Here is a 71,569-nt window from a genome sequence, read left to right on the forward strand (position 1 = left end):
CACGCTGGATCTTGTCCGCTGCTGTTCAGCTGCATCCCTGCTCCGGCAGCTTGCAGCAGATATTTAACAATTCTTTTTTTACCAGATGCTGGAGCTGTGATACATCAACAGGGCAGACTTTCAAAACAGAAAAAAACTGTATCAAACTCAAATCATGTTTAGCCTGACTACAACATCAAAGTGGCAGAATGAGCGGAGCCAGACCAGGAGTCAACAGGTTTGAGGTTTTACAGCCCAACATAATGGAAGAAAGACTTATCAATGGAGTGGGAAGAGCAGGAACTCTGTGGTCTCATGACTCCAGCTGTCTATGGTGGTCCTGCAACATGAAGGATGAACGTGCAGCTGGTGTGAGTTGACGCCTAACAGTCAACATGCATTGGAGTGGAGCCAGACTGGAGATGCATCTGGTGTATTGAGCCATTAAGTGGCTGCTATGCATGCAATACAACTGCATAACTTCTGCGCTAATTCCACAGAGCTATTTTTTTTTCTAGCAGAAAGATGCTGCATTGTGGGTGAGCTTACAGAAACCAAATAAATTAATAAATAAAGGAATAAATGTTTTCTTTGTAGTTGTTGAAATAATCTTTATCATATTTTCTGGCAAAATGCTTTGTGACCCCATGACAACACCCTTTTTTCCACTGTCTACTGTACTAAGTGATGTCTCAGCAGACGTGTCTAAAAAGTAGTGGATTGCATATTAAACCACAATCATATTCAGCTACTGAACATGGCTGTGTAATATTTATATCTGACAAACCAAATGTAACACTTTTATCATTTTTTCTTCCTGTTTCACCCTGAACACATCACCCTGGGCCCACACTGTATGAACCTGGTGCCCTTTACATTTTTCCCTGCCTCTGCCCTCAGACAGCCTGAGTCCAGCCCTGCTTCTGTCAACTTTAACAGATTACTGCAGATCTCACAAAGTCATTTTGTCTCCAAGTGTATTTTCTTTATTAATTTCTGGATTACTGGAGGACATGTGGGAGCTCTGCTTTTGTTAGTGTTCCACAGGGCCCGGCTCTGCTTGTGTCCAGGAGTTTCTGGGCGTGCAGCCGTGTGCTGTTTAAAGCCCGTTGGTCTTGTGAAAATATGTTGACCTGCGGCAGGAAGCGCCCTGTAAACTGCCAGTCTGGTACTGGTGTTGTTGCCGCCTGGCTGTGTTGTTTTACACAGAGCTGTCTGCAGACAGTGTGCCACAGCAAACACCAGCACCGGTCTCTTCCCATACAGCATCAGGCAGCCAGGCCTGGTGTCGCCCAACAAAGCCAGCATACTGCCTCCCTGAACGTATGCATTAGGTGTTCAACAAACAAGTTAATACTCCGCTCTAACCCTGATCAACAGGGAGGGGGAAAACAATGTGAGGCTCATGTATTTCCTTACAAAGTGGAGCTTTCAGGCTCACTTGAGCTTTTGTTTTTAGGGGAAAATAATGGTTTCAGAGTATAACGTAATGTAATGAGAACGCGGAGTATGACAGCTGGTAATAAACTGAAAGCACACTCAGAGGAGTCAACCAGGGCATGTGTTTGATTATTTAATCAGGAACACGTTTGAATTAAATGAACAACTTGTGTTTATGTTGTTTAGATGATCCTTTCTTCATGTGGAGCATCGTTTGAGAAAATTCCTGTGAATTAAATCCACACGTTAGTTCAATGGGAATGAGATTCATCAAAGCAGCGACTCTAATCATCAGTTACCAACGCGCATGCTCCATGTCTCTGACTGGATGCTGATGACGCAGAGGCGGGACACTGACCGTGGAATCTGGATGGACAGAGGTCGTCTACAAGGCTCCTCAAGTGTCTCTGCATGCAACAAAGGTTTTTTTTTTCTATTTCATCATTAGTCCACTCTAAATTAGCCATTTTTGTAAGTATGTGTGTGAAAAGTTGTCTGCACATGTGTTGAGCTGGTGATCTGTCCAGGCTGTACGCCACCTTGTGCCCAATGACAGCTGGGAAAAGCTTCAGGTCCTCACAATCCTGAAAAAGAAAAAGATATTGGACAATGAATATTGTCCTTTTCTATTTTGGTAACTTAACTATTTCTCTTACAAAAATTACATCAATATGTCAGACAAACCCTAAACTAATTAATACAGTAAGGTGAAGTGTTGTGCTGACATGTTTTAATAATGTAGAATATTTAAGTTTGAGAGGTAGAATAATTGGATGCAGATATGAAAATTAAATTCTTGCTGATAATGTCCAGGCTGTTCAAATATCAGAGTAGAAGTCTGAAAAAAAGTACCTATATTTTTTTCATTTATGTAGTTTTATCAGGACAGACCTGACCAAGACTGACAGCTACACAAAATGTCACACCCAGTACCTCAAAATTGTACATATTAAAGTTATCAGACAAAACATTTGCATCCAGAAAGTTTGAAATCAAGAGATTTTTTACATACAATTGAAAAACTTTTGTGGTAACAATGTTTAGCTATTTAAAATCAGAGTACGTTGAAGCTGTCTTTTTCATTTCAGCTCTGACTTTGGAAATGACAAATAGCGCAAAGGCCGACAAAAGAGAGTCCTGATTTCTGTTCTTCAAGATTAAAAAGGAGAAAAGGCGAGCACGATTTATTCCGAAGAGTTTCAGGAAAAAGGTATTTCTTTCAACACAGTGATGTGATTTCTTTCTTTTCACGTTATTTGTGTTGAATCTTAGTGCACTGTGATACACACTGAGTGTCACCTAAAAACTGTGAGCGATGGCATTCACCTGTAACACATCGCCACTAACACAGACAGGGGAGGGGAGTTCTCTTGAAATAAAGGATAAAGAGACAGAGACAGAGACAGAGATTTATTAAAAAACAAAAAACAAAAACAAGGGGGCTGTGAGGAGTTTCTAAGTCATCTTAAAAAAGGTCTCCCTTCTAGATATATGCCTGATTGTTATTTACACTTAAAAATTAGATCATCAGCACCAATATTACAGGTTACAGGTTATTTTATGTTGCTGCTTCGTAGCTTCCAGTTCGGGTCATCCAAGACCAGATTGATTCATCGTCTAGGTCTGTATGACAAAACCACGCCGGCTGACGAAGTTTAGTAGAGAGAAGAGAGATCTGTGTTTATCTCTGCTGAAAACGATTTCTGTGATTAATTTTGTAGCGATGGTGGACACTGGAGCCTAACTGTCAGACAGAAAAAGGACAGAAGAGCAGGAGAAAGATAAACAGGAGAGAGATAGAGCACAAGGCTAAAGGCTAACGCAGGGGCTAAACTTTGATAATGTTGAAACTTGAGGGCTGAGGTGAAGGCCCAGCTGTAGTACTCACGGTTCGCCACTGGCTTACAGATATGTTGAAGCACCAGGCTGCCGATAGCACTACAAATAGCCGGCTACTACGTTTGTCACGATGTCACGTTTCAAAATGTAGAGCTACGTAACTGTACTAATAAATACCTTACCTCGGTGTGTTGTATCCAGTAAAAAGTTGTCTTGAACAAAGAAAATTTATTTTGATCTAATCCGTATTTAATTCCAAAACAAACACACACCTCTCTAAAAGTAATTTACGACCATGTGTGTGATTCTTCAGGCCAGAAAGTGGCAAGGCAGCCCAATTAAAACAAATTCACCTCATAGCATCTTTAAGACTGAGGAGGGAAACTGTCAGCTATCATCACCAGTTTTGAAGTTTGGAGTAAAAAATGGCATTCATTTCCATTTCTGTCTGGTTTTGTGGGGGGTCCAGAAGTGCCCACTTGGACAAGATGGCCTTGGGCATTGCTACAGTTCTCTCTTTGGGGTATGGTCACCAAAACTGGCACTTGGCAACACCCTGAGGCATACAGTTCAATGCTCTATCTGATTCTCTATGTGATGATAATTTAAGACTAAACATTGTGAAATCATTGCAAATGAGATATTTATTGTATACAAGAAAATAATTTGCAATAGAAGTGGAAACTGAATTTGAAATAAAAAGGATATTTATATGTTTACATTCCATATCTATAGAGATGAATAAGACAAATAGATGAAATATATGAAGGTTTTCTAAAGTCTCCCCCCTTCCACCCCCCATCTTTCCAATAACTCTTCCTTTAAGGTATTCACCAAGAGAATAAAGTTCCCATTGGCTGAGGCCCAGTATTACTTCATAATGTTTGGGCTAGTCCTCCTTAAAGGTTTGGTTTATACAAAAGTTTTTTTGCCAGTCACACTCTGTTTATTTTTCTTTTTTCACTATATGACCAAACGGCTTCATGGTACATCACTTGATCCTCAAACTGTCTGTTTAGATGTAGAGACACAATTGTCAAACATAAAATGTACAAACATAAAGTTGTCAAATTTAAAGATCAAAGTTAAAAGGAGACATGAATGGATACTTACATAATACAATGCTCAGTAATGAACAGTGTGCTCCTCTAAAGAAGAATTTGAACTAGAGATTGAACCTATGAACCTACTGAGAAAAAGTTCACTGGGGGAAATAAATCATGAAGAGGTGAGTTCATGATCATATAGACTTCTGTACGTTTGGATTTCTTTGGCAGTCTGCTGGAGTCGCCCCCTGCTGGCCATTGGAAGCAATGAAGGATCATGACATTTCTGCACAAAGTAACCAAACTCATACAATGAATGTTGTGTTTGGGATAACGTGTAGACACAAGATACTACATGATGTAAGAAAAAACATAAGCAGACACCAAGGTAAAATTCATTATTACATTGTGCAACAGGATACAAACCTGAGGGTACACCAAGCATAACTGAGTGACTTATCGAAGGTAACTCTATCAGTCTCCTTCAGCAGATCTGTGAATATGAGCTCAGAGTATTAGCAGACTTATAGGCTCTTATAAGGAGCTGATTTCTGGAGGAATGCCTCCTGGAGCTCCTGGGTAATTCTGATCGAATGATTGGTTACTTTTCACTAAGGGAGCAGCAGCTTGTGTCAGACATTTGGATGATTTATGTTTGGGATCAGGCATGAGGCCTCATCGAAGCCTGTCTGTGTGAATTATGGGAGCAGCTAATGGAAGTTTCCCACACCGACAGGAACACATTCTCAGGTTGCCACTCAGCCAGCGACTCCATAAAGATTAAACCTGAAACAGCTCAAACATTTGTTTTTATCTCCCACACGCTGAACGAACCGCATCTCAGTGTGACCTCAGACACCGGCTGACTTCACCCTCCATGTTCTGCCTTCTTCACCCTGTAAGTCATTTTTATTGTACCTAGTTTTGACCTTTTCTCCTCTGAGCAGAAAAAAGTCTGAACATGGATCCAGCCTGTTTTATAGCATAGAGGACAATTCTGCAGAAGAGGATTCCTAAGTCAGTAAGTTTAATACAACACCATTTAAAAGTTTAAAACAATGCCAGCAAAACATTTTCTGAATGTAAGAGATTCACTAAAGCATTGAGATTTGTTGTAGAATGTAAGAAATCAATTTTTTCATGAGATATTTTGATTCATGGCAACAATGTGTCCCCATATTGATGCAGTCAAAGAAGAATAATGACAGACAGCCTTAAACAAACACTTTCTGGGAACATAATTCGTGCCACGAGAACATAACATGGTTGTAGAGACTGTCATGAAAAGGCTCCCAAACTATGCACATGACATATGCTTCCATTTAAAGTACAGTAGATTAAAAATGACACAGAAGGTAAATACATGTCCACATACAGGATTAAGTATACAACATAGATTACTGTGGTTTCCTTCACTAACTGCCATGAGGCGGGGTTAAATCATCCCCACCTCTTCACTTTCCCTCAGGTCGACTGCTTCAGCTTCTTCTCTCATCAGCTTTGTTTCATTACACCACAAGCAGCTGCTCTTACTTAGAGACACACAGCAGAGAAAACTGAAGAGAAAGCCTGGACTGTCATTAGAAAGTGTTCTGGAAAATAAAGACAGGCTTTAATTTAAGCCTAGAATATTTAGGCATCAGGAAGAACACAGAAAACCTGCTTTAAAGACAACAGTGTGCACTGTGTGGAGAAAGCTGTGCGATGCTTGGGCAGACCTATTTATAGCAAAGTGAAAAAAGGGACATTGTGTTGTGAAAAAGCACATTTTACAGTTAAAATGTAAATATTGCACAGTTAGAACATATTGACTGTCAGGTTAAATAGTAAGTAATAAAATATAAAGTATAAAATGGTAAAAAAAATGGATACTGCATAGTTAAAAAAATACACATTGCACCGTAAATTATTTTGCACAAAAACAAGGACCTTATGCACCCAAGTAGAAAAAAGTATGTGTTATTATCTTTATTTATTATCTCTTTAAATATTAAGCACTTAAACAAACAAAAAAAAATCGAAATGTAGAGATAAAATCAAAAATTTGAAATGAAAAATTGTCTTTTCACTTGTGATGGTGTCAATGCTCAGCAACTTGGCAACTTTCTACTTTCAGCTTTATCCTCAACTTTTTTAAAACTTTTTTTAAGTGTTGAAAATTATGAGGACCCAGGACATATTTCATATTCTGGATCCAAGTATCCAGAATTTTACCAGGATCTTTCACTTTTTGAGTTATGTTGTTCACAGAATAACAAACACTTACAAAAACATAACGTCCTTGGCAGAGGTAAAAAAAAAAAAACGTCAACTTTAGTACAATAAAGAATGCATACTGTTGAAAAAAAAAAAAAAAAAAAAGGAAAAGAAAAAACCACCTAAAGGAAAAAGATACAAGTTATTTATGTTAAATTAATAAATAAATAAATAAATAAATAAATAAATATATATATATATATATATATATATATATATATATATATATATATATATATATATATATATATATATATATAAACATACAGTACATATTTGTGTCCAATTTAAAAAATGAGTTTTTTTTTTTTTTTAAATAAATAATTTATTTATTGTGTTCTATAAGAAGTTAAAAAAAAGCATAAGGATAAAAGGTAACCTCTCTTCTTCTTTCATTTTTCATATTAGATTGTTTTGACTAATTAAATTACTTTCTGTGTATGGTTTACTTAAACTCAGGCCCTTCTGTGTCTGTTTAACAGGAAACTTAATTTGGATGAATTTTCTTTAATTTAAAAGTGTGCAAAATAAAAGTGATATAAAGAAAATATATTAGGAAACTAACTATTACACCTGTTTCTAAAATAGCATAATAGTTTATGAAGTTTGCTGGGAAATGAATAAATATGCGATTTTAAATGAAAGTTACATGTTAGTATTGTTCGGTCACTTTATCTGAATCAGTGATGTGTTAAAGTTACCTCGTGTCCTCAAGGCTGACGAGGACAATTCTCTTTAAAATTAAGAGCGGGAAATATGTGATGTCTAAAATGTTGATTCCTGAAGTAACATGTGGTATTTCAAACTGAAGACTATTAGCATGCTTAAAGACTGAGAACTAAACATCTTTATTTATTCGACTGTTACACCTTTACAGAAATACTTCAAAGTTGCTTCATGCAGGCTTTTATTGTGAAGGCAGACACAGGAAGTCCTTCACGTAGTCAAACAGGTGTCGTTTTGCCAGCAGAGACCATGAGAGCTGCAGCAGGTCTGAGAGGAGCTGAGTCTCTGGAGACTCTTCAGTAAAGCAGTTTGCTGGTCTGACTGATGGATTAACCTGGAGAATTGATCACATCTACATACAGGTACGATGATTATCATGTTTCACTTTCTCTAACTGATATCTGAGTTAAACTGCAGCTCAGATATTCTACCAACAAGTCACATTTATTAGAAAGCTAGAATTCTGGTCATGTAACTGCTTACAAAAATCACAGATGATGTAAACAGTCCTGTTACTTTTTTAAACAATTCTGTAATTTAACACTCGTTGGGTAAAGTTTAGGTTTAGGGGTGAGCACAGGTCTGTATTCCCAGAGTTGTTGGAGTGTATATGTTGGAGTGTAATAAAAAGACTTCATTGCCTGATTTCTGCATGCAAGGAGGGAAATTTTGTCTGAGGTTGCAAGCACAGGCTAACAGCTGTAAAACAGTTTATAGTGTTTATAATAAACAACATATATGTGATAACAAACAGATGCAGCAGAGCTCCATTAAAGTGAGCAGCAGGCTCTGAATGGTGAGTACTGAAGGGGTTTGCAGACATTAAAACATAAGGTGCTGAATGAAGTTTGATATTAACATACAGACAGATCTGTTAGCTGCACTTTAACAGTGATGGGAATCTAAGGAAGATGCATGACAATCTGAATGTGTTTGAAGCTACAGCCCTGATATTATTACCACATGCTGGTTCATATCTATCATGCCATATGTATGGTGGCCCTGAAGGTCTACTGCACAAAAAAATGCAAGACTGAAATATTTCGCTAAACACGTAAAAAACTTCAAAACAAAACTAAACAAAGAAAAAAACATCATAAAACTCATGGAAATTTTAACGAAAAAGGAATACTTCTGTGCAAGAAAGTCATTTTACAAAAAAGAAAATAAGTAAAAAGTAAAATGTTTCATTGACTCAAAGATTTTTTCACCAAACACAAAAAATCCACAACATGTCCACTTTTCACAGAAGAAATATCATTTTGCAACCTGAACAAAAACACAACTCACCAAAAAGATTTGTGAAATGTTTTACTGTGCAAAATTTCAATTTTGGATTTTTTAGAGGGTTTTAGGAAATATTTTTACGTTTTGTGATATTTTTTTTTAAATTTATTCATTTATCTGTTTGCATGAAATGAAACTTTTCTCAAATTTTTATGTGTTTACAGAAATGTTTATTTTTCTTTTTTGGTTTCTTTTTTTAATTTGTGTTGTTGACCTTTAGGGCCACCATATAAATGTAAACACACAAAAAAACATCAACATATCTCATAATGGTGTAACTTGGTAACTTGCTCTGATTTTCAAATGTATTTTTAAAACCTACCTTGGTTCATTCAGAGCAGGAAAGTAAGCATCTTTAATGAACCACAGTTACACAAGACATCACTTTGTTACTTTATTTTTGAATAAACTCAAATCTGCAACTTACATGAAAGATTAAAATTTTCTTCAATTTTTTTTTAAATTAAAAAATGATGTTTTTGAATAAAAAAAGAAGTTTAACTTAAAAAGTGTGTGTAAGTAATTGATTGTAAGTCAAACACAGTTATACAAAAAAAGGAATTGAGGAATAACAAAAGAATAAATAAATTATAAACCAATACACCTGATCACATCAACATGAGGTATCAATGAGTTTAATTCAGTGAATCACTCCTGATTTGTGATTTTAAAAAATATTTGAAATGGCCCCAGAGAAAGAGATTTATTGTAAAAAAAATAAATAAATAAAAATAAAAATAAAAAAAGTGTGTTCTTTTTTTTAAAATCATGACCTTAACATAAAAATGTTGTGATATAAGGAAGGAAAAATCAAAAATAGAGCACAGGGTAAGTTGGTGCTTGACAGGGTAGAAGTAACAGTGCTCTAATATCAGACAGCTGCTGTGTGACCTCACCTGTTACAGCGAGCAGATACCTTAGGCCCATAAACCTGTGTACCTGGAGGAAGTCCTCAGTCTGTGAGCAAGGTGTCTCCCTCTAGTGTTCATGTGGTGTTACTGCAGTCTTTTCACCTCAATGATGCTGTAAAATGACTTCAGTTGTGTTTTTTAACATTGACCTATTAGTCTGCTGTGACCTTTATGTGTTTCTCCAGGCTGAGCAGCAGTATGACTTCACAGTGGATCCTACAGGTTTTCATCCTCCTTCTGACCCTGTCCTGTCCAATCAGGTGTCAGAAAAGGAGGAGGAAGGGCCAGAGAGATGATAACCAGGTCATCGTTCACCAGGCTAAGAGTAAGCACCGTGATATCCCTGCATCCCTGTCACTGGGTTTAATAATCCTGCTATTTTTCGACCTGAAGGAGTGAAACGAATAATCAACCAACAGACATATAGGGTAATTACAGGTCAGTTTCTGGTTGGTTGGTTTCACAGGTGACAATAATAACACCAACAAACCAACAGTCTACATTCACACACATTACATTTTCTGCATCTGCTGTCATAGATCAGACTGCTCCTGATTCTGACACAACATCTCACTGCTGCCTGATCAACAACATTTCCAAAACTACCTGTAATCTTTCCAAAATACAGAAAATAAGCTGGGTTAAAATATGGAGCATGATTACTCTGGGAGGACCATTTGCATCTCTTTTATCCATTTTAGTCTAGCAATACCAATTTAGCAATGGAACCAGAACAATTATTTATTTTTGTCTGATAAGGGAAATTAAATGAAGAGTTGCTATGTTCTGTTGGGAGAAAAAACAAGTGGGATTGAAATCTACAGTGGCCAATAAAGGCAGGTGATGAGTAATGGCCTGAACGTCCCTGATTCAGAGAAACATGCTTGAATGGTGAGAGTTCAAGAGCACACACAGAAAAATGCACTGTAAATTTAAAACTGTAAACACACGGCTAATACACAAATAAACACAGAAGAAGAAAACAGCTGCAAAAGTCAAACTTAAAAAAACCAAAGTGCCTTAAGTCTGTAGAGGGGCAAAGTAACACAGCTCCATTATTGAAAGGACAGAGAACGAGACCAGAACAGATTGTTCTGTTTTCATCATCGACTTAAGATAGAAACGAAGATATTTAACTCCTGAACTCGACTTCAGCTTTTGTGTTTTTTTGGCCTTGCGTCACTGAGTAATAAAACAGACATGAGTTAATACTTGTCTCTCTATGACCTTTAGAAGCAAACAAGAACGTCAGGAACAATACTGACAGCTATTTCCATACTGCTATTATTAACGCCTGAATAAGCTGCCACGGGGTAAGTATCATAAGATTTACAGCACGCTGGAAAGACAGTTTGTTTTTTACACTGCACTGATTGTAGGTTTGATGAGATTCTCATAGGAAAAGAAATTCTGGCTCTTGAAGAGCGGTTCACATCATCTGGCTCAGCTCACTTATGACTGATTGATATAAGTGTACTTAACTTCAATTATAACTGTAATAATAAGGAATTCTGACATTCCCATAATAACACTATTAATCAATATTAATGGTAAATCATCTGTCACTGGTCGTCTGTGCACTGCCAGTGCTCTCCCTTTGCATCTCAAGGGCCACGCTTTGACTCACTGTGCTGTCAGTGTGTGGTGGGACTGTGGGAACAAATAACAACAGGGGGATGAAAAAAAACTAAAGCTCATTTCCAAATGACACACTTCTGCACTTACAGTCTCTATTTTGACTACAGAAGTGCGTTTATACTGAGTGCTGAAAAACGCAGTGCAAAATTAGGGCTGCAACTAGAAATTATTTTAGTAATCGATTACACTGATGATTACATTTATGATTAATCTACCGGAAAAAAAGGATGAGAATGTCATAGTCAAATTCGTAAAACCAAACATGGGCTGTAACTTTAGTTGATGACTATTGTTTGCTTCAAGATATAAATAAAAATGTATATGAACATAGTTTAAGCTGACCAGATGCTACATTCATAAAGTTTAACAAATGACATGAATGTGTCACTTAAAGAATCAACAGATTGGGCAAAATAACGGAAAATATATTGTTTTGTCATCAGATTAAGAACTTAGTGGGTCAAAAAGGCAAATAAATAAAAATGTGTCCTCAACATTTTCACCTGCAGGTCAAACAGTTCACCCCCTCTGCCCTACCACTATCTGTAGCAGCTAACGCTAATGCTAATGTTGGTTTAATGGTTTTCAAACGGGGTGACGATTTAATAAAAAGACTAAACGAGTCCTAAAAGACAAACCATACATTTCACAACTAATGAAAGGAGTGTATGTGGGATTTTGTAGCTCCTCACTTGAGCTCCTGGCTCGACATCAATGAATCCAACATGTGTGCGCTTTAAGTGCTGGATCACTGCAGTCGTACTGCTGTGCCATACGAGGTCATTTTTTTGTCAATTAACACCCTGTGTGCTTTTGCTCAGCTTAAAATACTCCCAAACTTGAACGGCTTCTCCAGCTCTGCCATTATTCGCGCGTTTACTTCTTTCACTCACCTGCCGGATTGCCATCTCCTCGGCCACGCTGATCTGTTTACATGTGAAGCATAGAGTCCCACAGCCCTGGTAATCTACACTCCAGTCAGTAGGTGGCAGTAATGCTCCTTCAAGTCGCCAACCGCTAAATAATCCAAAATAAAGGGAAGAAGACAAATAAACTGATGAGAAACAAATACAGTAATGACGCAGCACAGTGCATTGATTAAAAAAAAAATGTTGACGCTTTTACTAATCAATTTTAAACTATTTTTATCACCATTCGTCGTTGCAGCCCTACTCAAACTGGTCAAAAAGTTAAGTGTTGAACGCTGGAAACTTGTCGCTAGGGGTTGGACGATATGCTATTCTCACGATTTGATTCTTTTACGATTTTTAGGGTGGCGACTCAATTTTAAATGAGGTTCTTTGATATTTATGATTTTTGTGATTTTTAGTTTGCTACTTTAAAAAAAGTTAAATGATGATGATAATGTCTATAGACTATATCAGGAGCCATATTTACCCATAAAACACATATGACACGAACCAGAGAGAAACATTTCACCCTCTGTTAGAGAAAAGTGGAAACTTTTCTCCAATCCAGTTTATTAACAAAGACTGAAATGAAGAATTTGAATTTGAAAAAGTATCCGGATTTAATATTGTCAAACAAAAAAATCCCAATTTATCGTAGTTAAATTTTTTCTCCCACACCTACTTTTCACCCTCAACAGTCGCCAACTTGGCTAAATATAGAAAGGGGTTTAATTGCAGACAGCACTACCCTGAAAGATTTTATGCTCTGTTTTATTATGTACACCATGTACATGGTGTACTCCAAGTGTACTAGAGGAAGTACATGCTTGGGGACACAGCCCATGTCACAACAGGAGCCGGCTCATATTGTTAGTTTACAAAAAAACAGCTCATTCAGCCGAGTTGTTCGTGTGAGACACAATACCAGGCTCCCTTTTCTGTTTCAGTGGCAAAAAAGTCAGCATAAGATTTGTGAGAATACTCGCCTTTCTTCAGTGAAAGACAAAATCAGCATAAAACGAAGACAAACCACTCTATCCACAAGGAGGTGCCAAAATCAACATGAACCAAGAATCGTTCAGTTAGGTTGAAGAGGGGGTATTATGTCCTTATTTCCCCCCTTTCTTATGTCAGCCTCTGTCTAAAACGTTCTGCCTAGCTCATGTCTCTTTAAGGTTCCCAACTCCAAAAACCACCTTCCTTCTGATTGGTCAGGCTTCTGAAAGCTTATTGAGAGCAGGGTAATGGACAAACCTTAGTGTTTGAGGCCCCCCTTATGTGCCATAAACCAGTAAGAAGATGACCTCATCATTTAAGCCAGTCTGGTAGATTTCTCATGAAGATCTCGTGAATATCTCATGCTATTTTTTTTTAGAATAGAGACTTTTGATCAGTTTACAGACAGATTTAGGGATTACTACAACATGTGGATATGGAGAGGTTTTAAAATCTATAGGCTATGTTTAGGGTAAACATTCAGTATGATGACTTTATGTCTGTGTTTTGAATATGTGGAAGCAGAATCTCATGGAACCATAGAGGCTTTATCCTGTTCTGTAATCCTGTTCTGTCCTCCCCTCAGCGCTGATCTGCCCGGTGGAGATCATGTTTATCGTGGACAGCTCAGAAAAAGCCACGTCTCTGGTGTTTGAGCAGCAGAAAGATTTTGTTTTGCGCTTCAGCACAAAGATGATGCAACTGCACTCTGCGGGCTGGCGTCTGCGTCTGCGACTGGCCGCTCTGCAGTACAGCAGCACCGTGTCTGTCGAGCACAACTTCAGAGACTGGCAGGACCTGGACGTCTTCCACAGCCGGGTCGCCTCCATGACATTCATCGGCCACGGCACCTACACTGCCTATGCTATTTCCAACGCCACGCAGGTGTTCAGCCGAGAGACCTCCTCCAGCAGTCTGAGAGTGGCGCTGCTCATGACGGATGGGAAGGATCACCCACGCAGCCCCAGCGCCGTCACAGCTGCTGCTGAAGCCAAACAGCACAACATCAGGGTGTTCACCATCGGGCTGACAGGCCTGCCCAGAGATGGACCCATGGGTGCTAAGCTACGATCTATAGCCAGCGCCCCCCCACAGCAGCATGTCTTTAGCCTCACTGACAGCCAGCTGGACAACAGACTCTTCAATGAACTGGTGAGTGAAAATTTGTATTCTCTGTAATGTCCAGCAGAGGGCGATGAAGAAATGTAGCTATGCATGCCCATCTTCTTCTGCAAATTTATTTATTCTAGCTCCAAAGCAGCGGTGCACATAAGCTACGTTATACCGTGGCTTGATGCGGATTAGTCTGTGGTGAGTGTCAATTAGATCGGTCGTCCAATCACCAACTGCTGATTTTTTTGAAGGTCCCGCCTCTGAAAGCAAATCCAAAGAGCTGCTACCCAGATGGACTAGTATGGACTAACATTTCCATGGCGAATATATGAAACTGAGCTTGCAATCTTAACATCCTCAAGATGGCAGATGTGTACCAATAGTAAAATTAGCCACTCAGACAGAAGAAGATTTTTGAACCAGGCTGTAAATAGGTTAATTTCTGCTTTATGAACAGCTTTTTTTGGCTTGGTGTGTATGTGACTTCCTGTACTTCCAGAGCCAGTCTCAAGTGGACACCGGAGAAACAGCAGATTTTAGCACTTCCGCATTGTCTCATATTCTTAGAATGGAGGTTGCCGCTTGGTCTTGATACATGGAACCACGTGGAAGTGCAAGAATCTTCAGTTGCTCCAGTGCCCACTTGAGGCTGGCTGATGAAGTCAAAGAGTTCCAGGTTAAAATGTCCATTTTAACAGAAGAATTAACCAGGTTAACTGATGGTATTTGAACTTAAAATCTAGTTAGAGGTGAATACCCCTGTGTGTTTTGGCTGTGAGAAATGAATCAGAATCAGAATACTTGATTGATCCCCCAAGGGGAAATTTCATTTCAGTAACATCCCTTCCAAGACATATAAGAAAACAAACTTAGACATGGGAAAAACAAACAGTAATGGGATTAACCTGGGAGCCGCCAGCTGCTCAGCGCCCCTTTGCAATAGATATGAAATAACAATATTGGGAGAAGAGAGGGAAAAAAATAGGTAAATTTAAGACTATTCCCAACGGAGGTTGTAGTTTGAGATCAAGAAAAAAACACCTCAGCATATAAGCACATCATAACAACAAACAAAAACTCAAAGACTTGCACAAATGTCACTGCTTAGCCACGGAGGGGCGTGCTCGCAGCCTTACACAAGCACGTAAGTGCTAGGAATTGCAGTTTGTCAAATGTCCACTTGAGGCTTGTTGAGTCAAAAAAAAAAACAAATAAAGGCCCATTTATGCTCAATGTTACTGTGTTACACAATGTAACTCCATTTGCATGGAGCCTTCTGTTTGTGCTCTGTGTTCATTTCGTCCATATTTCTGCACATTTCCATAAAGCTTATAGATACAGGCTAACAGAGCAGCACCACTGGAAACCATGGGGGCAGTGTTGCTGTTACTACCTGATACTTAACTTTAGCGAGACACAAAGAAGAATGACAATGGCACAATGTATTTAACGGCCTCACCGACCACCGCCTTGGATAATGCTGCCTCCATTTCTGTCTTTTTTGCTAGAGGTACAATACCTCATCCACAGTCGCCATGTTTGTGTATGAGTTTGCTATTGTCATAAACTTTTGGGTGTTAGAACATATTTGTCTAATCAGAGGCACAGCTCACCTGACTGACAGACTCTGTAAGTGATAGTGAGGAGGCTCAAAGCCCGCCTCCTTTCCAGTTGGGTTAAGGATATGCATCAAAACTCTGTATCAGAAGCAGATGGGCGATGTCATAGATACTGCGTCCAATTATTATTCAGTCTATGGTTAGCTGTCACCCACTGTTGCACAGACTACTCTTAGAAGCTTATATTTTCTAGCTCTGTCCTCAGGAAACCCCTCAGAGAAGGTCAAAAGTCTAAAAGAATTCTACCAAGCCTGGTTACTTTTTCAGGCCACACAAGCAAACATACAGAGTATAAGAAGTATAAGTATTAGGTATAAGGTGTAGAAGACAGATGTGGGAATAAATGGCAGCTGTCTGAATGAATACAGTTCCCATTTAATGGAAATGAAAAGTATCTTAGAATAAAAATGATCTTGTTAAGGATGACTTAAAATACCCATGAGCTGCCTTTCTGACTCTTGTTTTTTCCCTTTCCTTTCAGAATATCGTTGTGAAATCTGGGGTAAGTTCCAAGCCATAGAAACTTAATCCGTGATTATTTATTTTGATGGTTTTAGTCTTAATTTGACTGTATTTCTTGGAGGCACTAAGAAAAAAAAGAATAAAAGTGTAATGTCTGTCATGTAAGTCGCTGTAAAAAATGGCAAAGATTAAGAATTCTCTTTGTGTCTAAAACCTATGGCTCAATATTTGTTCATTTTTTATTTCTTATTTTTTGTCTGCGTCTGGATTTCAGTGTCCACAGCCCAAGACGTGTCTGTGTGATAAGGGGGAGAGGGGTTACCCTGGATCACCGGTGAGTTTATCATTGTTTTAGCGTCAAAAATTGATGAACCCAGATTGTCCACCTAAAAGTCTGTGGTTTCTCAGAGAGATTATGCTTAGTTCTGAGTTTAGAAACTACAGTTTTACAGTCTCAAGGTTGAAGTCAACCTAATAGCTTATAAAATGACATATAAGTCAAAACATGATATATGTTACATCACACAACATTAGGGCTGTATGCTGTGATCAACAGTCTATGGCCTGAAGATCACATTCATTTAGAATGGTTCTTGTCTCTTTTGATCAGAGATTTCTCTAGATTCTCTGAATTCTCTTAAAATCAGTGATGCTATGTATGGCAGATGATTATTGATGTGGTGTACCTCAGGGTTCTATCTTAGCCCCACATTAATTTTCTGTTTATATGCTCCTACTTGGCAAAATCATTCACTGTCTTAGCATATCATTTCACTATTATACAGATGACACACAGATGTACCTACCCCAGAGACCTGTTGACCAAGGAAGCCTAGCTGCTGTTTTAACTTTCTTAAAGATATTATAAGTTGGATCGCCCAAATCTTCTTACAGCCCAGTGACTTCAAATCAGAAATTATGCTCTTCAACCACCGCAACCTTCACACACTGCTTAGGTTAGAAGCTTCCTCTGTTCACTTTCATCAAACATAACATCAAATGCGACACTGTGAAAAGGGAATCTTCAATCCGTTGAAGTGATGTAATTTTTAAATGTGATGTAATCAATCCAACTCAATATTTTTAAGTTAAGGTTTCCAATGTATTTTTGTGGATCATATCAACTTGAAATTCTGCGTCGCTACAACTAATAAAAAGAAGTAGCCAAGGAGTTGTTTTTGACTCAAACTCAACTGTCCATCAACACATAAAGAAGACTGCTCAGTCCTGTTTCATTCCCCTAAGACTCATCTCCATGATCAAATCCTTTAGGTCACAAACTGACCTGTAAAAAAGTAATTCATGCACTCTTCTTCTCCAGCTTGACCACTGTAACTGTCTCGTCACTGGTATCCCCCGTAAATCACTCTCCCACCTCCAACTCATCCAAAAGTCAGAAGCTCGGCTTCTCACTGGTTTTAACAGATGGCATCACATGGCTCCTTGCTTCGCTCCTCTGGCTCCCTGTGCATTTAAGAATTGGTTTTACGATTTCGTTAATCATTTTTAAAGCAAGCACCAAGCTGGTCAGACTTTTTCCACCAGAGCTCCTCAGCTTTGGACCGACCTCTGGAGGAGATAAGGCTGGCAGAGTCAGTGACAACTTTTAAATATCTTTTTAAAATTCACTTTAAAAGTATTTATTACCCCTTTACTATTTTAGTTATATTTTAGTGTAATGAATTTGATTTTAATCTTTCAATCTGTTGTTATTGTCCTCCGTAGTTGTTTTATTAATTCATGCTTGGTTAATCATTATTTCGGATGGAGGGTGATCTGTAGACTCTGTGCTGTTTTGTGGACTGGCAACGTTAAAGATCAACCACTCAGTGTGACATGGCTGAAAAAGCTCATGAGTGGACCCTCAGTTTGTTTTGTCATTGACATGTCTGTTTATTAGGATAAAATACTGCCACTGTTAATCTAAAGTGAGCGTGAATATGAGGTCTAACTTTCATTGAAGATCCTGCTGGAAGTTATTCAAGTGTTGGATGAGCTGGCTTCCTGGCCCAGTGCCCTGCAGATCTTTGGGTGTCCTGACATATTTGTGTCCCAGCTTATGCTCAGAGAGCCTGGTAAGCCCCACACAGCAGTCTGTTATCCCTGCGCAGCTGGGGAGCCTCAGCACCCAGGCCAGTGGCCTCAGACAGCAGGTGCATCTGGACTGCATCCAAAACAACTACGGGGGGAAAGATGTGAAAGAGCAGGAAATGTTTCCCACAATGCAAGTGTAGCAGGTGATGAGAGTGGCAGCTGAAAGCGCTGTTTTCACTGCTGCTGCTGCAGAGCAGAGGCGCTCAGAGAGAAGCAAAGGTCAAGGACGGAAGATTAAACCTGAACAAACACAGAGGCTGCTGTGATCTGAGAACCTGCTGCACTGAGGAGGGGGTTTATGTTGGGCCAGGGTCACAGACAGGTCACACTGTGAATGACCTACCTCACCTATGACTATAAACACACTCAATCCAAACTGAAAGGGGCCCAAATATTCTCATTCTGAACACACAGTCTCTCCTCTACTTTCATGCAGGGGAAACCAGGCGAGCCGGGCTCTGATGGACCTCCAGGTCCGAAGGGATCCCGCGTAAGTCTCCATTGTCTCAGTAATCCAGGTAACAGAAAGATTCCATGACATGTTGATGTGATGTTTTTTCTGCACTCGGTCACTGCAGGGGGAAGCTGGAATCAATGGTCGACCTGGGATGGAGGGCCTGGAGGTAAGCTTGACTCATATAGGTTACAGGTTTTAACACCGCTTTTTAAATGCACGTAAAAGTTGGTCCTGGGCAGGTTTTCAAGAAGGTGACCAACAAACGCCGCAAAATAAGATGTTCTGTTGAATTTTCCAGAGATGCTCACTGAGCTTTATGATGGTCTGTTTGAGGAAAGCAGAAATACCTTTGGCTGGAAACCACACACACTCACACAGGACAAGATTAAAAAAGATAAAGAAAAAAAAAATATTGCAGTCACTGCTTTGCCCAAAGGGGGTGCCAAAAAGTATACAGAATGAAATGTGGAGTAGCTCTAGTTCAAGAAACTGTGAGGAGTTAATTCACCGAAAAGAGCCAAGCTGATATTCATTAGTCAACCTGTGGTATCTCTGTTTTGCTGGTAAGGTTTGGTAAGAGGTAAGTTATCGAGCAGGAGGTTTTTTTTTGTTTCCTTTGGATTATTAATTATTGATTTCTTTTGAGACAGAGTTCTGTCCTCATAGATAGTAGTGGAACAGGATTTGCAAAAAGACATATGCTTCTGTTGAGGTATTGTTTTAGACGGTCAAACTCTGCAACCAGGGCTTTGCTAGCTTGCAGAGCCACTGTTATGGAAAAGTAGGGATGGGTACCTTTCACATTTGAAATGATACAGTACCAATGCTCGGTACCTGTCAGTTGGTACTGGTACTCAACAGTACCAATTTTCAGTACTCTCTTGTGTTTATGTGGTAAAAAATATACATTTGTTTATAAATAAAACTTTTTTTTTTTTTTTTTTTTAAATGAAACATATTTGTTCTTCAATATATATCCTTGCAATTCTGTGTTCATGTCCAGCATGGAAAATCGCCTACTGTTTCACTCCCTCAAAATCACAAGGATGCAATTAGGTACCTAAACATGGTACCTTTTGATTTTACATGAATTGGTACCCGTTTTGACAGAATTCGGTCAGTACCCATAAAAGTACCTTATTCGGTACCCAGACGTATGGAGACGAATCAATTGCAATGGTACCTTGTCTTACAAGTGTCCTTACAAAGAAGTAAGATGCCAGCCATCTTTGAAACAATTTTTTTGCTTTGAGTTAAGAGCTAAAACTCAGGTCAAGAGCCAGCTTCAGATAACCCCACAGCTGACCTGGCAAACGCCACGCTGAACACAGCAACATCCGCCAGGCATCCCATATATCACTCATTCACTTGAAGTGGTTAGCTTGCAATGAAAGCATCAGTGTTGGGCTTACTTAGAATTATTTTGCAAAACTCTCAGACTTTATAGAAAAGAAACACCCAGAAAAAGTTGCAAATGGGAGTGCGACAGCTAATGACACTTGCCTAACTCATTTTGAAACATTCTAAAAGGGAAGATGAAACAGAACTCACTGGACCATTATTTTTTTAAAAACACCTTCAGGTCAAAGTGAGGATGGCGTAGCCAAAAGGGCAAAAAGCAGTAAATAAGATTCAGTTATTCTGTTCAGCACCCTAAAGCCGTCTGATCTCAAAGGTAAATGCTAAACATTATACATAACAAAAACAGTTTGACATAGCACATTCTATCAGAATGTGTTTACTTTATACAATATCCTTTATTTGTAATGACTTTTTTCTTATTCAATAAAGCATTTAACAAAATAAATAAATATACAAATAAATAAATTTAAAAAATGCAAGGGTCCAAATGGGTTAGTGGCAATGAGAAAAAATATTTTTTTATATGAGAAATTTGAGTTATGAGCCCTGTCACTAAAAGTTACATTTGTAAGTCAAAGCAGGCTTTATATGCAAGCAGTAAGTTATTTTTTGCAGTGTGGCTTTGTCATGGGAGCTCCTAGCACTACCATATGCTCATGTGGAACACCATAGCATGACACAGGACTGTGATGGGTAACATTAAACTACGTCTGCTCACTTTTTGTAAGCTGACTAACTGTAATAAATCAGAGTTTGCAAAGCTTAGTCCTTGATGCATTATTGTTAAAAATTTGACAGGGCTAGAAATCTGCACATTATGCACCCGACCTAGAAAAATATGCGTTTAAAAAAATATCTATATTTATGAATGTACTTCCACCACTAAGTGGCAAGAGCTGCAACTTTTCCATGGGTGGTGATGATGCTCATGGGAAATGCAGTGTTCACCTTGAGAAAAACACAACAGAATTCATCCACAGGCGTCCACATGCTGCAGACATCACTGTCGAATTTTAGTAGTGTGCTGCACTGGTTTTTGGTTTTGGGAAGCAGAAGTAGCGATGACCAAGCAGACGGCAAAACTGCTTCTGTAGCATCCACTTATGATTCTGAAAAATAACTAGTAAGCGGTTCATATGGGCTTCAACAATTGTCACAGCGGTAACTGTGAGATGTTATCACCTCTACAACTACTTCACGTTAAACTTCAATGTTGTAGTATTGGAATTGCAGTGGTAACTCATTCCAGTAGGTGTCAGTATTGCACTTAAATCTCAGTGCTATAATCAGATTACAAAGATGAAGAATAACATTAGCGCCATGCATTGTGGAAAACAGTATATGAGGTAGAGTGTGGCTGTTTTCTAAACTGCCTACTATGCTAGCAGTGCCTGCTGATTTTGCTGAAATTCAGCATGTAGTAGTCAGTATGTAAAACCTTCAAAATATGCAGCATGCCCAAAACTCCCAGATGTCTTAATGATCAGGAAAATTGATCGGAAAATGGACCAGTCTACCTGGCATACCATTTCCCACAATGCATAGCATGAGTGCTGTTTTCTATGCAGGTGACAGGTTTTGGTGAATTACTGCCATCTACGGGTATGATTCGGCATTATAACTACAATACAACAACACTAACATTAAACCGTCCATTATGTAGAGATGGAGTGATGCATATAGTATATATAACAATGGCAAACCCTTGTTCGCAGAGCCAGAAACACACATCTAGTGCTGTCACAGTAGCTCTCGTCTTACGTTCAGCTTATCACCAAATATCAAGAAATTTAAAGTCTGTTTCTTTAAAACTGTGGTTGTTGATGGTCAATTGTCTGATAACTGTTTGAAAATCTTAAAGAAAAATCCTCTTTGTCATTTTGTGTGTTTTTGTGTGTAGGGTCCTGCAGGCAGCAAAGGAGAAAAGGTAAATAACATTTTATAATTCTTAACGCTGAAATAAATTCTGCCAAATAAGAGTATAAATATAGAAAAGGAAGCGTACTTTTATTTATTTGATGCAGTAATATGTTAACATTTAATTTTTTATTGTTTAACAGCTGATATTAATGGCAAATGTTTTAGCTTCACATATTTTTTATGTTTACTGAATTTACTCCACAGGGTGAACAGGGTGAATGTGGAGCTCCTGGTAAAAAGGGAGAACAAGTAGGTATCAAATTTGATTTATCTGTTTATTTCCCATAATGCATTACTGCTTAGGTGCTGCATGTAGATTCAGTTGTAAAATGTTGGTGTTTGTCTTCAGGGTGCAGGAGGACCTCCTGGCTCCAGGGGCACCAGAGGAGAGCAGGTATGGTCTTTTACTCTGATATACACTTTGTATGTGTTTGTGTGACTGCATTTATGAAAAATCATATAAAACATACCATGCTGCATTTGCAAAAGTTGACAAACCATGCAGAGAGCCCAACAAAAAAAGCCTTAAGGTGGGTCTTAGTGGGTCCTGAGGGGCTTGCTGCAGCTGTTATAGCCTGTGTAACCGCTGCACACTGAGGGAATCTACCAAAACAATGACAAACGTTTCAGCACAGACCACAAAAAGTATGAAAGAAAAAGATTCAGGTTCAAAACAATTGGGGGAAAATCACTGAGAGTGGGTTGTTGTCGCCAATATCATGAAGAATTGTGCATCACGTGCCTCTTCATCTGCTCTGTGTGAAGGTCTGATTCATAAACAGATTGCTTTAATATCAAACAGCAAAAACACAGTTCTGCAGCTATGTGCAATCTTCTCCAGTTTTACATCCCACTGTGACTGAGATGAGCTGCTGCATCTCCACTCTGAGCTGCGCACAGCTGCACTGTGTGCTCTCATCCTGACAGGGTTTAAGTTTATCCAGATGTATGACGAGCTGGATGCCGGGAGAAAGTCTTTATGTGGTTGATTCATGACAGCAGTGACATAAATGCCTTAGGTTATAGATCCAGCTTTAAATTTAGTGTTTGATATCTGAATGGGTGTGTATGTATGTGTGTGTGTGTGTGTGTGTGTGTGTGTGTGTGTGGTCATGTTGCAGGACTCCACATCAGCGCTGTGAAAGCGTCATGGCTGTAGTTAGAGCCACACACTCTGGGTCCGTCTCCCGCTCTGCACTTGTGGAATGTGAGCTGTGGATTAGGTCTTATCCCCCTCCTAATGTAGCCTTTTAAAGCGGGGGAACCCAAGCTTGTAATGTTTGGTTGTAGTTTTAGAGCAGACGTTGTCCCAGAGGATTAGGATTTGGGCACATGTTATACATTCCCTCTCTTCTTAAACGCTTGCTGCCCCTTCAGCTGTGCCAATCGCCATAAATGTCCTCCTGAGTCGTCCCTGTTCCCATGAAACCTATATGCACATGGTTCCTAGAGCCATAACACTCACCAGACATCTCAGTGTTAGCATCATATATCTTTATTTTACCAAAGTAAGCCCTGTCATACATGTATCCCAGTTTAAAGGACCAGTTCATGTTTTTTAAAGCTTTAACAGATTCTACACACACCGCTCAAGTCCAGTAAGGGAATCACTTGTCACTATAAGATAATAATCTCTGGCACACAGACGGGCAGCGTGTCATTGTTGTGTGCTCTCCTTCTTGCAGGCATAAACCTTCATTTTTGGCTCTCACAGTCTGTCTAAAAAAAAAAAAAATTCTGCACTAGATGAATAACCTGCTCTGTCTGACTCCTCCAGAGAGGAAGCTGTAAAACTACAACCACAACACAACCAGAGTCCAGTTCAGACATTCCTTTGTCATGATTTTTGTGTCATCATGCATTAAATGTTTCCTCTCTGGATGGCAGGACGGTGGTTCAGGTCCCCTTTTAGTCCAGCAGAGGGCAGTAACAGCTCATCTGCAAGTGTCTGACACTGTGATCCTGTCATGTTCAGCCAGTCAAACACTCTGTCATGCATAAGGAAGAGTGATTATAAAATAATGTACCCCAAGAAGATAAAAAAAAGTGCCCATGTTTTTGGTGTGAAAGGAATTATGGGAAATGTAGGCACAAGACTTTTGGAGAAAAAAAATAAATAAAGTAATCTGTTTTGCAGCATACAATTTAAGTATTATCTCCTGTAGGAATTTAAGTTTCATTGATTTTAATTTTCTATGTGTTTAATTTTCTCCTATCAGCATCTCTTGAATCATCTGTTCCACAAAGTTTGACTATTTTCACCACACATGTAATCACTAACATGAGAATCTTACTCCAACTCCAATTATTGACTGGATATCATAAATTTTTCAAGGCTTGAAACCAGGAACATGTGAATGGAGGTAAGGGTTCAATGATTTTGATTTTTTGAGAAGCTTTTGCTCTGGTGGACAGCTGTGGCTTTGCAGTAGAGTTGGACGGCTCTCAGTTGGAAAGTTGATCCCAGGTCATGCAGTCCATGTGCTGAAGTATCCTTTGGCTGGATTATGTTGAGAATGGGCTCCTGAGAGAGGTTTTCAAATCCCTGCAAAAGTCTGTCAGGTGTTGGAGCCTACTACTGGCCTGTGACCCTGCAGTTGTCTGTTCTGTTTGTTGTCTGCTTGGGGAAGTGCTCCCTGCTGTCTATGAAGGAAAAAACACTTCTATAACTCTGTGGCTTCATCAGGTTTTGATCAGTCATTGGTTTTATTTTCCAGACAGACAAACATTTGTTGAACACATCATTCGTCTCTACATGACACTGAGTCATTCTTTTTTTTGATCTTATCCCAGATTTAGATTTATTAACTTTGAGTTTCTCTTTGTCTCAGGGGGTTAAAGGAGGACCAGGAGACCAGGGACCAGAGGGACCACCTGGATCTAAAGTGAGATACACATAAATAAATCAATAAACCAAGAGATTAAATCTGAGAATGATGGGTACATCTAAAAGTCTTTTGTCTTGCCTCCTGAAGGGTGATCGAGGACTCAGGGGGGCACCTGGACCTCCAGGTGATAATGGGGTTGGGTTCCCTGGTCCAAAGGTAAATCTTTGTGGGGGCGTTATGGTGAAGTCCAGCAAGTATCCTGTGGTTATTTTATGTATCTCTCATGCAAAAACGTCATTTTTCAGGGTGATAAGGGAAACCATGGAAGACCAGGACCTCCAGGTCCAATGGGTAGAGGAGAGCCAGGTTCACCAGTGAGTTCACAAAATCCAACTAATCTGAGTTTAAACTCCTGTTGACAGTCACCCTAACCAACTCTCTACTGCATGTAACTGAAAAAGATGGGTTGATCCATGATAAATGGATCAGGATGGACTAATGAATAGATGGATCTCTTGATAGATGAAAAATATATGAATGAAAAAATGACGTATAAATGGAAATAAATAATGAAATGAAGATGGATACATAAAAAAATAAAGATGATGAAAAAGTTGGCTGGATTGATGGATGAAAAAAGGTTTGAATGATGGAAAGGTTGGATTGGTGGATGGATGAATCTATTAAGCTTATTATGTCACACGGTACCCTCAGGTACACAAATCGTGTGGACTAAACAGTTTAATATTCACCCTGATTTTCATCTTCAGTATCTCCAGCAAACAAAGAACTCTAAACTCAGAATCTTCTTTGACATAATTGACTAAACTTACTGCACTGATGTCTTTAGGGTCCAGCTGGGCCACAAGGGATGCAAGGATCTCCAGGGTTTCCAGGTGAAGGTCTTCCAGGACACAAGGTAAGCACCAAGACAGCGCCATCTTTTTGATAAAGTGGTTGCATGATTTGGGCGTTAAGATGCTGAAGCGATGTTTAGTTTCCCTCATACCTTCAGTATTTGTTTCCAACAGGGTGATCGAGGATATGAGGGTCCTAAAGGAAGCCGTGGACCTCCAGGACTTGGGTTTAAAGGTGAAAAGGTAAAGTTTATTGTCAAACATGGATGGGATTTCATTGGGAACCTGTGATGCTGTAAAGGATGACCTGTCTGAGCTCTGACCTGTCTGACTCTCAGGGGAACACAGGAGCCCCCGGGCTGCCTGGTCTGGTGGGGTTTCCAGGAGCAGGAATTCAAGGAGAAAAGGCAAGTAGGGAAACAAAACTGTGAAAGAAATCATCTTTTTTGCTTGTTTAGTCCTTTGATGTAATGAAAACAATATGACTGTGTCACTCTCAGGGGGACCTAGGGCCAGCTGGGCCTCCTGGTCCCAGGGGACCTCCTGGACTGGGTATAGTTGGACCAAAGGTTGGTAGATTATCAGAGAAAGGATGACTCAAATTTTTATTCATAAGGCATCAGAGATTGAAAAAAGGTAAAGGATTAAGTAAAAATAAAAGAGTAAGTAAAGTATTTAACCAGTTAACTGGTAATTGACCAGAGATTTGAAAAGAACTAGAAAAAAACTAAGTCAGTGTAGTTGAAGTGAACAGAGATGAACATCTGTTTAAGAACGATTAAGCCCAGATAAAAACAAAAATATGACACTTACCAGACTCCAACTAGAGCCAAAGGTGTCTCTGTTTCACAGGGGGATCAGGGTTTCCCTGGGGAGCCTGGATCTCAGGGACACAGAGGAGTTGGCGAGCCAGGACCAAAGGTACAACTTTAAGTCAAATGTGTTGAATATAAACTCAGTTATGTAAGGAGAAAGTAGACCTAATGTCCTTTCTTTGTTTTTTTAATGTTGTTGTTTTTTCACAGGGGGAGCCAGGGCCTGGTGGGGCCTCTGGGATCCCTGGCATTCCTGGAGAAGATGGAGCTGTGGGGCCAAAGGTGAGTCACGGACAAGGTCTTAATACTGATTTTACTGAACACTTAAGTAAGTTTCAAAAGTATTATTTCATTTCACACAAACACAATTGTTTCTAAGTCCAATTATTATTGTGAGGGAGTTCTTACCAGTGTCTTGATGTAGAAATCAGTGACATTGGTCATGGTGGTGACTCAGACAAATCTTTATCCTCTGTGTCAATCAGCCTGCATGCTAAGGCCACACATCCAGCTGATGATGTTAAAAGTTTTGCTTATGCAGTTGCGGAAGCACCTCTGTCGCTAACTTTCCAGAGTGACCCGCCTGTGGCGAGGGGAAGAGACCAGCCCTATTGATCACAGATATCTGACCTAACTTTTTCAGACTGCATCAGGATGTACCTTCCTGATTTCAGTTTGATTAGTAGGACCAGGGTCTGTGTGCATGCCCTGCCATTAGTGATGAAACAGAAAATTTGCCTAGTGGTGAAAAAAAAAAAAAAAACAGTCGGCAGTATGCATTAGCCAGGTTAGCGCCCCAACAGAGCATTAAATTAGTTATTTGTTAGAATTTGTTGGACAGTGATTTTCCAGGAAGCTCCAACGGACATTTGACATCCTGCATCTGCCTCCCTTTCATGTTGCTGTTGGTTAATCAGCCAAATGGGGTGTTCCACAACGATACGATTAGACAAATGGTCCAGTTTGTGAAATAAACACACCCAAGTTGTCCTTTATCATTTCAGTCCAGCAGAAGTAAGCTTAAGTGCCACAACCTCACAGGAAATGCTTGTTTGCAGGGAGAGATGGGGTTGCCAGGTGAGCGAGGTCTCGAAGGAGCCCCAGGGAAAGGTATCGCAGGAGAAAAGGTAATCTCATCTGTGGTTCCTCTATTTCTGTACCTGTGTTTATATACCAACTACATTGCTAATTCAAACATACTTACACTAAGTCAACATTTATTTATAGCTGTATTTACCTTCAATTTGAAGATGCTTAATCAAACATGCTGTAACAGGCTGCTGAAATCTCCAAGGTTCTAAGCTGTGTGATGTGATGTAATTTCCCTCGTTAATGTTTTGCTCAGGGGGACAGAGGTGACCGTGGACCCAGGGGACTGTCGGGGTCTCCGGGCCCAGCTGGACCTGCTGGAGCTAAGGTGTGTTCAGTGCTGGTTTGTACTGGAGTCTGGAGGTAAAATGCTAAGGCCGTCAGAGTCCCACACTGGTTTAAAATCATTATGGAGAAATATTATTTCTTAGTCCAGAAAGTTAAGGTCAGGTACTCTAAACCTGAGCACCAGTGCTGAAAAAGTTGCTAATGAGTCCAACTTGAGTCACTATTATCACTATTAAGGTTTTCCTTAGGAGGCCTGCTCTCGTTTGGTTAGCAGCTAGCAAACAGAATGTTATAAAGAGTCCCTGTAGCTTTAGCATCCCTCTTACATTTCCATTCTGGACAGATTTCTGTCAAAGTTTGAGCTTCTCCACATCTTTTCTCAACAGTTCTTTTTTGTATTGATCATTTTCACTACTCCTGCTTCGCTGTAATACCTTTGAAAGCAAAGTAAGGGCTCACGGCAAGTCAAGAAAAACAGCTGAACGTTTGGCAGCAGCACAGAAGTACTAATGTGTTGACGGCTTTGTGTCTGACGTGTTGTTTACTCTTCTGTTTAGGGAGAACCTGGCAGCACAGGAATGTCAGGTCCACCTGGACCTGCTGGGCGTGGCTTGCCGGGACCTAAGGTAATGATGACACATTAACTGCTTTTTCACCAAGCATTCCGGTTCGGATCATTACGGTTTGGCACAGTTTGATACGGTTAAGCTTGGCACCCCTACAAAAGGGTTCCAAAAAGTGGGACGGCGCGTCTCAGTTATTTGGGGATCTGTCCCAAAATAAGTCAGTGGAAATGCCACAAAATGCGCACTGTACTGGGACGAACTGGATCAAACCGGTCTGCTTGTTGGAAACATGGCTTTAGAAGGACAGATTAAACCTACCAGGTTTTTTTATATATGTAAAATACCATTGAAATGACTGGAGGAGTGCATCATTCTGTCACTGCCTGTTCTGCTACATGCTGCAGATGCATGTTTTGTGTCTTCATAATAAAGCTGAAATACCACTACTGACCACCATGCAACAATCTTAGTATCAATCCTATGTGAGGAAACTGACTGGGATTTTTACTTTCCTGTTTGTCACCACATTGTTGTGATGTTATGTTCATTAATGTCACCTGCAGGTCACTAGAAAGTGTAGGAAAAAGATACCCAGGCTGTTTGTGAAACATACACAGCAGAAACGGCTTGTTGCTAAACATAAAAAAAAGTTTGAACCTGTTTCAACTGTAACTTCTATATTGGTGTGACTTGTTTCCAGATTTTATTCTGCATTTAGGTGATTAAACCAGTGAAAAACAGGCTATTTCCCTCATAGACATGTGGTTGTTGGCGCAAAAATTTGAAACAATAAGCTTATTGTTCAACTCAACAACAGGGAGATCCTGGGCCTATCGGACCAGCTGGACCTGTTGGGGAGCCCGGAGTTGGAACCATGGGGCCAAAGGTAACACCAATAAAGAATTTTATCTGCCAAATATCACTTACCCTGATTCTGGTTTGAAGAGCACTATGCAGCAGAGCCATGCCATCTAAATGCTCACTTTGCAAGTCTTTACATTACTGCTACACCAGACAAACAGCAAACTGATGCACTGTGCGGCACTGTGCATCCTTTAAAACATTTCCTCTCAAACTTTGTGTGCGTGTGGATTCTTGAGATCACATTCCAACATACCTGTGGTATTTTCTCCTGCGGATCAGGATCTCTATTGTACTTTTTGGAGAGCTAGAATTTCCTCAAAGCACTTTTTCAGTTTGTTTTTTGACTTTTCACCCCTTAGGGAAACAAAGGGAACCTTGGACCTGTGGGGCCACCAGGAATGAAAGGAGATAGCCTGCAAGGGCCACAGGTGAGAGGAAAGAGTCATTTAACAATAATCAGGTCTAAATGATTGTTCTTGTATAAACTGAGAAAGAAAAAAGTACCGTTAATACTTTCTTTAACACTGTCTGGCTTTTTTAGGGGCTACCTGGCTTACCAGGGGTGCAAGGAGAGATGGGGGCTGAAGGAAAAGGAATACCAGGACAGAAAGTGAGTCACAAGTTTGAGTCTGTCCTTGCATCCCAAAGCAAAACATCTTAAAAGACAGTGATACAGATGCTTGGAGGACATAGCATCAGAGAATATAGGAAGTATGAGGATGCGACAATACAGATTTGTAGTTTGTAACTGAAGGAAATCATGTGGACTGAGTTTTGGATGCAAGGCTACAAAACAAGTGAGATACATACAATAGCAGACTGTTAGAGCACATTTCTAGTCAGGGTTTCTGTTGTCCTTGTTTTTCAGGGTGACAGAGGCTTACCTGGGGTGCCAGGTCCATCAGGTCCTCCTGGGATTGGACTTTATGGACCAAAGGTCAGTTTGTTTGGCCACATTATGGAGGAATATGAAATCTTACCGTATGTCATATTGAAAACTGACCTACAACTTGACCACCATGTGTTACACTTCCAGGGATCTATGGGGCAGCCTGGTCCACCAGGCCTTACTGGAAATCCAGGAGAGGGTATCCAAGGGCCAAAGGTAAGCATCCAACTAGCTTTTCTTTCTTCATCTCAACCCAGACTCAGCAATGTATCTGCTGTCTGATGATGACAAGGCCACCACTGTTGCTGTGGAGATGACCTCAATGAGTTTTAATCCAGTTCACAGGTGTATGGTAGGGATGCACATATCCAGCTTTTCTGGTCCCAATACCGATACTTGGGCTTTGGGTATCGGTCGATAATGATACCAGTTTGGAACCAGAGTTAAATAGAAAGATGCATGCCCCACTGAGGAATTTGACGGGTTATGTTGACTAAAAAAAAATAAAAATAAAGTGCTTCAAAGTGTAGCATTTTAAATCAAGTAGTCAAGAGCACTGGTAAAAAAAGGCATAGAGCTGGTTGCCTGGTTCGGCACCATGGACCGGCCCTTTTCCCACCGATACGGATCCAACTTTGAGAGGCACAAATCCACTGAAACCTGATACGAGGATCATTATCGGTGCATCCCTAGTGCATGGGGTGGGACAGGGGGGCTGGCAGGAGGTAGGGCTGAGCATCTGTCTGCATACCATCTAGGAGACCAAGGCCAAGCTGAAAGAGAGATGAAGATTGTTTGGGTGAGTCCAACTCTATAGTTCCCTGTCTGCCTTTAAGTCCCACTGGTCATCTCTGTGGTGTGCCAAATGACCTAATTTGGTGGCCCATTACAGCAGAGCTAAGCTGACAACTACTCCAAGTTGTTGTCCACCTTGCAAAGAAGTCCAGGAATCACATCCTGCCTTGGATTAAGTTTGCTTACTTGAGTCTGAGTGTTGACAGCCCTGCACAATCCCTGGATGACGGGCAGCTTGTCGATTGCCAAAAGTGCTGCCTTGCGTCTCCTGAAATTTGCGATAAATCAGGAAACTGCCAAATCCCAACAGCAGAAAGCCAGTTATCATGAACCCAAATATGTAGACATCTTCAACATCCTCAACGGAACGGATCAACAGTTGTATACCCGGCTTCAACCGTTCCATCCGGGAAGACGGGCTCCTCTTTGCCCAGTTTCCGCAATGAGAAAATTTGAACAATTGCTAGAGAGACCAGTCGTACAAATCCATGATTTTAAGCGTCTGTCTTTGTTGAGAGCAGGAAGAGTTTCAGAATATGTTCATATGCAGATGATTCCTAACTCTCTGTTAATAATTTATCAATCTTTACTCAGGGAGAGCCTGGATTTCAGGGACCATTGGGCCCTCGAGGACCACCAGGGGATGGTATTCCAGGGGAAAAGGTAAAAACAGCTCCTGCACGTTTGATTGTGTCACTAACTGTTGGATTAATGAACAAGAGTCTAAATACCAACAGTACAAATTCTCTTTGATAAAAACACTTTGAAACGCAGGGGGACAGAGGCATTCCCGGAGACCGGGGAAAGAAAGGAGACAAGGGGGACTATGGAGAACCTGGATCTACAGGACAGATGGTAACATTACATTTCAACCCTCTGGAAGTACCAACTAGTCCGTCAAGTCACTCTCTCATTTCTGTGCATGTTCATTTGGTTATCATTTGGCAACTCATAGATCAGCCCTGAGATTTACGTAATGTCTGCTTACGTAGGAAATAGTCTCTCTTCATTCATGTTTGGCTGTAAAACCTTAAACCTGTTGACTCCTGGTCTGGCTGCACTCAATGTGTCAGTTTGTTCTTGTAGTAGTGAAGCTCAATACAATCCGGTTTTGGCACATGTTGTTTTATTTTGAAAGTCGCTGGGTGGTTTTTAGATAGTTTCTGTGCATGTCTTCCTGTCCTGCGCAATCTGCTTTCGTGAAGTGATGTGTCACAGTGCCAGCATCCAGCAAAATTTGAAGGCTTGCATATCTGCTGCAACCTGCTGGAGCAGGGAGGCAGCTGGATTGCAACGGAGCAGATCCAGTGTGAATTTACACATTTATTGGGATAGAAACCAATCTGAACCAGTGCTGTGATGGAGTGGAGACTGATCTGGTGTACTTTGGCCATTCCAGTATCAGGCATTCAGCATAGCTAATGCTGTTAGCAGTTTTGAACAGAAATTAGACTGCCTTGTCAGACAGTTGTCAGACTTGTCTAATTTATTAAACCTGACTTTAATTTTATAGGGAAGATCTGGGGAGAAAGGAGAGCCTGGTCTGACTGTGAGTACAGTGAGCTTTGGCTAATCATCTTACATTAAAGTCCAAGTTTTGAACCCTGAAGTGTAATTTTTTTCACTCTTTTCTTTACACAGAGGGATGAAGTCATCAGGATTATCAGGGAAATATGCGGTAAATAACACAATTAATCTTCCTTTTATTGCTTGTGACATATTGATTGAAATTAGAATATCACAAACATCTGAAACAGCCCGTTGGTCTATCATACCATATTTCTAATGTTCATCCCCCAGGCTGTGGTCTGAGGTGCAGAGCGAGTCCTCTGGAGCTGGTGTTTGTCATCGACAGCTCTGAAAGTGTGGGACCAGAAAACTTTGAGCTGGTGAAGGACTTTGTGAACGCTCTCGTCGACCGCCTGACAGTGAGCAGAGAAGCCAGTCGCATCGGTGTGGTTCTCTACAGTCACGTTGATAGGGTGGTGGTCAGTCTGCAGCAGCAGCTCAACCAGGAGGAGGTCAAGGCTGCTGTCAGGATGATGCCATACCTGGGGGAGGGCACCTTCACGGGCAGCGCCATCCATCGGGCTCACCAGCTGTTCCAGGCCTCGCGGCCCGGTGTGAGGAAAGTGGCGGTGGTTTTAACAGACGGGCAGGCAGACCCTCGTGACATCATGCCATTTGAAGCAACGGCGACGGATGCCCATGCAGACGGGATCGAGATATTTGTTATCGGTGTGGTGAACAGGACCGACCGTCTGTATGCAGAGCTGCAGGCTGAAATGAACGTTATCGCCTCAGATCCTGATGAAGACTACGTCTACCTCATCGAGGACTTCAGGGCACTTCCCAGTAAGCAATCACTAATTCATCATTTCTCAGCTGTATCACAGTCTTTGTGTTGTAGCTCTGGAGGAGTCCTCTGTATTTTGTTTCTTTGCTCAGTTTGAGTTAGACAGTGGACATGGTGGCTTTGCTCAGGGTGCATCCAAATAGTCCTTTTTTATAAGGAACCTTCCTAACTGAAGAAATGACCCGGAAGCATTTAAGCGTTGGCCATGATAATGCTGTTCGAATTATCCAAAAGTTAAGGAAAGGAGGGTTGTTGCTTCCTTTAATATCTCCTTTAGCTTAGGAAACACCGGACCATCCTTTCCAAAAGGAAAGGAGAAGAAAACGCCCCATAATGCCTTGCTGCACGTGATGTATATAAACACGGCTACTGGCGAAAGTTTACGGAAACTTACGATGGAGAAGGGGCGGAAATTATGTGAGAGACTGTTGCTTTTCTATCATTTACCATCATGTGCCTGCCTGAATGTGTTTATTGTGTTCATGATGTGTGAATGTCAAAAAGATTTATAACCCAAAATGTTTGGTTGCAATTCCGAACTGAAACAATGAATCACTAGTGATAGAAGTAATAACGTTTATTAAAATCAATAAAAGAAGGACAAATGAGGACTTTTACAATACTCCAAATATAATGAATTCAAATAATGTTCATAATGACATCTGTGAATGAAACAGGGGGTATAGTGTTTCTGACAGTCTGCTGTATAATCCAAGACAGTCCTCTTGTGTTATCAGGCTTCAGACTGTCAACATTTATAGATGCTCTCACGAACCTCACAGCTGTGAGCAGGAAACACACACTGTATGACCAAAGACAAAACACCATCACATCTCCTCTGATCATGGATTGTTAATGTTAACCGGTGAAGACAGGAAACAACCCTGTGAGATAAGGCAGAGGACAAAAGCGCTTCTTGTAGTTCATTTTCGAAACATTGTAGTTCGTTGTGGCTTACCTATGTCACAAGTAATTGTTGTCACATAAATATGACATCAAAGTGAAAGTGCAGTCGAATTCCTCTTTGGCCGCAGTTCTCCTTTCCATTCATCTTTTCCCCTCCTTCCCTTGACCCTGTGACGTTTTTTATCAGGGTTAAGGTAAAGTGGATAGGAAAGGACTTAGGAAGGACTGTTCGGATCCACCCTCAGTCTTAGAGACAGTGTCAGGAGCTTTGAAGCTCAGAGTAGACCAGTTGTTCCTTAGCATCAAAAGGAGCTGGTTGGGGTAAATTGTGCTTCTGATAATGACTACCCTCAGAGGTGTTCTGGAAGGTGGTCTCAGGGTAGACGCAGAGCTCCAAAGAGGGATTATGGATCCTGTCTATTCTGAAATCCCCTCGAGATTATCAGGAAGAGCTGTATTATTTTTTTTGAAAGAGAGAGATGCCATGCTGCAACCATGCTTGATAGATGGATGGGTGGGTGGATGGATGGATGGATGGATGGATGGATGGATGGATGGATGGATGGATGGATGGATGGATGGATGGATGGATGGATGGATGGATGGATGGATGGATGGATGGATGTTTTTTAGAAATGGGCGAGTACTGGTATTGGTATTGGGTAGGGATGCACTGATACCGATCGGTGGTATTGATTATCTGTGTATCAGTGCCCCTCAAGGCTTGATCGGTATTGGCGGGAATAGATCCATGGTGCCGATCCAGGCAAACACCTCTATGACCTTTTTTTTCCAGCCGTCTTTGCTACTTGATGTTGCCTCTGATGCACATGCTTTGTTTTTTGCTGTATTACCAGTCAACAGTGTATAGAAGTTTACATTTGAAAAGAACTTGTACATTCGGAAGATTTTTTTTGATGGTAAACAGTGAAATATTTCAAAGTTTCAATGAATATTAACTTCAGTAATTTAGTAAACTAATTTTTGCCTTTTAACCAAAACATTACCAATCTTTTCCCACAGTGGGACTTGCAGGTTATTATTTAACACTGGTATCAGATCAGTATCAGTCGATACCAAAGCCTGGGTTTGGGTATCAGTATCGGTATCAGTATTGATATTAGTATTGGTATCGGAACCGGAAAAGTTGGATCAGTGCATCTCTAGTATTGGGTATTGGGCTGATACCAGACTTTTTTAAAGGTATCAGTACTTACGAAGGCTGCCGAAACCAGCAGCCGATACTCAAGGCAAAAAAATCTTACACCTAGTAAGTCCTCCTCACTGGTAATGTCCGGTACGTCCAAATACAGCAAATATGCGTCAGGTCCTGTTCAGACAAATTGAATAAGCCAGGGAAAGTAAACAACTAAACTGTTTTATTTTGACGTCAGGTTATTCAAAAAAAAATACTCAAACTCTGACAGTTGTTTGTTTTATTTTGCACTTTTGTTAATTTATTTTTTTTTTAAAAAGTAAACTCAGAGAGAGTTGTTTGTGTTTTATTTTGGACTTAATTTTAAAGTGACCGTGCTGTCTTTTTTCAAAAGGTGAAACTATCATACAGAAAACTCACTGCCTGATGCCACACTGTGAATCACTATTCCACGTAGACATGTACACTCTGTCCCAGGATGTGTGGATTTTAATATAAGGAGAGTTTCAGTTTCTGGTTAGTTTGTTTTCTGAGCAGTGCAGGCCAGTCAGGTGGCAATCCACAGTAAAGACATCAACAGTAATCTGGGGAGGATTTATTTTCATCAAACTGTATTTATCCATTGAATTAACATTGACATTTTCTCTGTTGTTTCTTTTATTAGGGACAATCTGTAATAACTTTTGTTCCTGTTTCCTTTTTGCTTTCCAGCTGTAGAGAGCAAATTACTGAGTCAGATCTGTGAACAAGAAGACACGATGGAATTTCTCCCAAGCTCTGTTTTAGTACCCGTGGACTCTCATCCAGACGCAACAAGAGAGAGCCGCTTCAGAGCGTTCCCAAAGGAGGAAAACATTCAAGTTAGTCTCATTTTTGTTCAAGTCTATCTCGTTTTAAAAAGTGAACCCTAAAAGAAAAACTTGTTACTGCAGTTTAGGTTATTTGCATGAAATATATAAATCAGAATTTTGCAGCAACTCGATCACATCTGGCTCTCTGCTCACAGGTTGAAGTCCCAGTGGAGACAGTCACAGCCCTGACCACCCCGTCTCACAGTTCAAGGCGACAGGAGGAGAACCTGATCGACTCTAAAGTCTTGGTGGACTCCTGGAACCAGCGGCCCAACAACAGGTTTTCCCCTCCTGGTGTGCGGGGACAGCAGGGACCTGGGCCGGGCTCAGTGGTTGGTCCCCAGAGTCCGACTGACCGGCTGTATGAGGTTGAGAGTACGCAGGCCCCGGTCAGCCCTCCTGCTCCTCCACCTCTGCTGTCAGTCTCAACGAGACCAGGTAAGCTCAGGAGACTTACACCACCTTTAATCATCATTTGTCCTGTAAGGGTGTCCTATTTTATCTCTGTGTCCTCATTAAGATGACTGGAAGTCTTGATGATTTGGCTTTATTGTGTCTTGAGTGTGTTTTTCTTTGTATAGAGCAAAATATGCAGACACATACTTGATTAGTGAAATGCTGCTGAAACAACAAGGCCAAACGTATCATTACACTCTCCCTGTCTTTAAGGTGAGGGCTGCAGTCAGCCTCTGGATCCAGGACCATGCCGAGATTACATAGTCAGGTGGTACTACGACCCCGAGGCCAACGCCTGCGCTCAGTTCTGGTTTGGAGGATGTCCAGGCAACAAAAACAACTTTGAGACTGAAGCCGACTGCAAGAACTCATGCGTCTACACGTAACAGCGTGTTAGGGCGGGGAGAGCGTGCAAGGCAGCGTCACAGAGGAGCAGAGAGGTCTGACGATGGTGAAGCTCAGTGTTCAGACGGGCAACTGCAGCTGGAGGAGCAGAGAGAGGGCGGACTGGGACCTCATCATTGTCTCACAGGCAGACTGTTCAAAACTGCTTCACACATTTGGACTCTATCTCCTCTTAATGTAAATGCGCATCAACACAAACCACAGCACCCAGGAATATCAATGAGACTGATGCAACATGTCCTTCAAAACACAAATCATTTCCAGATTTTTATTCTTTACCTGTGTCTACTTTGTCCTTAGCTGAGTCCTGAACTCAGTTTTTAGTTTGTCCGTTTCAGTTTCTTGGATAAAACGTTACTTAATTCACCTCTCAGTAGAGATGTTCTTAAAGCAGATAAAACAAAAAGTTTAACTACAGAGCTTTATCCAACAGCTAGTTAGCTTAGCTCAATCCACAATCAGGCTAAAAAACGTATTAAAATATCAATTTGTTGTCACCTGACAGGTGATCCCTGCCAAAACAATCCATGTCTAAAACATAAAGATTTTTGAATTTTTTTCTCACAGCAGAGAAACAAAATATGACGTGAGATTAAGTAAAAATTAAAAATGGTGCTTTGATATTCTGTATCAGGCAAATCAGGCAGCTTGAGTTTCATCTGTGTGGCGGTGCCTCCTCAGTCTTCACCTGCAGCTGCCATGTCAGCCTCTCTTTTTGTTCAGCGACAGGTGTAAGATGCCAAATGAGGAACATCAATAGCATATAGCACCCTCTACTGTTTAAAAATAATATTCTGATACATTTTTCATCTCACTGATTGAAATACTTCTGACTCATCTGGGGCTGATTTGACAATGTTTTTGAAGAATTTCCAAAGAAAAAAACTAAATATGAAATAATCAAATAATCTTGAAAAATTAAAAGCTACTGTTAGACTTTGGCTAATGTTAGCATTTTTGTTGTTTGTTGCCAATGGGTAAAAAAAAATAAATGATGAAACTTTGCTGCTTTGTCAGTTTCCTAATGTTCTGATGAAAGGTTTTAGTTTCTTATTCTGAACACACACTTCTCATCATTTTTATGTCCTGAGATTGATTTGTGATGTGTTGTTTTTGTAAGTCAGTGTTTGAGAATCTGGTCATCACTGTTTACTTTCCTCCTCTCTTCACTCAGTGCTGTCGTTACTCCAGTGTTTGTCTTCCAGTTGTTATTCTGGCTCCTCTGAACAAAACCTTTCTGCCTCCGTTATGATGAATGTTGTACTTAAAGAGGCTTATCTGACTGTAAAGTATATTTTTATTAATGCTGTAAAAGTACCAGAAGGAATAGAACACTTAGACTTTGCTTAACATAGGAGACATTTTTATTAATTAATAAAATATAATTTCTTAAAATTCTGCCTGTTTCACTGTTTATCATTTTAAACAGAGCACTTTAAAGATGTTCAAAGAAAGTGCATGTGTGGTCTGTTGCGGGCAATTTATAGAAAAACAGAAAGTACTAGTGACTGCAGTACATCTTAAGGCAGGTATGCACAAGGGGCTACATCTGGTCAGTACAAATGAAGCCTATGGGGAAGTGCTAAAAGCCACTGTTCATCGAGAATCAGCTTGAGGCTGGCTTCAGAAAGACCGGAAGTCACGTACACACCCAGCCATTAAAACACACTTTTACAGGATCAAAAAACATATTAATGCCTGGTTCGGAAAACAGCCTGTGTCCAAAACGCTGATTTCACTATAGGCACACACTGTACTATGAGTGATTTTTTTTCCTAGTTCTGCGGTTTAGAAGTTATTAGGATTGTTTGATTGTCCAATCAGAGACACAGCTCAGGTCACGTGACTGCAGGGCGCCCTCTAGCTGTTCGAAAAAAAAGTCACAGCCTGTGTCATGGACAATGTGGCTGCGTGCGTCCACCAATTGGCTTCATTTTATCAGGAACAGACGGGTGACGTCGCGTAGGCCAAGTCCATGTTTTATACAGTCTATCGTTACACACTACAGGATAATGGGGCTGATTTTTGTCCTGACCTCCTCCTTACAATCGAAGCCAGCAAAGGCCAGATTTTCTGGAAATGACACCATGTGTAATTTTTCCATGGTGTTGAATGTGTTGATAGAGATTTTGTCCGGTCAAGATCTACAAGAGATCATTCATTATCTATGACAGATCGTAGATAATGAATATGTTTAATATTTGCGTACGTCAGACTTGTTATTGTAATTTCCACTGCAAACTAAAGTTGATGTGGTAATCTATGTGAATCAACAGTCCCAGGTAAAAGCAGAGGAGGACGAAGTACTTCCACAGAAGGAGACTCTTCAGGGCTGCAATCAGATACATGCTTCCGGGCAGCAGCAGGTAGACCTGGTCTGTCAGAATGGATGATCTTCTTGGCCACATACTTTGGATCCAGGTTGGGCAGCAGAGTTGGCCACTTTGTCTGGCATCCATCAAACATCCCTGTGTTAATGAAGAATGGACACTCAATGGTGGTGTTCGGGCCATTGGTGTTAGGTGTGTTGATAGAGATTTTGTCCGGCCAAGAGATCTATGAGAGATCCTTCATTATCTACAATAGATTGTAGATAATGAACATGTTTAATATCTGCAACTAGAAATCCTGTAGTGTGTGAGAGGAGCCGAGCAGTGGTGTGACGTGGGGAATTTTTTTTGAGGAAGCCAAGTGAGACAAAGCCTCTAATCTGTATGTTTTTTACGGGGTGGGGTATGAAAAGGCTATGTTGCAGTTTGTATATCGTTATTTCATGTAATGGAATGACCTGTTAGAGCGCCCAGAGAGCGCTCATTTTTACTATCACATGCTTGTTATGTAACCGACACTTTGAACACTGACACACGCTCTTTCACTCTCCCACCCTCACTCACTCATTCACACACGTACATTGGCCTCTCGACTTAGCTTCAATATCTTATTAATTTACTCAACCGTCCACTCAAATGCACAACCGTCATGCACACTGCTAATGTGCTAACCTCCCTGATGTCATTCAGTAGCTTGATGATGAAGATACTGTGATTTGATTGGTTTAAGGGCCAAAGATGGGGTGGCTTCCCTTGACACAGTCTTGGCCAATCACAGGTGAGCAGTGTCATGACCACAGTCTCATCTGATTGGTTAATCATTCTTGTTTTTTTTTGACCAAGGGACGCCAACTCGGCTTGGCCTCCTTGCTGACAACAGTGTGCAATATTGTATTTTCACCACTCATTCGCCAAATATTATTTACGAGGGCGCTGTTTTCAGTGGTGTTTTCTCCCGGAGGCCAAGGGAAGCCATGCTTCCTCTCTTTTTTTAGACTGTAGCTGTGATTTAATGAAAATATTCCTTTAAACAGTTTCGATACTTCTTCTGTGTTTTGTCACCGTCATCTCTTCCTTATTCCTCTCCTCTAGTTATTGAGCATTTTACAATGTGTAAAACAGCGCCCTCGTAAATGTTCTGTGGCGAATGAGTGGTGAAAATACGATACTGCACGTTGTTGTCCGCAAGGAAGCCAAGCAGAGTTGGCATCCCTTGGTGAAAAAAACCCAGAATGATTAACCAATCAGATGAGGCCGTGGTCATGACACTGCTCATCTGTGATTGACCAAGACTGTGCCAAGGGAAGCCACCCTGTCTTTGGCCTCAAACCAATCAAATCACAGTATCGTCATCCTCGAGCCACTGAATGAAATCAGAGAGGTTAGCACATTAGCAGTGTGCATGAAGCTGCCAGTTGTGTGTTTAACCCTCCTATCGTCCTCAAATATTGCTCACACATTTTACCCTTGGGGTCAATCTGACCCCAGGGATATTTCCCCTCAGAAAAGGATTTACAGAAAATAGTTGACCAAGTTTTTGTGCCAGGAACTTTGTTTATTTGTTGAATACATAAATAACCCCTTGATAATGACACCTTGACCTGTCCACTAGCGCCACCATCAGGCCAAACCTTTCAATCAGAAATAATTTATCTTGAAAAGTTTTTATCCAAATCTTCTCAAATTTACTGACAACATTAATGACCACAAGAGTATGAACCCTATTGGTTTTGGTGATGATATGACCTTTCCTGTAGCGCCACCATCAGGTCAAACTTTCAGTTTTAGAGTTTGTGTATCTTTCAAATCTTTCATCCAAATCTTTTCTGATTGGGGTGCACATTCATGACTCTCACAGAATGAACCATATTGATTGATGTTGACAACCCCCCTTTACTCTCATAAACATTTTTATTTACTTATTTTATCTACTTTTTTTGTAACATATTTGTGGTCACTATAAAGTCTCACTTAGCCCTCCTGTTTTGTTATCTGGGCTTGGTACCGGCAGTGGCAAAGTTTGAGCCCATGTCTTACCCACACCGAAAAAAATTATAAAAATCCAATTATGATAATTGATCTTCAATGGGAGTAGAATTGTCAAGCCAAGTTTTGAGTTGATAAGTGAAAAAACCTGGGACTAGTTTGTTCAAATACGTTGGCCAAAATCGCTAAATTACAATGTTTAGGCCCAAACAGCAAGGTTCGTGTTCGTAAAGCACAAAAGTTGTAAGGGACTTTTTTTGTAGGGCTGGGCATGCTTATTATACACACCAAATTTCAGGGCTGTAGCTCAAAGTCGCCCGAGGAGCTGCAGTTTTAATCCCCTAGGGGCGCTATGGAGCATTCATTTTTGTGCAAGTTGCAGATTCATAAATTTTTTCGGGCATGCGAATTTTGGGGCTAGGCCTGCTCACGTTTTTTTCAAGCGAAGGGCACGCAATTTGGGGATGTTTTGGCAGAAACAAATAATAAAGAAGAAAAAAGGCGTAGAATAATAATCACAAGGGTTTCAATAGGGCTCTCGCCCAACCTGCGGTTGGCGGGCTCGGGCCCTAATGATTTGGACAGAGAGTTGCAATGCAAGCTTTTATGTTTGCTCCTCCCTTATTGTACATGAACTACCAATGTTCTTGCGGGAATACCCCACCCTCCACAGCGCGGGAAATATCAGTTCTATTTGGCAGGTGTGAGTAGTGGGTCACACACACACACCCACACACACACCCACACACACACACACACACACACACACACAAACACACACATACACACATTCATTCCCCCCATGTCCCCCCCTCCCCCATGACATGTATCAACTCAAAAGAATCAACTCTGCACCTGCAGGTGTGGGAATATAAGGTCACACATGTGTCACACACAGACACATAAGTTTTACACAGCTAAAACAGCTTGGGGTCAAATTGACCCCAGAGGAACACCGATGCGTACAATATGTGTACAGCAAAATGAAAAAATATCATTATAATAATTTTTTGCTAAATCAATAGTTCCCATCAAATTAGGAAAAGTCATGAAATATGAAGCCAAAATAAAAAAGTTAACTATTATTTTTTTGAAGGATAAACATTGAATGGGGTCAAATTGACCCCAAAGATAACAGGAGGGTTAAGTTGGCGGTTGAGTAAATAAATAAGACATTTAAGCTAAGTCAAGAGGACAATGTACGTGTGTGAATGAGTGAGTGAGTGAGGGTGGGAGAGCTAAAGGGCGTGTGTCGGTGTTCAAAGTAAGTAAAACGAGCGCTCTCTGGGCACTCTAACAGGTCCATTACATGAAATAGCGATACAAACTGCAACATAGCCTTTTATGTACCCCACTCCCTAAAAAAAAAATACAGATAACAGGCTTTGTCTCACTTGGCTTCCTCAAAAAAAATCTCCACGCCACGCCACTGGCTGTTTTACACATTGTAAAATGCTCAATAAGTAGAGGAGAAATAAAGAGGAGATGACAGTGACGAAACATAAAAAAATTATAATACTCCTTTTAAAAGTTTCAATCGAAACTGTTAAAAGGAATATTTTCATTAAATCACAGCTACAGTCTGAAAAAAAGAGAGGAAGCATGGCTTCCCTTGGCCTCCGGGAGAAAATGCCACAGGAGCCAAGCAGGTACAATGTGTAACGTCACGTACCAGGGTAAAGCCAATCAAGACGATAGCTGACTCAGCTGACTGAGTGAAGAGGAAGACAGCAATCTATCTGTAATACTTCTGACGACTTTTGTATATTATGTTTTTTTTACAATGAAGACACTACTACTTACTATGAGCGTGAAGAAGCTGATACTCCACTGAAGAATGAGTTAGTGTGTGCCCTCCAGAGTGCAGACCACACACTGTAAGATCAGGAGAGAGAAATCTGTCTTTTGTGATCATCAAGTGTGTGCTCTCTAAATGTGTGAAAGTGTGAAGTACTCTATCATGTGTGCCAGCCTTTACAGAAAGTATAACAAAAGACAAAGTGAGGCAGAAGGACATGCACCATCTTAAAATCTTCATTTCCATATTACAGACAGACACAAACAAAATAACAATTTCAACATTAGAAATATACTAGAGCAAAGAGACGGGAACCAGCTTTTCTATACACCTGAAAAGGCTTCACTTATAAAAAGGTTTCATATGTTTAAATGTTTTATTGTCCATGTGCCAACCCCTCTTTAGATAAGTGCAAAGCTCATTCTACGGAAACTTTGTTGTAGTGCTGGTGAAGTTAATTGTATTTTTTTCATCAGGGTTATATCTGTATTTGTATCCATACGGCCTCAGGTGGTAGGTCAGGTAATCCAGAACATACAAGTTGATGGCGTTGATGTAGTGGAAGGACACGGCTAAATCTGAGCAGCAGCCTGGACCCTGCAGAGACACAGAAAGAGAAAGACCTCATCAGCTCTTCTTGTTCACACATTACCCCTGCTACAGTTCAAGTTATGTTATTTGCAATCCTGTAAGTTGATCTTCACATGCACGTGAAGGCAGTTTGTTTGCCCTGAGCTCAGGCCCCATAGGATTTAGGAGACTTTCGTCAACACAGCATTTGGCATCAAGGATACAACAGCACCACTGTTGCTGTCACAGCACAGCGTGACACTGACTTATTGACACAGTAATGATTGATTCTTTCAACATTTGAACATGCAAATGGACTAATATTAACTTAAGGAGTCCTTTCACTGCTGTGGCCACAGCTTGGCTGTTTTTACCTCTACTGGCTGATAGGTGTCATAGACGAGAAACCAAGGTTTTGGCCTCAGGAATTGTCTTCCCAGGTGATGATCAGGAGGAAAAGCATGAAACGTCTGTCTCCCTCTATCGTCTCTGGTGTCGACTGGTTCCACCTTCATGGTCTCCATACATTTCCCCAGAGCCAAGTCCTCTATGACCGAGAAGTGAGTGCATTCTCCAGAATCGAAACCTTTGACGAACCTTCTCAGGGCTTCCTTACTGAGGGCGTAACCTGCTCCTCCACTCATGTAGCCTTGACTGATGAAGGGTCTGAACCTCCTTCCCATGTACAACGGCTTCTCTGTGTCAAACTTAGACAGCAAGTAACGGAGATTCTCCACAACAACAAACGTGTCGTCATCCGCCTTCAGGAACCAGTCTGCATCGTCCATGTGGTTTTTGTAGATGTACTGAAAGGCTCTGATGGTCTTCCAGTACAGGTTTTCTCTCCCCTCACCCACATCAAGCCCCACAGTGGGGAACTCGCTCTTGACGGAGCTCATGTACAGAGTTACGTCGCAGCGTTTGGCCCACGTGTCCCTGATGTGCCGGGTTCTGGATTCTAGGTTTGAAGGCCCGGTCATGATCCAGCACAAAATCCGTACTGTCTGAGATGAATTGGACTCTGTGGTCTTGTTCTCACCTGAAACAGCTGACAAACCAGGAGTTAGATACAGACATTTCTAGATACACACCGAGAGTTGCAGAAACTCAACACTTTGACATGTTTGTGTAAATAAAATGTTGACACCTTTGGATGACGGATCAGGAAAGCAGGCCTCTGTTCTTTTTGGATTGCTTCTGAGGCCATAACCTTTTCAAACAGATATGCAGATAGTGAGTAGGTGGTTAAAGCATGGCAGTTTGTCACATTAAACTCCAAGTTGAAAAACTGTCTTAATCCATATATCATTTGAGAGGATCCTGGGACAATGTCCTTGTTGATTTAAAGTGAGCCTGTGTTCTGTGTTTAGCTTCCTTCTCTAACCCATCCTTTCTCAGGCCTTGTCCACCCATGAAAGTAGTTTTTCAGAAACAGGTTTTTATCTTCCACTTCAAAAAATAAAAAACTGTGTGCACATTCAGATTTTTTTTTTTTTTTTTTTTTACATAAGAATGCCAGGTTAAAACGTGGGAATAAAGTGTCAGCAGTCCGCCAGGTCAGTCACCAAAATAAAAAAAGAGTGTTGTTTTTGTGTGAATATTAGGAAAGTGGCAACTCCAAGACTGTTTTCCGACCTGCCTACTACATCCAACACATTGTTACCCTATCAAATAATGGCCTTAGTCATTTTTCGATGAAAATAAGTTCTTGGCTGAAATCATCTTTTGATAATGCTGTAAATCTCTGGTAAAATCGCTTCAATCTTTAGCTAAAAGAACAATGCTCTTTATGCCCATGTCAAGACTTAGGCCCTTTTATTTCATGCACGAGCACAAGCAGGCAGACAGGAGGTATGATCCATGACACATGATAGTCACAACAGTCTGGCACAATCCACCAATCCAACTGTCAGTCTCACAATCCATTTCACTCCTAAACACGACCCCAAGATGTTTGAACTCCTTCAATTGGCCCAAAGACTTGCTCAACACCCAGATAGAGCAATCCACAGTTTTCCAGCAGGGATGGCCTCTTACTCAGGCCTTTTTTAGACAAGCATGTTGAACCCAAAAATGCAAAACAACCCAGTGCAAAAATCTACATTTACATGGAAACGCTGAGGGACTGAAATTGCTGTAGTAAGCATGCCAGGCCTGTAGTTGGCGCTGTAACTGTCTTGTTGAGAAGCGTTTTTCGGTAGATCTCCACGGAAGTAGAGTTGGGCCGATCATCTGGTGTACATTGAATGCTTATTGCAGAAGTGGAGCAACAGATGCACATTTTGTTGAAGGACAGCAGATTCAGCAGATTGAAAACATCATGGTAGTCTGTGATGATTGTAACAATAGTACTGTTGTACTGTTGTACTGCTGTATGCGCAAAGCGGAGCTTGACGTCAGTGTTTCCACCAAAAAAATCAAAATTTCCACTTTGGAGGCCATTTTTATTTTCATTTTTTTGTTTTAGGTCAGCTAAAATGCTGTTTCCATATCAATGAGAGGCTTTTGCTTTTCTTTCAATAACCATTGTCACACTGGCCACCCAAACCGTGCTGAAGCACGATCGACCCCCTGCAGCGCTGTTTCCCAGCTGGAGAGTACAGCCAGCAGTCACACTACTCCAATATGAACCAGACTTTAGCGGGTATCACACACGCACAGCCCGCCTACGTCATCGAGAAGCATCTGTTTACATGAAGTGTGATCTCATCAGAGTCAGCACAATGAGACACAGAGAGCACTGCTACATCTTTAGAGACTTTTAGACTTATGGTAAGTCGTTTTGGCCCGACACAGTCCTCTAACACCCCTGCTTTGTTTAAAATGATTGTTGAGAGATGCGCTCGCGGTGATTATACGTAATGGATCACACGCGCCGTCCGCGTGCTTGTGCTCGTGCATGCAGTTAACCATGCTGAAGCCCACCCTAAGCGAGCCAAAGCAGAAAAGTGAATCGTGTTGCGGTCACACTGGCCATTCGAAACATGCTTTACGGCTGAAGCATACTTAAGCACGGCATGGTTTGCCAGCCTGAACGAGTTCCTAAATCAAAATTTTGGATGATTTATAATAAAATGTGTGACTTGGGCATTTTAACCAGCTTTCATGATAGCAGCTGCTTCAAGAAGAATCAGAAACTTTAGAGTAGAAGAAGCTGTAAACCTGATTCTTGAATCAGTTTCTACTGCTGAGTGATCAGGTTCACCATCATAAAGGCTAGGGTATAACGTGTTGTTATTTAGTACAAATTCTACAAGTTATAGTTTAACTCCAAATTAAGCTACTTCTAGCTAGCTGCCTATTCCTGGCTTACCCACTGATTTCTGTGAACAAACATGAATGAGCACAAGGCAATAACACCCCTCAGAGTTTTAAAGTTGAAGAAATGTTTTTGCTTTTTGGTAGGAGATGTATGAGTATGACTACTCAGGGTATGATTGACCTGACATTTGTTCAGTTTAGGTTGGAGTTATTTACATTTTGAGTTTGCTTTATGGAATTAAAGGACAGTTAATGGTCAGGTTTCAAAAAGTTGTCAAAACTGGATGTTGGAAATGGGTTGAATTCAATAACAGACCCATCAAAAAACACCTGGAGAAGTGAGGAAAAGGACTGGCTCCTGACCAGTTTGATTTACCTGACATTTGTTTAATTTAACTCAGGATAATTTCCATTTTGAGTTTGCACTATGGAATGAAAATGCAGTTTAAGCCAGGTTTAAATTTGACTAAGTCAAATTAGAAAGTTAGAAAAATTGGTCTAAGTCACTTTATTCTTTAATGTCACATGACTGACACACAATGATCTCTGCATGTCAACAGTCATCCACTGTGAAGGCCTTTTTGATTGAAATAACTAATAAAAATCAAATGCTCTGTATTTGGTCAAGTGTTTTGTGCTTTCTCAATAACTTGACAAAATGACTTAGGCCATTATTTTGATAAGGTGACGATATGAATGTAATAATAATAATAATAATAATAATAATAAAAATAATAATGAATTTTATTTATAACGCACTTTACATTTGGAGGCAAATCTCAAAGTGCACACAAGAAGGAAAAGATAAAAACAATAAAAACATCAATAAAGACAATTTAGACAATTAAAAAACAATGAAACATAAAAAAACCAGTAAAAACAGTCAGCAATAATTGTAAACAACAGAAATTAATCAGGAAAGGCAATACAGAATAAAAAGGTTGAATGTAGTAGGCACTGCTCACTGCTTTTAAATTTATGATCTCAGCTGAAGTCTGTGAGCATGCTCTGTGTGTTTGTGTGTGTGTGTGTGTGGGCACTTACTTGGCTGAACATGCTGTGGAGTGTGTGTGGCTCCCTGCTGTGAGGCACTCTGCACTACAGAAAAGACGTGCTCTGTTGAAATGTCGGGATCAAACAGGAATTGGAGAGAAAGGAATCCTGACAGCAGCCCGATGGAGAAGATTAAATGAGACCACAGCTGCCTCATCCTCCTGATTTACCTGCTCACACACACAGACAAGCACACACACACACAGATAGACTCACTGTCTCCTGTCATGTGGACTTCTTCATGGACAAAAGTTAAACTGATTACTACAAACAGTGAGCGTGTCACAGCATTGATCAGAGGAATAACGTTACCTGGTGAAGGTGAGCTGATCCCCAGACCTCAAGTTAGTGTTTTACATCCAGAGGAAAACAGAGGCACAGCACTCTCACATTCTCACACACACACACATCTCACACTCAGGTGTCTCCACTGACCATGATTAGCCCTCCTCAGGTATGAGTGGGCGGGTTCAGAGCTCAGCATCCAGTTCAGCTGGAAGTAGATGACAGCAGAGGAGGAGGAGGAGGCCTTTGTTTCCTGAAACTAAATATTGTTTCCCTCTTTCTCTGAACTCTTCGTTTTCTGTTACAAAGAGTTGTTACTGGTTATTTTTCTATAATGAAATTGGCCTCTCTCCTCACTGTTAGGGTGTAGACTCTGTTTGAAGTCCCACCCACAGCTGGATAAAGCTCCCCTCATGAAAGGTGGAGATCAGACCCACCAGACCACTGCCACTCCCACAAGAAGCAGGAATTGATCCAGCAGCTCTTCAAGGTTAACGAAAAAGGTTTCATTCCATTATTTTGTCACATTTAAAACTTAAGAAACTTCCACTGTTTGTAAAATAAAGGTTAAAATCAATGTCAAATCAAATTTCATGTGGGAAAATGAAAAATATATGACGATCTGTGATGTGAACTTAAATCTGTTTGTCAAATAATAAATTTATATCTTTGATTTAAACTTTAATGTGACACCTCACAGCCTTTTTCTGATTTCTCCACAGCAGATATTGATATTTACAATCCACAAGTGTACAGGACAAGATCAGCAGAGAGTTATGGATATCACTTTCCTCTCAGTGAGCACCAAAACTGACACAAATCAAGAGTTCCTGGCATCTGACATTTTAAGATGTCAAGTGATCCAGTTGGATGATCAACATTTTTTTTAGCATGGACACATATTTTCACTATGGCCCAGTGGAAGTCACAAAACCAGCAAGTGTTGTCCTCAAATCCGAGAGGTCGAGGTGGAGGCTCAGTGTTATAATCGTGTGCTTAATGAAGCCCATTTACTAGGTAAAAATGAAATAGAAACAGAGAGATTTACTGTAAAAACAAATAAAAAAGGTCAAAATTATTAGCTTGAAGGTCAAATTTAAAAATTCTAAATAATGAGAAATAAACTTTATGTCTCATAATTTCAACATGTTATGTCTAAATTTCAAACTTAGTATCAACAATTCTTACTTATATCTCTCTTAACATAGAGTCAAAAATTTTTAACACTTTAGCTCATGATTTTTACTTTGTATATCACATTTTTTGTCTTTTATTAAGGTTTTTTAATTTCATTAAATCAATTCAGCACTTGAAGGTTCAACTTTCTTCACATGACTTTGATTCAGTGTCACAAAATTTTGACTTTTTTTTTCTCTCTATTTTAATTTAGTATCTAGTTTTTGCTATTTATCTTATAATTTTCTCTCATAGTTTCAACCTGCTATGTCACTCTCTGGAAGTTTTTATTCATTAAATTTTTATCAGGGTAGAATTCTGTGGATTTTTTGTTTTGTTTGTTTGTTTGTTTGTTTTTCTTCTATTAGATTAATGGAAAGAGGCAACCTGTACTGAATCATCTCAGATAAGTATCTATATGGAAAGCTTTTTGAGCATAAAATTGATATTAGTGAGATGAACCATAGTACTAGTACCCAACTTCAGAGTACATGTACTCTATTTTGGTTTACTGGTGCACGTCCAACCTTTACCAATACAGCAAAAAGTGTCAGTAGTGAAGCAAAAAGTGTCACTAGTACTCCTAGTGAACCAAAAATTGTTCACTAGAACTACATGTAGACTGTTTTAAGTCTACTAGTACTTCTAGTAGACTTAAAATTTATCACTAGTACTACTAGTAGGCCTTATATGGTAATGAGTGGGTGGGGGTAAACAAATTCAGGCTTCCCATTGGCTTTTGAAAATATGACAACCTATCAGGGAGCTGTATTTGTTAATAACCCCTCCTACTTTAGGTCTACTAGTACTACTAGTGACTTTTTTGGCTTAACTAGTACTAAAAGTAAACTACAAACAGTCTACTGGTACCACTAGTGAGATATTTGAGTTTACTTGTAGTACTAAAAAAACAAATTTCGTTTCACTCGTAAAGGTTTTTAGCGCACTAGTGTGCAAGTTGACCTTACTAGAATTGACTTTTTATCTCATTAAATCCAAAGTCCCAAAATTTCAGCTTGGTGTTTTGAAATTTCAACGTTTTTTTTTTTTCTCACTATTTAAAGTTAGTATCTAGTTTTACTTTTTAATCTCATAATCTTACTTTTATCCTATAAATTTAATTTATAAATTGTTGTGTCTCAAATTTTCTTTCTTATTTTTCTTCATTTTTATCAGGGTAAATCTCTGTTGTTTCTTTGTTTGTGTTCTTGAAATAGTACAATGGAAACAGGCAACCTGTACTGAACTGTCTCAGATAAGCTTGGACAGTATCTAAACCACAGAGGCATATGGCTGTACTTGAGGTTAAAATCAAATTCCATATCCTTTTAACTATGATCAACCACAGCTAAGGTAAGCATTAAGACAGGTGATTAATAACTTATACAGCTCAGTACAGGTGAGCTATTGTTCTATGAAATGATACCCACACATATTTGGTCCTTTGACAAATGTTTCTGCCAAAAAGGAAATGAGACAGAACTGGATTTTATTCATGTAAGGTTATCCTGTTTCGGCTGTACAGTCTCACAGTACAAACATTGTTCTCCTGTCCGGCTAAGGTGAGTTAAAACAAACAGAGGCCTCAAGCTCAAGTTCTCAGTTAATAAAATAATCTGTTTGCTTCTCTGTAGAGTCACGGTAAAGCTGACAGACACACTGTAAGCTTAGGTACACTCAGAGTTTAACCTTAGACTGACATTTGTTTAAGATAAGTGTTAATACATTGAATAAACGCTCACCTGTGATGCTGAAACAAGCAGGTCACCTATGGACGTGGCTGACTGCTACAGTTAGCTGTGGTCTGAACAGGTTATTCATATTCAACATCAGGAACCAAAAATTTTACATCTACACTTCTTGCTAAAATTTATCATTAACATCTTCATTGAACATTGACTTTATCTTTAACGTTTTTTTGAAAAAAGAGGGACAGCCCGCAAAAACAATGCTCCCTTGCGGTCTGTCCCTCTGCCTCTGCTGGGGTTTCCAGGGGCTATTGGACACACTGAGACACTACTCTATTTTTTCCCCTCTTTCCAAAAAAAAAAAAAAAAAAAAAAAAAAAATATATATATATATATATATATATATATATATATATATATATATATATATATATATATATATATATATATATATATATATATATATATATATATATATATATTATTTACAGTTATTTACTGTTGTTTGTATTCATAAAAAATAAATAAAAATTTGTTTGTAAATATTTGGCATGGTTGCTTCTATTTATATAATTTCAATCTTTCCATTGCTAGGGATTATAGTGTTTTGACTTTAAAGAAGTATATCTTTAAAAAAATTGGCACATCATGTAAAACTCTGTGATGTACCTGTTAACTGAACATTACCACCTTCTGACTCATCAAAAAGGTTGAGCCCCCCTCTAATTGGTCAGCTGCACCGGGGATGTATGTATACGTAGGGCAGAGATGATGTCTCATACGTCTGATGAAAGTCACACCAACCAAAACGCAACGCCAATAAATCTATGACAGAGAGCAATACAGTGTGTGGGAACCTTTCTTTGATTTTGTGGACACCTCTTGGGTTACACCCTCTTCCTACACACCTGTGCCTTCAGGTATGCTGAGAAATTGCATTTATCCATGTAACAACCTCGGTTATAGAAACTTTGAGCAGATTATTCCACCTCCATGCTCCCAAGATTCTCTGTATGTTTCACAGCATTATGATTTCAGTCTTAAAATCTTTATTTTATAAGTAGTAACAGAAGAGATGAATCAGACACAATCACACACCCAAACCAACAGACAAAAAATATTCAGGAAAAAGGAATCAACATGTTGCCTTCCTTTCACATTGAACATCATGGTGTCAAAAACATGACCATTCAATTAAGACTCATCACAACAACTATAGTAGTGCAAGTATTATAAGTTTAAGACTTAGAATTAATTATCTGGTAATCATTACAAATTTTGAATACCTCTTGACAGTAAGAAACGATCAAACAAAGTAAACCTTTTTTGGGTCAAAGTCCTCAAGGACATTTGTCCTCAAACTGTTTTATAGTTTTTAACAGACACATAAAATAGCCCCAACACTGATAAATATAACTTGTTGTTTCAACGTAAAAAAAAAAAAAAAAATGATGTGAAGAGCTGCCTCAAAATGTGATGTTAGGTCAAAAACTTATCTTAATTAAATGAGACATTTTGTGTCCCCCCTTGTCTTAGTTTGGTTGATTTAGACTTGTTAGTTATCTTAATAATAATAATAATAAGAATAATAATATTAATAATACATTTTGTTTATAAAACGCTTTTCTGGATACTCAAAGACGCTTTACAATGGACAAAAACAGCATATAAAACAACACACAATGATAAAACATGAATGAAAAGAAGCAGAGCAGAAAATAAAGTGCATTCAGAAGACAATCAAACATTCAAAGCTTTTTTTAAAAGGTGGGTTTTGGTAAGAGTTTTGAAGGTGGGGAGGTCAGGACAGATGTGGATGTGATGGTAAAGAATTCCAGAGAGTGGAGGCAGCAACAGAAAAAGCTTGATGAAGCTCAAAATCATGAAAACAAAGCAATATTTTTCCAAAAATGTCATCAAGTCCACTCGTAGCTATATCGTGGCTATATTAGCATCAGGATTAGCTGCAGTGAGTGTTAATCCCAGCGTGCAACGCTCACGGCCACTGAACAAACCATACATGGCACACATGCCACGACGCCATCTCGTGGCTGTTTTAAGCCATAACAGTTATCTCAAAACAATCTTTAAAATAGATTTAGACATTAAAATGAAAACGATACATCATGGCATTACATAACAAAACGTAACAGTCAAAAACTCAAAGCTGCACTTTTACATAACAATGAAAATCAAAAAGGCACGTCCCTGGTTTTATTTACATATACTCACTACTATAGGTTTACACAATCGTGATAACAATAAATAAATCATACTACAGCCAAATATTTAGACAGCTCCATAACCAAAGAGGTCTGAAAATGCAGCCTAAAATATAAGTTGGAGTCTGTCTCTGTGTGCAGCAGGTTGTCAATGACAAGCTGTCTCGGAGTGCTCAATCATATTACTGATTAAAGTTTATCAGGGGTAGGACTCAATAAGAAATGATATTTTGTGGGGTAGGGTTTAAGTTTTAAGATATTTAATTTATTCTGCATATCCAGAAGTTTTCTAAGCAAAATGTTTGACTAAAGCTGGATGCAGATGTCTTCTTTTATCAGAATGTACATCTGTGCGCAGCAGATTTAGGTGCTGCAGCATTTTCATTCAGAAACTCGTTAGAAATACCAAGTTAAACAAGTTGTTTACAGGCTTCCTTTATCTCGTGTGAATGTGCCACACCAAAAACTGACGACAAGGGGTCATTCTGAAATCACCAGAGGTCCCCACCTCACACTTATCCTGTGTGAATAGTAATTAAGTTGTAGTGTTGGTGATTTTAAGTGTATTTTTTTTATCAGGGTTGTATCTGTATTTGTATCCATACGGCCTCAGGTGGTAGGTCAGGTAATCCAGAACATACAAGTTGATGGGGTTGATGTAGTGAAAGGACACGGCGAAATCTGAGCAGCAGCCTGGACCCTGCAGAGACACAGAGAAGAAAAAGAGTACATCACAGGAAAGCAAAGACCTTCTCTATTTTCATTATGACCTTCAAATGGATTCAAATGTAGTTTTAATCACTTCATGCCAGCAGTGGCAGGTTAGGACCATGATGGGGAATTTAAAAAAAGTCCCTCATGGAGGCTGAGAAGTAAAAAGGGCCTCCTGTACTCTCACGCCACAAATGACTCGATGGCTCCAGTTCAACCATAACAAGGGTCAGAAATCCTGAGTGTTGGGATTTTGTGTCCCTCTATCTCCATTCACAGTTTCAAAATAATGTTCTTCGGAGTAAAATTAGGAAGAGTTAGAAAGAATTTCTAGATTTCCTCATCTACAGTACTTCAGATCATTAAAAGAGCCAGAGAATCTGAAGAAATCTCTGAAAGGAGCAAGACCCAAAAACCAGTGCTGGACTGAAGTGGTCTTCAGGCCCTCAGGCACCACTGCATTAAAAAGAAAAATACATGACTAAATAGTAGGGCCACAATAAAGATCCCAAGAATTGAATAGAATAGAGTTTACTTAATCAATTCCTTAAGGGAAATTCAGGATGTGGGCAAATTTAGGTATTTTCTAAGTCATCACTTATCTGCATTTTAGCTGATCTTCTCATTCAAACATTCATGTTAGCTGTCATCGAGCACTTATTGCTGCCTAACGCTAGTGTGCCCCTACAACTGAGCGCTGGGTGTGCCCAACCTTGACAAGTTTATGATAAAATAATAAATTAAGGTGTGGTTGTGGAAGAGCAGCCACAGAACACACACTACAGCAATAACATCTGCTCTACAGCCTCCAAGGGCTGGACTGATTCAATTACTTTCCAGTTTGGGATGATTCAGGTTTGGTTTGCATGCACACAAGTTCACATGGATCAGATGGCTTTAACATCAAAACTAGATGGACTTAGTTAAATGGGAATAATAAGCTCAACACACATTCAAAGCATTGTTTTCATTATTGTTAAAACACAAAAGAATAAATTGTGCTCTGTGTTCACTTTTTACTTTTTTAGTAAAGTTTCTGTAAACCCAAGTATCAGACCAACACATGGTATCTGCAAATATCAAATAATATGGATCACTGTCTGGGGCAAAAAATGTTGCATCGCCCCAAAATCTCAAAAAAAAAAAAAAAAAAAAAAAAGAATTAAAAAAATAATTAAAAAAAAAATTGTGTGTTTACACAGTTCAAGAGGAAACCATGTATAAACAGTTTAGTTATGGTGACCTCTTCTGACCAAAGAGCAACATCCGGTTGATAAAAAAAGAAGCATACACAGAAGTGCTAAAAGTTGCTGTTCATCAAGAATCTGCCTGAGGCTGGCTGCAGAAAGACCAGAAGTCACGTACACACCCAGCCAAAAAAATGTTTTTATACGACATGAAAATGCGTACTTACAGCCTGGTTCAGAACAAAAATCTTGGGTCTAAAACGCTGATTTCACTGTCAGCACACACTGAACAGTTGGTGAATTTTTTTTCTAAATCTGCTGTTTAGAAGTTATTGTCCAATCAGAGACACAGAGGTCATGTGACTGGCGGGCGCCCTGTAGCTGTTTGAAAGGAAACTTGTCATAATGAATGTGGCTGCGTCCACAGATTGGCTTCATTTTACGGTTTAGGAACAGACAGGTGACATCGCGAACGCTACATTCATGTTATATACAGTCTATGCTCCTGGCCCATGCCATAGATATTTGTCTCTGTGTGAAAGAATACACAAGTGTGTTCAAAGATTCACATCCACACCTCCTGCACCTCCAGTCATCAGTCTGTCAAGCTCCTCTACTTCACAGACGATACCACCCTCATCGGACTCATCTCTGTAACCGTCCATGAATGGACAAGACCTCAAGTGGCAGCTCAACATCACCTCCCTCACCAAGGAAGCCCAGCAGAGGATGTACTTCCTGCGGCAGCTGAAGAAGTTCAACCTGCCAAAGACCATGATGGTGCACTTCTACACTGCCATCATAAAGTCCATCCTTTCCTCCTCCATCACAGTCTGGTAAACTGCAGCCATGGCAAAGGACAAACACAGGCTGCAGCACATCATCTGCTCTGCAGAGAAGGGGATGTGCTGTAACCTGCTGTCTCTCTCTGACCTGGACACCTCCAGGACTCTGAGGTGTACAGGTCAGGTGTACACACGGACTATTTGAGACTCTCCCTACTGGAAAGAGGCTGCGGTCCATCAGGACCAGAACCTCTCACCACAAGAACAGTTTCTTCCCCTCTGTCGTTAGCTTGATGAACACTGCCCATGCCCTCCCTCCTCCTCCCACATAACCCAGACTCTCCCCATGAGACTGTTCTCACATCTTGATTGTGCATTACATTAACGCCCACTGAACTTTAAATTGCACAGCTCCAGCTGCACTTTGTGTCCTACATTTCTCGTTTATGGTTATTATTATTTCATTTTTCTGTAAATATTCGCAACAGTGGCGCAACAGTTACCGCTGCAGTCTCACAGCAGGTTCGGTTTCGCGGGATTGATTTCCCAGGTTGGCTTCTGTGTGGAGTTTACATGTTCTCCCTGTGCATGTGTGGGTTCTCTACTGGTACTCCAGCTTCCTCCCACAGTCCAAAAACATGCTCATCAGGTTAATGGGTCACTCTAAATTGTCTGTAAGTGTAAGTGTGCATGAGAGGTTGCCTGTCTCTCTGTCAGCCCTGTGATTGAGTGATGACCAGTCCAGGGTGTACCCCGCCTCTCGCCCAATGACAGCTGGGATAGGCTCCAGCTACCCATGATCCTGAGCAAGATAAGTGGTTAAGAAAATGTTTTTATGTTTTATCTACATTTTCAATATTTTCTTGTCAAGTGTTAGCACCAACACACCAAGTCAAATTCCTTCTATGTGCAAATGTACTTGGCAATAAAAATTGATTCTGATCTGCAAACAGACACCAAGCAACACGTGCAAACTGATGCCTAAATGTATAGACAGACTCACGCACAGTTCAGAAAATATGTAAAAGATTGACGTGTGTATAAACCTGCAAATGTATCCACAGGTCCCGTCCCAGTTTTCTCCCACCACCTAATACTGAATAAATATGCAAAGGTTACACCTAGCTAGCTATGTGTCACAATATCAACTCTTCAAGTATGTGTGGACAGTGAAGCGACTGAGCTAACAGGCAAACTAAACTGATAATTAGCTGTAATTGTTGCACAGTGCCAGCAAAACAGGATGTGGCGTGGCACTGTGCCTGTGAGTCTGAGTCAGGGCATTCAAACCAAGGGTCATTTCAGAATTGTAAATCATGCTGCAACAGAGCTCTAGATGCCATTTAACTCATTGGCTGCCATCCATTTAAACACCAAAAGTACTCAAAGAAAAGTAGACTCTCCTCTTTTATGTCCCTCTTCCTGTTTTGGATAAAACAAAACAAACAAAAAAACAACCCCCACCCCCCCCAAAAAGGAAAAGAAAACATAGAAGATGTACTTTTTAGAATGCACTTGACTCGGGCACTCTATTCTTTGATCCTATCCGTGATCTTAATCATCTTTTCTCACAATCACCGTACTCTTTCTCTCCTAACTACTGCAAATAATTCTGTTGCAGTGTGAATTTCCTTAACTTTCCTGGCTTGCAACGTCTCCCAATGCCTCTGTCACCTCACATCTTTTTTTAAGGGACAATCCAACAAACTCAAGAATTGTACAGCAACTTCTACTAATGGATGTCTATCTACCTCCTGCCCTCGCAGCTTTGGGGTAGGAGTAAACAGAATCATAAATAACAGAATGACAGGTGATAGACATTGCTTTCAATGTCTTCAAGAGTACAGGGGATGAAGCTGGACACTGCCCAATGGATGAGCTTGCTGAATGTTTTAATGTTGCTGTTTAGATCAGCAAGACCCTAAAGGATCTCTGGATTCTGAGTAACATTCTCACATTTAAAGATTTCCTCTATCTGACTGACAAATCAAGACATGATCATGTCCCGCCAATCTCCCTCCTGAAGTGTCTGCTGACATGCAGGTCCAAGGCCAGCTATGACAGAAATAACATGGAAACATCTGATGTCACTGAACCTGAGCCTGCTCCAATTCAGGATGCAACAGCAAACTTTCTACTATGAACTCCATCTGACTAACAATGCACATCTTCCAAATGTGGACCCAAGAAGGACAGCTTCTGTTGCTCAGAAAAGAACAGCCAATCAACACATTGTATTGAGGAAAGGAATGTCTTTAAGATCACCTGGAACGACCAACAACAGAATATAAAAGAAGCTCCTTCTGACTTGGAGGAGAGGTTTTTTCTTAGGGTCTGTAGCGGTCTTAAGAGGTTGTTTTTTTTTTTTTTTTTTTTTTTTTTAGGTCTTAAGAGGTCTTTAGAGGTTTAGAGGACCTATGTGCTCAGTTTGTTCAAGATGGCTTGTTCTGAATAAAGTTTTTGGATTCAGGCTGACTGAACTCCTTGGCTGATTGAACTCTGCATCTTCTTCCTCAATAGTCTAATATTAAGGTATTAGAAAATTCAGATAGGAAGTGTTAAGGCAGAGCAACTAAAGGCCCATCCCTACGAGGCCTGCAGGAGGCCTGAAGCACCAGAAAAAGTTACTACACTCATACCTATGCTACTTAGTTGGGTCATTTTGGAGCGAAACATGACAGCGGTGAGAACAGGTCCATTTCAAAATAGATTTGTCATCTAGGAGGGCTATAAAACTAATTTAGCCGGGGTGTATTTTTTAAAATGGTGGGGAAAATTTTTTGGAGTCCAAAATGGCCGTGGTGGAAATGATCTTTTTAAAGACTCGACCTACAATGGTGGACAGCCCGCGTTTTCCCTGTAACATCACACATATGTCTTTGCTCCAGTGGTTTCCATGGTGATGATAAATCTCCATTCATTCAAATGGGAGCAAAATAAAGGAATCTATTCATTTCTATTGGTCTGACACTGCAAAAGAAATAAGAAATAAAAGTCTTACAATTTTTTGGCTAAAAGAAATATAACCAAAAAATAGCGATACAGACCTGAAAAGCCATAGCCACATAGTCCTTTTGAATCGGAAATGGGCAATCAGCAAGTGTTGTTAACACATTAACATCTGCTTTATTGACTTCAGATGTTATTTCTGTGAACTTGAACTGTATAATATCGAATTTATCATGAGCAGAGCTTCCATTTTAACCTTATAGAGACTCTGTATCCCCCAAAACCCCTAAAAAACACCAAAAGTGGCAGCCATCTTGAAGTTGAAGGTTAAAATAAGGTCAAATCATTATGTAACCCTGAAATATGTGTTTGTGAACAAAAATAAGGTCTGAAAACATGCATTGTCCATCATTGTAAGTTGAGTCTTTTAAAAAATCATTTCCATGACAGCGGTTTTGGATTTTGGACTCCAAAAACTTTTCCCCGCCATTTCAAAAAATACACCACGGCTAAATTTGTTTTTTAGCCCTCCTAGATGACAAATCCATTAAGAAACAGACCTTTGCTCAAGGTCACGTTTCGGTCCAAAATGACCCAACTAAATCTCTTATCCAAAGAGCGTACTGCTGCCTCCTGCAGTGGTTTATAAGTCTGATATTAATAGACACCACCGGACACCCCTCCCCCTTAAATTAAATTGAATTGATGTCACTAGACGTCAACTGTAGCCATTGAGTTAAAGATAAAGTGTCATGTCAATGTCATTTGCGCCACCTTGAGGAGTGATGAAGTCGTGAGATATGACAGAACAAGAGTGTGTTAGGTTCACGATTAAACATTCATCTTAAACCTGTCAACAATGAGCCTGAGGTTAAACTCACATTATAAAATGATCTGTGGAAAAGTTTGCTTGAGCCTGCCCCTACTTCTGCTTCTCATGTCACCAGAATCATGGAAGTAGCAATTATTTTATTTAACAATAAGGTGTTGCAAAAATGTCTGTGCGTTTTACAGCTGTTATCAGTATGCAAACGGCTCATACAGCCAACTTAATTTCACTCAGCTGACTGCTTAAACTTCCAATAATGATGGTCTCAACTCAACTGGAGCTCTGAGTCTCTCTCTTCATTTCAGGCAGACAGTCAGTGAGTCATTTGTGTACTTAACAAAGAAAACAGAGCGGTCAGGGAAAATAAATGTTATTCTTTTAGCAGCTTTCCATTTTCTAACAGTAACTTTATCCCTTGACATTCTCAGCTCATTGGCTTGTTGTTCCCTACCGCCGTTCCCTGTATGATGGCGAGCAAAACTCAACGCTAGATCATGTTTCGGCTCAGTAAATTTTGAGTTGAAGGGAGGTTCTGAATGATCCTGTGAATTGTTGCAACGAATCACTTTACTGAACTGATTCTACTGATTCAGAACAATGTAAAGAGCTGCTTTTCTCATAACAGGTCTATACCTCTATTATTGGATAGGCTTCATACAGCAGGTGAGAAGCTGGTGGTCTTGGGAATTGTCGGACCACGTGTTGTTCTGGAGGAAAAGCATGAAACGTCTGTCCCCCTCTATCATCTCTGGTGTCGACTGGTTCCACCATCATCGTCTCCATACATGTCCCCAGAGCCAAGTCCTCTATATCAGAGAAGTGGGTGCATTTTCCAGTTTCGAAACCTTTGACGAACCTTCTCAGGGCTTCCTTACTGAGGACGTAACCTGCTCCTCCAGCCATGTAGCCTTGTCTGACAAATGGTTTGAACCTCCTTCCCAGGTACAACGGCTTCTCTGTGTCAAACTTAGACAGCAAGTAACGAAGATTCTCCACAACAACAAACGTGTCGTCATCCGCCTTCAGGAACCAGTCTGCATCGTCCATGTGGTTTTTGTAGATGTACTGAAAGGCTCTGATGGTCTTCCAGTACAGGTTTTCTCTTCCCTCACTCACATTGAGTCCCACAGTGGGGAACTCGGTCTTGACGGAGCTCATGTACAGAGTTACGTCACAGCGTTTGGCCCACGTTGCTTTGATGTGCCGGGTTCTGGTTTCTAGGTTTGAAGGCCCGGTCATGATCCAGCACAAAATCCGTACTGTCTGAGACAAATTGGACTTGGTGGTCTTGTTCTCACCTGCTGGTGACATTTGTGAGATTTACGTTAAGTCAAATGGAAACTGAGTGACTGTGCATCTCATGTCATGTTAGGAAGTATTGCAGGAGTATTGTAACCACTCGTGTAACTCGTTACTTAAGCTGTAAATAAAAAGGTGAGGTAATGCAATACATTTTAAAAAGTGACAAGTCATGTATTAATGTTTTTGGTAACTGGTACTGATCACTGATCAGCACAAATCATCACATTGAAAACTAAGGATGGGATTATGTAAATAAGCCTTGAAGCTCAAATAGAAAAAAAAGCAAAGTTACGCTTTATTATTGTCTGCTCAACAGAAACAATGAATTGCTTCTTACCTGTTGAACCATTCTGTGCAGAGTGTGAGGTGTACAGCTGTGAATCACGCACCAAAAACAGTACAGGATCTACTGAAATTTTGGAGTGAAATACAAAACTGAAAGAGAGAAATCCCAACAGCAGCCCACAGAAGAACATTAAATGACGTAAGAGCTTCTTCATCCTTCCAATTGACCTGTGGATCCACGACACACAGACACACAGACGCACAGAGACACACACTAACTGCCTTTATACAGATGCATACCCTGCTCACTCTGATATAACAAATAACAGATCAGCCCATGTGTTTTTTGCCAGTGTCAGACACACCTTTTGACACTTGCTCTCCTCTAAATTACCTGTGCACTCTGTATTGGCTAGGTATAATTTAGTGACTTAGATAATTCTACTCCCAAGGATAACTGTAAAACATTTATGGCTGGCTGACTTTCAAGAACCTTTCAAGAACCTTTCAAAAAGATGTAAAAACACTCCACATCTCTGGACCAGAGAAAAAGAAGAGGGAGAAAAAAAATATTCCACTTAATATCTTTAGCTTTAGTTTAAATAATACTCTTCAATGGAAAAAGGGAAGTGGCTGGACCCGCTCTTCAACTCTTTTGGGTGTTGTCTTGAAAGTTGTTCAGTTGCAGAGAGTAAAACTATGTTTCACAAAGTAATCCCCTCTTTGCTTTCAAACCTAATTCCTGTTTGGACCGATGCCTTACATACACAAGATATGTCTGCACTGCGACTTCATTGCTCTGTAGCCTAGGGTTGCCAACTTTGAGGCAGAGAGATACAGGACGGGGAGGGACAGGACGGGGCAGGATGAGCACAGCGGGTGGGGTGTCTATGACAAGGACTGGGACCGTTAGCATGGCCATGGCAGGCAGCCAGACACACAATGCATGGCGCACAGAGAGAAAAAATGTATGCATCTTGCCTTTACCTCTGAGGCCGGGACAAACAACGTCCCGTACGGGACGCACCTCTTTTGGCTCAAATACGGGACTTCCCAGCTAATACGGGACAGTTGGCAACCCTACTGTAGCCGTGCACCTAGCTTTGCATGTTAGCACATACCAGGTCAGGAGAAAGCCAGCTTGGGTTGCTCTTCGTCCTGTGCTGCTCTCTAAGTGCCTGAAAGCAAGTGAAAGTCAAGCAAAGCTACACCCTTGTTTATGAAAAAGCTTTATCTGTTTGGTGTTTTGTGTTACTTTGGTTGTGTTTTTCTTTCTCTGTGCTACGCCCACTATCTAAGCCACTTGGGATAGCTTCTTCCACTTGCTAAACATCACGCAAAGTCGCCTAGGCACTGGGCATGCTGTGATTGGCTGATATAACCACGCTTAGTCTCGGCCCAGAAACGTCCTGATACAACCAAAACATCAACATACAGGCTGAGGAGGCAGACACACAACAAAACACGATGTAAAAATCGCTGGGTACAGGGTCTGCACGCTAGAGCACAGACGGCCAGTCCACTTCATGGGGCACAGAGAGCCGGTCCACCGCCCGGCGCGCAAACAGCAAGTCTGCTCCTTAGAGCACTGATAGCTGGTTAGGGCCAGGGAGCACCAGTGATGCCGGTAAGGCGCTATTAAATAACGTGTTACTCTGATTTCACCACCTTTTTCAGTAACGAGTAATCTAACGCGTTACTATTACCTAACCAGTAATCAGATTAAAGTTACTTATTCAACTCACTGTGCTTTTTTATTTTTCATGTAAAAAAATTTAAACGCTTTTTTCTTGTGTCTCGGGGATTGCCGGGAGTCGCGTGTTCATCACGTTTTCAGCACGTTTGAGGACGACTCAAAAGTAATAGCAGCCAGTGACACAAAGGTAAACAGAGGGGGAGAGGAGAGATGTTCGTTTTCTAGCTGGAAACACAGTCACTGTTTGGAGTTTGTGTCAGCTAAAGATGATAATATTATGGTGTGTTGTTCACTCTGCACTGGCAGTTTGCTTAAGATATTTGACTCAAACATTTAGGAATCAATCAGAGAGATTCACGCACTGCGGCCATAAACGGGGGAAGGTGAGTCCCATCTTTCATTGTAACTCCCTCTATTCCAAGAGCTAAACCCTCTGTTTAGCACAAATCCATATGCTGAGGAGCAGAGCAACATAGCGTAGGCTACAATGGGGCACTGGTGGCAAGCAGGGGCGTGCCCAGACTTTTTAGATTGGGGTGCCCTGGGGTACTGAGGATTATGTGAGCCTGCACTCCAGCAACATTTATTTCTGCTTGTTGTATTACAAATACAGGTTTAATAGACTACAGCTTTAAGAAAAATGAAACTGATAAAAACCAAACTAGAACAAAAAAAAAAAAAAAAGGATTTAAAAAGAAAAAAATTAAGTAAAAAATTGCGCAGTGCACCAAAAATGGTTCTGTAAAGGCATTCCTTAGTTGTATTTTGAAATTCATAATGTGTAAAATGAATATTTTTGTTTTGAATTGTAAAGTACACGCTTTACAACCACCAATGTCTGCATGTTACTTTAAAACAAAACATGTGGGCTTATATTATAATTCATTTTAATTACATTGTACAATTTTTGCCAAATTATGCAGCTGCAGGTGTTGCCGGCAGATGCTGAAAGTATCTAACAAAGTATCTTGTAATCTGATTGAGTTACTTTTAAAATCAAGTAGTCAGTAAAGTAACTAAGTTACTTTTTAGAGGAGTAATCAGTAACTAGTAATCAGATTACTTTTTTGAAGTAACAGTGGCAACACTGGGGAGCAGAAACATGCTGTGCCCACTGCATAGCAGGGTCTCATATCCAGTGTGTCCTCCACACTCATGGTTACAAGCACTTTAACAATTAAAATGAATTTGCTGTGAAATAAAAGGAAAGTAGTAAAATTAAGGACAAAAACTTCACTCAAAAAAGGAACATTGGTGTTTGTTCAATCAGCATGAATAAAACATGTAGCTTCTACTAGATTATTTCATGTTCAGTGGTTAAACATGATCAAAACATGTTGTTTCAGCATGATGTGCAAAATTGTTAAAACAACAAGATCACTACGGGCTCTAATTTCCTGGCGCAGCCTGGCGCAGTGCTAATTTTGTGCGGTGCACCACCCTGCAAAGCCAATTTGACAATTTGGTAGACCGTCTGCGCAGAGATGGGTGTGACTGCGCGCCAGGGGGAGTTGATGGCGCACCAGGGGGAGGTGTCAGCAGATTCATGTTGAAAGCTGAAAGCTCGCCAGCTCCAACCTGGTCTATCCTCGGCGCAAGGCGGAGCGCACCCTCCGCAGCTGTAATTTGGTGACAGGCGCACATGTGCACACATGTCATCAAAGCCTCAGAGGCAGGTTTCCAGAGTGTCAGGCACATTTTGATGCAGTAAACAATCACAGCAATCACTATTTAATCTAACTGTCTGAACCAGCATATACATTTATATCTATATTAACTGTCCCGTCACATCTGATGTCAGATTAAAGCCGTTTGTCATAATGGAAAGTTAACCTGACGGCAGCTGGAAGTTTGATGCACATCTTGCAATTAAACAATAAACAGCCTTAACATCTGATACTGAGTAAATATCTGGTTCTCTCATTTCATTTAATTCAAAGAAAAGAGGGAGAGAAAAGACGAAGAAAAAAGAGACTGAATAAATGTATGTCACTCAAGATTTACCTGTGATTTCCCATATTTCTCTGTTTTAATCTTTATTTTTAACGTGATCTAAAAAGATGGAGAACATTATTGTAAGGAGGATGAGGTGGAGACACTGGGAGAGTTTACAGTATATCACCAAAGGTTTTACTATTTGGCCATGACAAACCAGGAGTGCAGGTGGATCAAAAGTATTCTGAATGGATAAGCCAGCTGTGTTACTGTATCTTAATTTTTTACTCCGGATAAAGACAAAGGAACAGATTAACTCTGTCCCGGGAGCTGGCCCACAAGGTGACGCGCTTCGAGTCCTCTGATGAGCCCGCTGTCCATTTTCCTGCTGCAGGGACAGCAGCTCTGACTGTCTCCGCTACCGGTACTCTCTCCGCGGTGGTGTAGATCAGTCAGACCAATCAGACGCTGTGCCTCGGCCGCAAGGCATTTAAAGGCAAGGAGAAGCGCTCATTTGATTGGTAAAAACAGCGCTCGGCTGTGTTAAACCCACTCACGGCTTTTCTCCTCCCTCTCTGCCAGTTGCGCGGAGGGAGGCGTGGACGCGCACCTCTGCGCTCCTCTGTGCCTTGACTGCGCCTCTCTTGGTACTGCAGGAAACTTGCAAAGTGTGCCGGTCACGCCCTGCCTGCATGGCGAAGGCCGGCGCAGGGCAGGTGCGCCTGCGCTTGCGCCTGGTCTACGAAATTAGAGCCCTTCATGTTAACTCAACCTAAATGGTTTAGGTAGGAATCCCATCTGCAACACCTCTCCAGAGCAGGAGGTGGCAGTAATGTGCAATAGGCCCTATTCATCAGAGAGCAGAGCCAGAGTATATCCTGCACTGTAAAAAAGGGAATCTTTGATTAGTTGAAGTGATGTAATTTTTTTAATCAATCCAACTCAATATTTCTAAGTTAAGGTTTCCAATGTATTTTTGTTGATCATATCAATTTGAAATTCTGCATTGCTTCAACTAATAAAAAGGACAAATTGATGTTTTACAGTGTTTGACTGTAATTTTACGGTATTTGTCTGGAAACTTTGCTGCCAGTGCTTTTACCGTTCTCTTTTAACAGTTCTTTTTGTTTTCTACAGTGTAGTCCTGTATTTTTACAGTTATTTTACATTGTTCTGCATTTTTTACAGTGTTTGACTGTAATTTTATGGTATCTGTCTGGAAACTTTGAAAATATCTGTCAAAAGTTACAGACCATTAAATGTAAAATTACATTTTTTTAACCCCTGATCTTTAGAGAGAGGTTTTTATTTTAATGAACACTGTAGAGACATGACTTTCATGTGATCCTTTCTATTTACAAAAGGCTCTGTACAAACACCATCATGACTGGCAATGTTTGCCTAATCAGTTCTGTTGTCTTAGTCTGTAAATAGATGGACAGGTAGAAGGAAGAACATATCATCTCCAAAAACGACGGATCACTTTGCTTTCATAATAAAGACACTTGTGAAACTTTTTCAGAGGTGTCACAATTGGTCTGTATGTCTGTAGCTAAATATTATTTATTCGGGTCCAATCCTGAAAAGACAAAGCAGAGTTTGTCGTGCTGGCAGGTGGAACCAGTCTGTTTGCCTCAACATCTTTGTTTTTATTTCTTTAAACTTTACCTTCTTGTGGTTAGAACTCAAACATCATAAGTTTCAGGTCAGTTTGTGTCACATGATAACAGCAGACATGCCGTGAGTTCCTGGTCACAGTCTTCCTGCTCAGGAACTCTTTTTTTTATGGCAGAAAAAGGTTTGTGTTTCAGGAAATGTCAGTCATCGACGGGGCTGGCATGAGGTGAAGCTCTGAGTGGGACTGATCAACAGAAGAGAGAGCATTACAACATGCTTGATTGTTATCTAACGTATCAGGATTAGTGACAAGGACCAAAAAGTGAGTTCAGGGTTGTAACTCTGCCTGCAGCAGGAACTGCTTTATAAATACTTTGTTTCCTGATACATGGTGGTGCAGCAATTAGCATTGTTGCCTCTCAGCAAGACAGCTCTTGGGTCAGTTCCCTAATTTTGACACATACCTTTCTGTGTGGATTTGAGTTTTGCTTTCAGAAAATAAAAAAAATAAAAAATGCTGAATCAACCAGGAGTCATAATGTTGTTATCAGCAGTGACAGTGCTACAAACACAGTAAGCAGACAGTTTCCTCTGGCACCTCAAAGACCTACCTGTTAAAAAAAACATCCAGTACAAATTTTAAAAACTTCAGTTTTCTATTAATTCAAACAATCCTGCTGCAATGTTTTTTCGCCTGTGTTTCCTTGAACAAAGATAAGTTTTTGAAGAAGGAAAGAAGTTTTTAAAGGTGTAATGCTGGCGCCCCTCAGTGGTGACCCAAAGGAGTGTAAGGAACAAGTTATCAGAAATCTGTGAACAGAACTAAGTTTCAAAAAGTGTTAACAATTAGATATTGTAGAGGCCATTTTTAAATTGTTCTTGTAGAGCAGATTAATTACAGTTTTAAGTTCATATGGTTTATTCTGGGTATAAACACATTTAAATTTATTAGCTTTAAGAAAATTAAGTAAGAAGTTTATATTGATTCAAGGATTTATTTTAGCCCGTTTCAAGTGCTTGGTTGTGGGTGGAGTTTTGTTTATAAGGGCAGTCAGTGCAGGTGTGGGGGTCAGTCTTTTGTTTCATGCAGAGTGAGAGGAGCTTGACCCAAAAGTTTGACCATGTGATGGAAAAAGTCTTTTATGTTGGATTTTAACTGTCTAACTGTAACTTTATCCCTCTACATTCTCAGCTCACTGGCTCATTGGTGGTTGTTGTCTCTGTATGATGGCGAGCAAAACTCAACGCTAGGTTATGTTTTAGCTCAGTAAATTTTGAGTTGAAGGGAGGTTCTGAATGATCCCTGTGAATTGTTGCAACGAATCACTTTACTGAACTGATTCTACTGATTCAGAACAATGTAAAGAGCTGCTTTTCTCATAACAGGTCTATACCTCTATTATTGGATAGACTTCATACAGCAGGTGAGAAGCTGGTGGTCTTGGGAATTGTCGGACCACGTGATAATCAGGAGGGAAAGCATGAAACGTCTGTCTCCCTCTATCGTCTCTGGTGTCGACTGGTTCCACCATCATCGTCTCCATACATGTCCCCAGAGCCAAGTCCTCTATATCAGAGAAGTGGGTGCATTTTCCAGTTTCGAAACCTTTGATGAACCTTCTCAGGGCTTCCTTACTGAAGACGTAACCTGCTCCTCCACTCATGTAGCCTTGTTTGACAAATGGTTTGAACCTCCTGCCCATGTACAACGGCTTCTCTGTGTCAAACTTAGACAGCAAGTAACGAAGATTCTCCACAACAACAAACGTGTCGTCATCCGTCTTCAGGAACCAGTCTGCATCGTCCATGTGGTTTTTGTAGATGTACTGAAAGGCTCTGATGGTCTTCCAGTACAGGTTTTCTCTTCCCTCACTCACATTGAGCCCCACAGTGGGGAACTCGGTCTTGACGGAGCTCATGTACAGAGTTACGTCACAGCGTTCGGCCCACGTTGCTTTGATGTGCCGGGTTCTGGTTTCCATGTTGATTGGCCCTGTCATGATCCAGCACAAGACCCGTACTGTCTGAGACAAATTGGACTTGGTGGTCTTGTTCTCACCTGCTGGTGACATTTGTGAGATTTACGTTAAGTCAAATGGAACCCGAGTGACTGTGGATCTCAAGTTATGTTAGGAAGTATTGCAGGAGTATTGTAACCACTCGTGTAACTCGTTACTTAAGCTGTAAATAAAAAGGTGAGGTAATGCAATACATTTTAAAAAGTGACAAGTCATGTATTAATGTTTTTGGTAACTGGTACTGATCACTGATCAGCACAAATCATCACATTGAAAACTAAGGATGGGATTATGTAAATAAGCCTTGAAGCTCAAATAGAAAAAAAAAGCGAAGTTACGCTTTATTATTGTCTGCTCAACAGAAACAATGAATTGCTTCTTACCTGTTGAACCATTCTGTGCAGAGTGTGTGGTGTACAGCTGTGAATCACGCACCAAAAACAGTACAGGACCCACTAAAATTTTGGAGTGAAATACAAAACTGAAAGAGAGAAATCCCAACAGCAGCCCAGAGGAGAACATTAAATGACGTGAGAGCTCCTTCATCCTTCTGATTTACCATCATATCCAGGACACACAGAGACACACACACTAACTGCCTTTATACAGATGCATACCCTGCTCACTCTGATATAACAAATAACAGATCAGCCCACGTGTTATTTGCCAGTATCAGACACACCTTTTGACAGCTGCTCTCCTCTAAATTACCTGTGCACTCGGTATTGGTTAGGTATAATTTAGTGACTTAGATAATGCAACTCCCAAGGATAACTGTAAAACATCAATGGCTGGCTGACTTTCAAGAACCTTTCAAAAAGTGTCAAAACACACCACATCTCTGGACCACAGAAAAAGAAAAGGAGAAAAAAAAAAATCACTTAATATCTTTAGCTATAGTTTAAATCAGTGTTTCCTAAACTTTTTTTCAGGTGACTCACTCTTTGGGGGGAACAAGCCACAGCGACCCAATCCAAAATATGTCCTGTAAACCAACTGACAGGATAACTGTGCAACAATAAAAAGGTTTTTTTTTATCGTGTTTCTGCATCATCTTACATCTTTTTGTACCAGCATTCAGGCCTAACATATTTGACAAATACACTACAGCTTTGTTAGGCTTACGCTCTGAAAATACTTGCTGTAACAAGCTGTAACAGCCCTGTTTCTGCAGGTGGTGTCTGTCCAAGACCCAGCAGACACTTTGGACTTTAAACTCAAAGAGGTTTTGAATCTGACTTCAGATCTTTTTTGTTTGTTTGTTTTGAAAACTAACAATCCAAGTAATCAATGGGTTATCTTTTTCATATGTGTGATGGTGACACAGTGACAGCGTTTTCCTCTGAGTGCTGTTAATTAGTAGGAACTAGAAAAGCCCTCAGAGAGCGCAGACCTCCACCAAGCATAATGTGATTGTCACCAACACTTTAGTCCTACTTTAATGTTATACTCCCTTTCAGCAGACTGTCTGCTATAGTTTTGTGTTTCTCACAGGTTTGTTCGATGATTTGTTTCCTGTCAGTATTAAAAATGATGATGAACCAGTACATATTTCATATTCTGGATCTTAGTATCCAGAATATTGCCAGGATCTGGATTGTACTTTTACATCTGTCAGAAATTATGTTGACCTTGTCTTGTATTGTTTTGCAAAGCAATCCAACTATTTATGGTGGAGTTATATACACATATGGTGAAAATGGCCCTATCTCACGATACAGAATCCTTTGAAGAAGTCCTGGATCCAGACGTCGATCCAGATCACCTCCAAAATTTTATCACTTTTTCCTTATCCCATTTTGAACATTTCCTGAAAATTTCATCAAGATCTGTTTGTTACTTTTTGAGTTCTGTTGTTCACAGTCAAACAACAAATTAACACATTTCCAGTAACAGTAAACGTCGTGGTGATGACCCTTTACAATAAAAACATAACTAGCTATGACAGTGTGAGGAGCCAATCATCAGTAAACAAATCGGCAAGGGGAGACTTCTTCTGGTTGAGGAAAGCATGAATTTTGTGTGAACATTCTAAAAACTAATTTGGTGACCCACAAAAAATCTCTGGCGACCCACCTTTGGGTCAGGACCCAGACTTTGGGAATGACTGGTTTAAATAATACTCTTCAACTGAAAATGGGAAGTGGCTGGATCCGCTCTTCAACTCTTTTGGGTGTTGTCTTGAAAGTTGTTCAGTTGCAGAGAGTAAAACTATGTTTCACAAAATAATCTCCTCTTTGCTTTCAAACCAAATTCCCGTTTGGACCGATGCCTTACAAGATATGTCTGCACTGCGACTTCATTGCTCTGTAGCCATGCACCTAGCTTTGGATGTTAGCACATACCAGGTCAGGAGAAAGCCAGCTTGGGTTGCTCTTCGTCCTGTGCTGCTCTCTAAGTGCCTGAAAGCAAGTGAAAGTCAAGCAAAGCTACACCCTTGTTTATGAAAAAGCTTTATCTGTTTGGTGTTTTGCGTCACTTTGGTTGTGTTTTTCTTTCTCTGTGCCCCGCCCACTATCTAAGCCACTTGGGATAGCTTCATCCACTTGCTAAACATCATTCAAAGTCGCCTTGGCACTGTACATGCTGTGATTGGCTGATATAACCACGCTTAGTATTTTTACAGTTATTTGACATTGTTCTGCATTTTTTTTACAGTGTTTGACTGTAATTTTATGGTACCTGTCTGGAAACTTTGCTGCCAGTGCT

At 40.3% G+C, this 71,569-nt stretch overlaps 3 protein-coding genes and 1 pseudogene across 4 annotated transcripts; 1 reads left to right on the forward strand and 3 right to left on the reverse strand.

The window, feature by feature from the left end:
- Positions 1 to 9,682: 9,682 nt before the first annotated feature.
- On the forward strand, positions 9,683 to 37,693 carry col28a1a (collagen, type XXVIII, alpha 1a). Its single transcript, XM_074687008.1, has 34 exons — positions 9,683 to 9,809; positions 13,616 to 14,181; positions 15,478 to 15,495; positions 16,498 to 16,557; positions 18,754 to 18,807; positions 18,896 to 18,940; positions 22,037 to 22,063; positions 22,261 to 22,305; positions 22,406 to 22,450; positions 24,888 to 24,941; positions 25,032 to 25,100; positions 25,190 to 25,258; positions 25,735 to 25,803; positions 25,916 to 25,984; positions 26,080 to 26,148; positions 26,242 to 26,310; positions 26,594 to 26,662; positions 26,767 to 26,838; positions 27,615 to 27,683; positions 27,902 to 27,973; positions 28,491 to 28,559; positions 29,317 to 29,385; positions 29,723 to 29,791; positions 29,905 to 29,973; positions 30,232 to 30,300; positions 30,400 to 30,468; positions 31,642 to 31,710; positions 31,822 to 31,902; positions 32,561 to 32,596; positions 32,689 to 32,725; positions 32,848 to 33,402; positions 36,177 to 36,325; positions 36,472 to 36,754; positions 36,986 to 37,693. The coding sequence occupies exons 1-34, from the start codon at positions 9,683 to 9,685 to the stop codon at positions 37,156 to 37,158; spliced, it is 3,534 nt and encodes a 1,177-aa protein (XP_074543109.1). The 3' UTR covers positions 37,159 to 37,693.
- Positions 37,694 to 43,511: 5,818 nt separating this feature from the next.
- LOC141803071 (glycoprotein-N-acetylgalactosamine 3-beta-galactosyltransferase 1-like) lies at positions 43,512 to 48,783 on the reverse strand. Of its 2 annotated transcripts, none has more exons than XM_074686946.1 (5): positions 48,488 to 48,783; positions 48,167 to 48,345; positions 45,009 to 45,071; positions 44,236 to 44,900; positions 43,512 to 43,888 (listed from the first exon to the last, which is right to left on the reverse strand). In XM_074686946.1, the coding sequence occupies exons 2-5, from the start codon at positions 48,330 to 48,332 to the stop codon at positions 43,715 to 43,717; spliced, it is 1,068 nt and encodes a 355-aa protein (XP_074543047.1). In that variant the 5' UTR covers positions 48,333 to 48,345; positions 48,488 to 48,783; the 3' UTR covers positions 43,512 to 43,714. The 2 variants fall into 2 exon arrangements, with proteins under 2 accessions (XP_074543047.1, XP_074543046.1); XM_074686945.1 differs by having other exon boundaries at positions 44,236 to 44,909; positions 48,488 to 48,781.
- A 5,298-nt stretch (positions 48,784 to 54,081) lies between these two features.
- Positions 54,082 to 61,246, reverse strand: LOC141803352 (glycoprotein-N-acetylgalactosamine 3-beta-galactosyltransferase 1-like). The gene is made up of 2 exons (XM_074687319.1): positions 60,641 to 61,246; positions 54,082 to 54,246 (listed from the first exon to the last, which is right to left on the reverse strand). Exons 1-2 carry the CDS (start codon positions 61,244 to 61,246, stop codon positions 54,082 to 54,084), a joined length of 771 nt encoding a protein of 256 aa, XP_074543420.1.
- Positions 61,247 to 68,230: 6,984 nt separating this feature from the next.
- Positions 68,231 to 68,842, reverse strand: LOC141803354 (glycoprotein-N-acetylgalactosamine 3-beta-galactosyltransferase 1 pseudogene; annotated as a pseudogene).
- Positions 68,843 to 71,569: the final 2,727 nt, after the last annotated feature.

Source organism: Halichoeres trimaculatus, unplaced genomic scaffold (genome assembly GCF_033239565.1).
Source record: "Halichoeres trimaculatus isolate MK-OKI-2021-1 unplaced genomic scaffold, fHalTri1.1 fHalTri1_scaffold_14, whole genome shotgun sequence".
NCBI lineage: Eukaryota > Metazoa > Chordata > Actinopteri > Labriformes > Labridae > Halichoeres > Halichoeres trimaculatus.

Excerpts from the sequence above, each read along its gene's own strand:
- col28a1a (XM_074687008.1), top strand. The coding sequence starts at position 9,683 with ATGACTTCACAGTGGATCCTACAGGTTTTCATCCTCCTTCTGACCCTG. Across the intron at positions 22,306-22,405 it reads CTGGTAAAAAGGGAGAACAA|GGTGCAGGAGGACCTCCTGG; the intron begins GTAGGTATCAAA and ends GTTTGTCTTCAG. Across the intron at positions 31,903-32,560 it reads CTGGATCTACAGGACAGATG|GGAAGATCTGGGGAGAAAGG; the intron begins GTAACATTACAT and ends TTAATTTTATAG.
- LOC141803071 (XM_074686945.1), bottom strand. The coding sequence starts at position 48,332 with ATGAGGCAGCTGTGGTCTCATTTAATCTTCTCCATCGGGCTGCTGTCA. Across the intron at positions 45,072-48,166 it reads TCCACAGCATGTTCAGCCAA|GTTATGGCCTCAGAAGCAAT; the intron begins GTAAGTGCCCAC and ends CTGTTTGAAAAG. Across the intron at positions 43,889-44,235 it reads ACACCTATCAGCCAGTAGAG|GGTCCAGGCTGCTGCTCAGA; the intron begins GTAAAAACAGCC and ends GTGTCTCTGCAG.
- LOC141803352 (XM_074687319.1), bottom strand. The coding sequence starts at position 61,246 with ATGACCGGGCCTTCAAACCTAGAAACCAGAACCCGGCACATCAAAGCA. Across the intron at positions 54,247-60,640 it reads AAGCCTATCCAATAATAGAG|GGTCCAGGCTGCTGCTCAGA; the intron begins GTATAGACCTGT and ends GTGTCTCTGCAG.